General features: G+C 45.7%; 2 protein-coding genes across 3 annotated transcripts in view; both read left to right on the top strand.

Moving 5' to 3' along the window:
• Window positions 1-32,813, top strand: part of LOC137089961 (WW domain-binding protein 11) — a 42,986-nt gene extending 10,173 nt beyond the window's left edge. For both annotated transcript variants that reach the window (XM_067453580.1, XM_067453588.1), the window contains exons 5-12: window positions 278-474; window positions 863-996; window positions 2,685-2,818; window positions 13,627-13,788; window positions 13,878-13,988; window positions 28,238-28,507; window positions 29,187-29,372; window positions 32,075-32,813. In XM_067453580.1, coding sequence (XP_067309681.1) covers window positions 278-474; window positions 863-996; window positions 2,685-2,818; window positions 13,627-13,788; window positions 13,878-13,988; window positions 28,238-28,507; window positions 29,187-29,372; window positions 32,075-32,610 — 1,730 coding nt within the window. In that variant the 3' untranslated portion in view covers window positions 32,611-32,813. The remainder of the gene's footprint in view (window positions 1-277; window positions 475-862; window positions 997-2,684; window positions 2,819-13,626; window positions 13,789-13,877; window positions 13,989-28,237; window positions 28,508-29,186; window positions 29,373-32,074) is intronic.
• An 8,541-nt stretch (window positions 32,814-41,354) lies between these two features.
• On the top strand, window positions 41,355-65,277 carry ddx47 (DEAD (Asp-Glu-Ala-Asp) box polypeptide 47). Its single transcript, XM_067428257.1, has 12 exons — window positions 41,355-41,600; window positions 54,606-54,699; window positions 54,841-55,029; window positions 55,129-55,200; window positions 55,375-55,493; window positions 55,735-55,806; window positions 55,890-56,006; window positions 56,103-56,249; window positions 56,361-56,498; window positions 59,705-59,775; window positions 64,891-65,020; window positions 65,093-65,277. The coding sequence occupies exons 1-12, from the start codon at window positions 41,400-41,402 to the stop codon at window positions 65,219-65,221; spliced, it is 1,479 nt and encodes a 492-aa protein (XP_067284358.1). The 5' UTR covers window positions 41,355-41,399; the 3' UTR covers window positions 65,222-65,277.
• The last annotated feature ends 6,812 nt before the right edge of the window (window positions 65,278-72,089 follow it).

Genomic DNA, 72,089 nt, shown 5'->3' with positions numbered 1-72,089 from the left:
GAGTTTAACCCGGTGCAGCAGCCGCTGCTGAATAACTGTGTGTGTGTGTGTGTGTGTGCAGAGTTTAACCCGGTGCAGAAGCCGCTGCTGAATAACTGTCTGTGTGTGTGTGTGTGTGTGTGTGTGTCTGCGTGCAGAGTTTAACCCGGTGCAGCAGCCGCTGCTGAATAACTGTGTGTGTGTGTGTGTGTGTGTGCAGAGTTTAACCCGGTGCAGCAGCCGCTGCTGAATAACTGTGTGTGTTTGTGTGTGTGTGTGTGTGTGTGTGCACGCGCAGAGTTTAACCCGGTGCAGCAGCCGCTGCTGAATGAGAAGGTTTTGCGGGACAAGCGTAAGAAGCTGCGGGAGACGTTCGAGCGGATCGTTCGACTCTATGAGCGAGAAAACCCCGAGACTTACAAAGAGCTGCGGAAGCTGGAGGTGGAATACGAGACCAAACGGGGCCAGCTGTCACTCTACTTCGACTCCGTCAAGGTGAGTGTGTGTGTGTGTGTGTGTGGCGAGCTCTTCCGGCCTGTGTGTGTGTGTGTGTGTGTGTGTCGAGCTCTTCTAGCCTGTGTGTGTGTGTGGCGAGCTCTTCCAGCCTGTGTGTGTGTGTGTGTGTGTGTGTGTGTGTGTGTGTGTGTGTGTGTGTGTGTGTGTGTGTGTCGAGCTCTTCTAGCCTGTGTGTGTGTCTGTGTCGAGCTCTTCTAGCCTGTGTGTGTGTTGAGCTCTTCCAGCCTGTGTGTGTGTGTGTGTGTGTGTGTCGAGCTCTTCCAGCCTGTGTGTGTGTGTGTGGCGAGCTCTTCCAGCCTGTGTGTGTGTGTTGAGCTCTTTCAGCCTGTGTCTCGGTCTGATGTGTGTGTGTGTGTGTGTGTCTCAGAACGCGGAGTCGGTGGAGGTGGACAGCATTCCTCTTCCAGATATGCCTCACGCTCCCTCCAGCATCCTCATCCAGGACATCCCACTGCCCGGAGCCCAGCCGCCCTCCATCCTGAAGAAGAGCTCCACACTGGGGTCAGGACACACACACACACACACACACACACACACACACACACACACACACACTCACTCACTCACTCACTCACTCACTCACTCACTCACTCACTCACTCACTCACTCACTCACTCACTCACTCACTCACTCACTCACTCTCACACACACTCACTCACTCTCACACTCACTCACTCTCACACTCACTCACACTCACTCACTCACTCACTCACACACTCACTCTCACACCCACACACTCACTCTCACACCCACACACTCACTCTCACACTCACACTCACTCACACTCACTCACACTCACTCACTCACACACTCACTCTCACACCCACACACTCACTCTCACACCCACACACTCACTCTCACACTCACACTCACTCACACTCACTCACACTCACTCACTCACACACTCACTCTCACACCCACACACTCACTCTCACACCCACACACTCACTCTCACACCCACACACTCACTCTCACACTCACACTCACTCACTCTCACACTCACACTCACTCACTCACTCACTCACTCACACTCTCACACTCTCACACCCACACACTCACTCTCACACCCACACACTCACTCTCACACTCTCACTCACTCACTCACACACTCACTCTCACACCCACACACTCACACCCACACACTCACTCTCACACTCACACACTCACTCTCACACACTCACTCTCACACCCACACACTCACACTCACTCACTCACTCACTCACTCACTCACTCACTCACTCACTCACTCTCACACTCTTACCCACACACTCACACTCACTCACTCACACTCTCACCCACACACTCACTCTCACACCCACACACACACTCACTCTCACACCCACACACTCACTCTCACACTCACTCACACTCACTCACTCACTCTCACACTCTCACTCACTCACTCACTCACTCACTCACTCACTCACTCACTCACTCACTCACACACTCACTCACTCACTTACTCTCATACTCACACACTCACTCACTCACTCTTACTCACTCACTCACTCACTCTCTCACTCACACACTCAAACTCATACACTCACTCAAACTCACTCACTCACACACTCACTCACTCACTCACTCACTCGCACACTCACTCACTCACACTCACTCGCACACTCACTCACTCACTCGCACACTCACTCACTCACTCACTCACTCGCACACTCACTCACTCACACACTCACTCACTCACTCGCACACTCACTCGCACACTCACTCACTCACTCACTCACACACTCACTCACTCACTCTCACACTCACTCACTCACACACTCACTCACTCACTCGCACACTCACTCGCACACTCACACTCACTCGCACACTCACTCGCACACTCACTCACTCACTCTCACACACTCACTCACTCACTCTCACACACTCACTCACTCACTCGCACACTCACTCGCACACTCACACTCACTCGCACACTCACTCACTCGCACACTCACTCGCACACTCACTCACTCACTCTCACACACTCACTCACTCACACACTCACTCTCACTCACACACTCACTCTCACACACACACACACACACACACACACACACACACACACACACACACACACACACACACTCACTGTGTGTTGATGTTAGGGCTGAATAAGTGTGTGCATGAGTGTGTGTTGATGTTAGGGCTGAATAAGTGTGTGTGTATAAGTGTGTGTTTGTGTGTTCCAGCAAAGGGTCAGCGCTCTCTGCAGCCGCTCTGGCTGGAGTTCCTCGTCTGCCGCCGGGACGCAAACCTCCAGGACCCCCACCAGGGCCCCCCCCAGCCCAGATCCTGCAGCTGTACGCCAACACACAACGCACAGGTACACACTACACGCTCTACACACACTACACGCTCTACACACACACTACACGCTCTACACACACACTACACGCTCTACACACACACTACACGCTCTATACTCCAGACACACACTACACTCCAGACACACACTACACTCCAGACACACTGTACACTCCAGACACACTCTACACTCCAGACACACTCCACACTCTACACTCCAGACACACTCCACACTCCAGACACACTCCACACTCCAGACACACACTCCACACTCCAGAAACACACTCTACACTCTACACTCCAGACACACTCCACACTCTACACTCCAGACACACTCTACACTCCAGACACACTCTACACTCCAGACACACTCTACACTCCAGACACACTCCACACTCTACACTCCAGACACACTCCACACTCCAGACACACTCTACACGCCAGACACACTCTACACTCCAGACACACTCTACACTCCAGACACACTCCACACTCCAGACACACTCTACACTCTACACTCCAGACACACTCTACACTCCAGACACACTCCACACTCTACACTCCAGACACACTCTACACTCTACACTCCAGACACACTCTACACTCCAGACACACTCTACACTCTACACTCCAGACACACTCTACACTCCAGACACACTCTACACTCCACACTCCAGAAACACACTCTACACTCTACACTCCAGACACACTCCACACTCTACACTCCAGACACACTCTACACTCCAGACACACTCTACACTCCAGACACACTCCACACTCTACACTCCAGACACACTCCACACTCCAGACACACTCTACACTCCAGACACACTCTACACTCCAGACACACTCTACACTCCAGACACACTCTACACTTCAGACACACTCCACACTCTACACTTCAGACACACTCCACACTCTACACTCCAGACACACTCTACACTCCAGACACACTCTACACTCCAGACACACTCTACACTTCAGACACACTCCACACTCTACACTCCAGACACACTCTACACTCTATACTCCACAGTCCAGACACACTCTACACTCCAGACACACTCTACACTCTATTCTCCACAGTCCAGACACACTCTACACTCCAGACACACTCCACACTCTACACTCCAGACACACTCTACACTCCACACTCCAGACACACTCTACACTCCAGACACACTCTACACTCCAGACACACTCTACACTCTATACTCCACAGTCCAGACACACTCTACACTCTATACTCCACAGTCCAGACACACTCTACACTCCAGACACACTCCACACTCCAGACACACTCTACACTCTATACTCCACAGTCCAGACACACTCTACACTCCAGACACACTCTACACTCTATACTCCACAGTCCAGACACACTCTACACTCCAGACACACTCCACACTCTACACTCCAGACACACTCTACACTCCACACTCCAGACACACTCTACACTCCAGACACACTCTACACTCTACACGCCAGACACACTCTACACTCCAGACACACTCTACACTCCAGACACACTCCACACGCCAGACACACTCAACACTCCAGACACACTCTACACTCCAGACACACTCCACACTCTACACTCCAGACACGCTCTACACTCCAGACACACTCTACACTCTACACTCCAGACACACTCTACACTCTATACTCCACAGTCCAGACACACTCTACCCTCCAGACACACTCCACACTCTACCCTCCAGACACACTCCACACTCTACCCTCCAGACACACTCCACACTCTACACTCCAGACACACTCTACACTACACTCCAGACACACTCTACACTCCAGACACACTCTACACTCCAGACAAACTCTACACTCTACACTCCAGACACACTCCACACTCTACACTCCACACTCCAGACACACTCTACACTCCAGACACACTCTACACTCCAGACACACTCTACACTCCAGACACACTCCACACTCTACACTCCAGACACACTCTACACTCCACACTCCAGACACACTCTACACTCCAGACACACTCCACACGCCAGACACACTCAACACTCCAGCCACACTCTACACTCCAGACACACTCAATACTCCACACTCCAGACACACTCTACACTCCAGACACACTCTACACTCCAGACACACTCTACACTCCAGACACACTCTACACTCCAGACACACTCTACACTCCAGACAAACTCTACACTCCAGACACACTCCACACTCTACACTCCAGACACACTCTACACTCCACACTCCAGACACACTCTACACTCCAGACACACTCTACACTCTACACTCCAGACACACTCTACACTCCAGACACACTCCACACTCTACACTCCAGACACACTCCACACTCTACACTCCAGACACACTCTACACTCCAGACACACTCCACACTCTACACTCCAGACACACTCTACACTCCAGACACACTCTACACTCTATACTCCACAGTCCAGACACACTCTACACTCCAGACACACTCCACACTCTACACTCCAGACACACTCCACACTCCAGACACACTCTACACTCCAGACACACTCTACACTCTACACACCAGACACACTCTACACTCCAGACACACTCTACACTCCAGGCACACTCTACACTCTACACTCCAGACACACTCTACACTCTATACTCCACACTCCAGACACACTCTACACTCTACACTCCAGACACACTCTACACTCTATACTCCACACTCCAGACACACTCTACACTCCAGACACACTCTACACTCTATACTCCACACTCCAGACACACTCTACACTCCAGACACACTCTACACTCTATACTCCACACTCCAGACACACTCTACACTCCAGACACACTCCACACTCTACACTCCAGACACACTCTACACTCTATACTCCACACTCCAGACACACTCTACACTCTACACTCCAGACACACTCTACACTCCAGACACACTCTACACTCTATACTCCACACTCCAGACACACTCTACACTCCAGACACACTCTATACTCCAGACACACTCTACACTCTATACTCCACACTCCAGACACACTCTACACTCCAGACACACTCTACACTCTATACTCCACACTCCAGACACACTCTACACTCCAGACACACTCTACACTCTACACTCTACACTCCAGACACACTCTACACTCTACACTCCACACTCCAGACACACTCTACACTCCAGACACACTCTACACTCTACACTCTACACTCCAGACACACTCTACACTCTACACTCTACACTCCAGACACACTCTACACTCCAGACACACTCTACACTCTACACTCTACACTCCAGACACACTCTACACTCTACACTCTACACTCCAGACACACTCTACACTCCAGACACACTCTACACTCTACACTCTACACTCCAGACACACTCTACACTCTACACTCTACACTCCAGACACACTCTACACTCTACACTCTACACTCCAGACACACTCTACACTCTACACTCCACACTCCAGACACACTCTACACTCCAGACACACTCCACACTCCAGACACACTCTACACTCCAGACACACTCTACACTCCAGACACACTCTACACTCCAGACACACTCTACACTCTACACTCCAGACACACTCTACACTCTACACTCCAGACACACTCTACACTCCAGACACACTCCACTCTCCAGACACACTCTACACTCCAGACACACTCTACACTCTCCAGACACACTCTACACTCCAGACACACTCTACACTCCAGACACACTCCACTCTCCAGACACACTCTACACTCCAGACACACTCCACTCTCCAGACACACTCTACACTCCAGACACACTCTACACTCCAGACACACTCCACTCTCCAGACACACTCTACACTCCAGACACACTCTACACTCCAGACACACTCTACACTCCAGACACACTCTACACTCCACACTCCAGACACACTCTACACTCCAGACACACTCTACACTCCTGACACACTCTACACTCCAGACACACTCTACACTCCAGACACACTCTACACTCTACACTCCAGACACACTCTACACTCCAGACACACTCTACACTCCAGACACACTCTACACTCCAGACACACTCTACACTCCAGACACACTCTACACTCTACACTCCAGACACACTCTACACTCTACACTCCAGACACACTCTACACTCTACACTCTACACTCCAGACACACTCTACACTCCAGACACACTCTACACTCCAGACACACTCTACACTCCAGACACACTCTACACTCTACACTCCAGACACACTCTACACTCTACACTCCAGACACACTCTACACTCTACACTCCAGACACACTCTACACTCTACACTCCAGACACACTCTACACTCTACACTCCAGACACACTCTACACTCTACACTCCAGACACACTCTACACTCCAGACACACTCTACACTCCAGACACACTCTACACTCCAGACACACTCTACACTCTACACTCCAGACACACTCTACACTCTATACTCCACACTCCAGACACACTCTACACTCTACACTCCACACTCCAGACACACTCTACACTCTATACTCCACACTCCAGACACACTCTACACTCTATACTCCACACTCCAGACACACTCTACACTCTACACTCTACACTCCAGACACACTCTACACTCTACACTCCACACTCCAGACACACTCTACACTCCAGACACACTCTACACTCCAGACACACTCTACACTCCAGACACACTCCACACTCCAGACACACTCTACACTCCAGACACACTCTACACTCCAGACACACTCTACACTCCAGACACACTCTACACTCTACACTCCAGACACACTCTACACTCTACACTCCAGACACACTCTACACTCCAGACACACACTACACTCTACACCCCAGACACACTCCACTCTCCAGACACACTCTACACTCCAGACACACTCTACACTCCAGACACACTCTACACTCCACACTCCAGACACACTCTACACTCCAGACACACTCTACACTCCAGACACACTCTACACTCCAGACACACTCTACACTCCAGACACACTCTACACTCCAGACACACTCCACACTCCAGACACACTCTACACTCCAGACACACTCTACACTCCAGACACACTCTACACTCCAGACACACTCTACACTCTACACTCCAGACACACTCTACACTCTACACTCCAGACACACTCTACACTCCAGACACACACTACACTCTACACTCCAGACACACTCCACTCTCCAGACACACTCTACACTCCAGACACACTCTACACTCCAGACACACTCTACACTCCACACTCCAGACACACTCTACACTCCAGACACACTCTACACTCCTGACACACTCTACACTCCAGACACACTCTACACTCTACACTCCAGACACACTCTACACTCTACACTCCAGACACACTCTACACTCCAGACACACTCTACACTCCAGACACACTCTACACTCCAGACACACTCTACACTCCAGACACACTCTACACTCTACACTCCAGACACACTCTACACTCTACACTCCAGACACACTCTACACTCTACACTCTACACTCCAGACACACTCTACACTCCAGACACACTCTACACTCCAGACACACTCTACACTCCAGACACACTCTACACTCTACACTCTACACTCCAGACACACTCTACACTCTACACTCCAGACACACTCTACACTCTACACTCCAGACACACTCTACACTCTACACTCCAGACACACTCTACACTCTACACTCCAGACACACTCTACACTCTACACTCCAGACACACTCTACACTCTACACTCCAGACACACTCTACACTCTACACTCCAGACACACTCTACACTCCAGACACACTCTACACTCCAGACACACTCTACACTCCAGACACACTCTACACTCTACACTCCAGACACACTCTACACTCTACACTCCAGACACACTCTACACTCTATACTCCACACTCCAGACACACTCTACACTCTACACTCCACACTCCAGACACACTCTACACTCCAGACACACTCTACACTCTATACTCCACACTCCAGACACACTCTACACTCTATACTCCACACTCCAGACACACTCTACACTCTATACTCCACACTCCAGACACACTCTACACTCTACACTCCAGACACACTCTACACTCCAGACACACTCTACACTCCAGACACACTCTACACTCTACACTCCAGACTAGGGCTGGACGATATGACGAAATATATCGTCTGGACGATAGAAAATGTCTATCGTTTTATTTTAGGCTCTATCGCTTACGCCACGATAAGGCGTTTACAGCAGAATTTTACGCCAAGATGCACCTCACGCCACGGCATGCCCATGCACGCTGCAATACATAAACAAACATGGAGGAAGACGGTAGACATGGTTCAGACCAGGGTAATAATTATGCCAGAGTGGTGCATAAGCGCGCAAAACAAACTTCTGACACAGACGCTGCAACGGGCTTTTACGGGTGGCACACCATAGCCATATATTGAAATATTTTAATGGCAGGTGTAGGGATGGCGAAAACTAAACATTTTCTTGACCGACCACCGAGCCTCATAAGCCGGTTGAAACCGGTTAACCGATTAGTTAAAACAAAAAATGCTGCGCTATTTGAAATAACAGCCGCGAGCCGCGCTCCCTCTCTCTCTGTGTCTCTCTGTCTCTCTCTCACACACACATACACTCACTCGCCTCCCTTCCACTCACGTCACCTTTTTAAATCCCCCACAGCGCGAAACACGAGTCCCGCAAACGCGCCGCCGTGGAGCTTGTTTGTAATCTGAGGACAATGGCTCCTTAGTTTCGAAATGGTTTGGGTACAAGGTGATCGCGTTGAAAATAAAGGCATTTGTCTAGCGTTATGAGCTCATTTGAAACATTGCCGCGGCTCATTTAAGAAAATGACAGCTCCGAAGAGACCCGCTTTAGTTCGAGGTAGTGCTAACAATAAAGAAAGACGATCAACATCAACGATCATGTGTTACCACTGAAATGTAGATATTAAAATATTTCCAAATGTAAGTCCATCTTAAGCGAAATGCACGCGTCATACTGTCGTCTGGCTCTAACCTCGAGTGTTTAGCCTGTTTACTTTTTGCAAACCTTGTGAGCGCGTGCCAAATGTTTTTATTGGTTTATTAAGTAGCCTACACACAGGCGAGTTATGAAAAAATGAGTGCGAGGGATATGTTCACTTCACACAAAAATATTTTGGAATGAGATGGCTAATTGTAGTAGCGTTTAGTCCACTGTATAATAGCCTAATTTAGAGATCACTTTTTTTTTTTACTGACAACTTTGATCGGTTAACTTTGATACGGTCAACCATCGGTCAACGGTCATCGGTTAACATCCCTAGGCAGGTGTTAACTTTACCAACGGTCTTGCTTGAATAAAAGGTTCTAAATAAAATAAAAATGTAGTCCATACTACCTTTATTTGTTTTTTTATATCATTTCAAACTGCATTTCCACATTGCAATTTTGTATAGACTATTCATAAACTGAATTAACAGAAAAATTGCTATATCGTTATGTATATCGTTATCGGGATATCAAATGAGCTATATCGGGATATGAAATTTTGGCCATATCGCCCAGCCCTACTCCAGACACACTCTACACTCTACACTCCAGACACACTCTACACTCTACACTCCAGACACACTCTACACTCCAGACACACTCTACACTCCAGACACACTCTACACTCCAGACACACTCTACACTCCAGACACACTCTACACTCCAGACACACTCTACACTCCACACTCCAGACACACTCTACACTCCAGACACACTCTACACTCCACACTCCAGACACAATCTACACTCCAGACACACTCTACACTCCACACTCCAGACACACTCTACACTCCACACTCCAGACACACTCTACACTCTATACTCCACAGTCCAGACACACTCTACACTCCAGACACACTCCACACTCTACACTCCAGACACACTCTACACTCCACACTCCAGACACACTCTACACTCCAGACACACTCCACACTCTACACTCCAGACACACTCTACACTCCACACTCCAGACACACTCTACACTCCAGACACACTCCACACTCTACACTCCAGACACACTCTACACTCCACACTCTACACTCCAGACACACTCTACACTCCAGACACACTCCACACTCCAGACACACTCTACACTCTACACTCCACACGCCAGACACACTCTACACTCCAGACACACACTACACTCTATACTCCACACTCCAGACACACTCTACACTCTACACTCCAGACACACTCTACACTCTATACTCCACACTCCAGACACACTCTACACTCTACACTCCACACTCCAGACACACTCTACACTCCAGACACACTCTACACTCCACACTCCAGACACACTCTACACTCTACACTCCAGACACACTCTACACTCTATACTCCACACTCCAGACACACTCTACACTCTATACTCCACACTCCAGACACACTCTACACTCTATACTCCACACTCCAGACACACTCTACACTCTATACTCCACACTCCAGACACACTCTACACTCCAGACACACTCTACACTCCAGACACACTCTACACTCTACACTCCAGACACACTCTACACTCCAGACACACTCTACACTCCAGACACACTCTACACTCCAGACACACTCTACACTCCAGACACACTCTACACTCCAGACACACTCCACACTCTACACTCCAGACACACTCTACACTCCAGACACACTCTACACTCCAGACACACTCTACACTCCAGACACACTCTACACTCCAGACACACTCCACACTCCAGACACACTCCACACTCCAGACACACTCTACACTCCAGACACACTCTACACTCCACACTCCAGACACACTCTACACTCCAGACACACTCTACACTCCACACTCCAGACACACTCTACACTCCACACTCCAGACACACTCTACACTCCAGACACACTCTATACTCCACACTCCAGACACACTCTACACTCCAGACACACTCTACACTCTATACTCCACAGTCCAGACACACTCTACACTCCAGACACACTCCACACTCTACACTCCAGACACACTCTACACTCTACACTCCACACTCCAGACACACTCTACGCTCCAGACACACTCTACACTCCAGACACACTCTACACTCCACACTCTACACTCCAGACACACTCTACACTCCACACTCTACACTCCAGACACACTCTACACTCCACACTCTACACTCCACACTCCAGACACACTCTACACTCCAGACACACTCTACACTCCAGACACACTCTACACTCCAGACACACTCTACACTCTATACTCCACACTCCAGACACACTCTACACTCCAGACACACTCTACACTCTATACTCCACACTCCAGACACACTCTACACTCTATACTCTACACTCCAGACACACTCTACACTCTATACTCCACACTCCAGACACACTCTACACTCCAGACACACTCTACACTCTATACTCCACACTCCAGACACACTCTACACTCTATACTCCACACTCCAGACACACTCTACACTCTACACTCTACACTCCAGACACACTCTACACTCTATACTCCACAGTCCCTACACTCCAGACACACTCTACACTCCAGACACACTCTACACTCTACACTCCAGACACACTCTACACTCCAGACACACTCTACACTCCACACTCCAGACACACTCCAGACACACTCTACACTCCAGACACACTCTACACTCCAGGCACACTCCACACTCTACACTCCAGACACACTCTACACTCCAGGCACACTCCACACTCTACACTCCAGACACACTCTACACTCTATACTCCACACTCCAGACACACTCTACACTCTACACTCCAGACACACTCTACACTCCAGGCACACTCCACACTCTACACTCCAGACACACTCTACACTCTACACTCCAGACACACTCTACACTCTAGACACACTCCACACTCTACACTCCAGACACACTCTACACTCCAGGCACACTCCACACTCTACACTCCAGACACACTCTACACTCTACACTCCAGACACACTCTACACTCTACACTCCAGACACACTCTACACTCTATACTCCACACTCCAGACACACTCTACACTCTACACTCCAGACACACTCTACACTCTATACTCCACACTCCAGACACACTCTACACTCCAGACACACTCCAGACACACTCTACACTCCAGACACACTCTACACTCCAGACACACTCCAGACACACTCTACACTCCAGACACACTCTACACTCCAGACACACTCCAGACACACTCCACACTCTACACTCCAGACACACTCCACACTCTACACTCCAGACACACTCTACACTCTACACTCCAGACACACTCTACACTCCAGACACACTCTACACTCCAGACACACTCTACACTCCAGACACACTCTACACTCCAGACACACTCTACACGCCAGACACACTCTACACTCCAGACACACTCCACACTCTACACTCCAGACACACTCCACACTCTACACTCCAGACACACTCTACACTCTACACTCCAGACACACTCTACACTCCAGACACACTCTACACTCCAGACACACTCCACACTCTACACTCCAGACACACTCTACACTCCACACTCTACACTCCACACTCCAGACACACTCTACACTCCAGACACACTCTACACTCCAGGCACACTCTACACTCTACACTCCAGACACACTCTACACTCCAGACACACTCTACACTCCAGACACACTCTACACTCCAGACACACTCTACACTCCAGACACACTCTACACTCCAGACACACTCTACACTCTACATGCCATTATTATGACTGCTTTAACTTGCTTTGGGTTTCTTTTGATCATGCCTTACATGTTGTGTGTGTGTCAGAGGGCAGCGGCGGCTCGGACACTGAGATGATGGAGACCGGAGTGAGGAACTCTGACAGCGAAAGCGACTCTGAGGACGAGAGCGACTCTCAGGAGGACAGCGGCGGAGAGAGAGACAACACAGAGGGTAGAGCGATGGACGAGGAGAGAGAGAAACACACAGGTGTGTGTGTGTGTGTGTGTGTGATGGTCTGACGGGTCTGTGTGTGTGTGTGTGTGATGGTCTGACGAGTCTGTGTGTGTGTCTCTCAGGGCGCAGTGTGCGGTTCGCTGACATGCCTCCGCCCAAAGACAAGAGGAAGAGGAGGGTGATGAAGACGAAGAGCATCACTCCGCTGCAGGCCATGATGCTCCGGATGGCAGGTGTGTGTGTGTGTGTGTGTGTGTGTGTGTGTGTGTGTGTGTCACCTGGGGCCTGTACCATGAAGCCGGTTTAGCTGGCTAACCAGATTAGTTTAAGAGTTAGTTTGTGCTAAAGGGACACGCCTCTGCTGCAGTGAAGCCACGCCCCTGTGTGTGCTCCGGCTCACCTGCTCCAGGGGATGTTCTGGATTAGAGAGCTCAACCTGAGGCTGGACCAATCAGCTGTGAGTAAAGGGACACGCCTCTGCTGCAGTGAAGCCACGCCCCCTGTGTGTGCTCCGCATCACAGCTCACTGCAGCGCTAACGGTGATTAAAGACTCGAGCGTCTGCTTTAGCCAGGCTTACTATAATAATGATCATTTAGATATAACTCATGTCATTACCATACCCTAAATAATCACATGTTCATCAGTTTAGCTCATCAGTCACACGTTCATCAGTATAGCTCATCAGTCACACGTTCATCAGTTTAGCTCATCAGTCACACGTTCATCAGTATAGCTCATCAATCACACGTTCATCAGTTTAGCTCATCAGTCACACGTTCATCAGTATAGCTCATCAGTCACACGTTCATCAGTTTAGCTCATCAGTCACACGTTCATCAGTTTAGCTCATCAGTCACACGTTCATCAGTTTAGCTCATCAATAACACGTTCATCAGTATAGCTCATCAGTCACACGTTCATCAGTTTAGCTCATCAATCACACGTTCATCAGTTTAGCTCATCAGTCACACGTTCATCAGTTTAGCTCATCAGTCACACGTTCATCAGTTTAGCTCATCAGTCACACGTTCATCAGTTTAGCTCATCAGTCACACGATCATCAGTTTAGCTCATCAGTCACACGTTCATCAGTTTAGCTCATCAGTCACACGTTCATCAGTTTAGCTCATCAATCACACGTTCATCAGTTTAGCTCATCAATCACACGTTCATCAGTATAGCTCATCAGTCACACGTTCATCAGTTTAGCTCATCAATCACACGTTCATCAGTTTAGCTCATCAGTCACACGTTCATCAGTTTAGCTCATCAGTCACACGTTCATCAGTTTAGCTCATCAATCACACGTTCATCAGTATAGCTCATCAGTCACACGTTCATCAGTTTAGCTCATCAATCACACGTTCATCAGTTTAGCTCATCAGTCACACGTTCATCAGTTTAGCTCATCAGTCACACGTTCATCAGTTTAGCTCATCAGTCACACGTTCATCAGTTTAGCTCATCAGTCACACGATCATCAGTTTAGCTCATCAGTCACACGTTCATCAGTTTAGCTCATCAGTCACACGTTCATCAGTTTAGCTCATCAATCACACGTTCATCAGTTTAGCTCATCAGTCACACGTTCATCAGTTTAGCTCATCAATCACACGTTCATCAGTTTAGCTCATCGGTCACACGTTCATCAGTTTAGCTCATCAGTCACACGTTCACCAGTATAGCTCATCAGTCACACGTTCATCAGTTTAGCTCATCAATCACACGTTCATCAGTTTAGCTCATCAGTCACGCGTTCATCAGTTTAGCTCATCAGTCACACGTTCACCAGTTTAGCTCATCAGTCACACGTTCATCAGTTTAGCTCATCAGTCACACGTTCATCAGTTTAGCTCATCAGTCACACGTTCATCAGTTTATCTCATCAGTCACACGTTCATCAGTTTATCTCATCAATCACACGTTCATCAGTTTAGCTCATCAGTCACACGTTCATCAGTTTAGCTCATCAGTCACACGTTCATCAGTTTAGCTCATCAATCACACGTTCATCAGTTTAGCTCATCAATCACACGTTCACCAGTTTAGCTCATCAGTCACACGTTCATCAGTTTAGCTCATCAGTCACACGTTCATCAGTTTAGCTCATCAATCACACGTTCATCAGTTTAGCTCATCAGTCACACGTTCATCAGTTTAGCTCATCAGTCACACGTTCATCAGTTTAGCTCATCAGTCACACGTTCATCAGTTTAGCTCATCAATCACACGATCATCAGTTTAGCTCATCAATCACACGATCATCAGTTTAGCTCATCAGTCACACATTCATCAGTTTAGCTCATCAGTGACACGTTCACCAGTTTAGCTCATCAGTCACACGATCATCAGTTTAGCTCATCAGTCACACGTTCATCAGTTTAGCTCATCAATCACACGTTCATCAGTTTAGCTCATCAGTCACACGTTCATCAGTTTAGCTCATCAGTCACACGTTCACCAGTTTAGCTCATCAATCACACGTTCACCAGTTTAGCTCATCAGTCACACGTTCATCAGTTTAGCTCATCAGTCACACGTTCATCAGTTTAGCTCATCGATCACACGTTCATCAGTTTAGCTCATCGATCACACGTTCATCAGTTTAGCTCATCAGTCACACGTTCATCAGTTTAGCTCATCAGTCACACGTTCATCAGTTTAGCTCATCAGTCACACATTCATCAGTTTAGCTCATCAATCACACGTTCACCAGTTTTGCTCATCAGTCACACGTTCATCAGTTTAGCTCATCAGTCACACGTTCATCAGTTTAGCTCATCAGTCACACGTTCATCAGTTTAGCTCATCAGTCACACGTTCATCAGTTTAGCTCATCAATCACACGTTCATCAGTTTAGCTCATCAGTCACACGTTCATCAGTTTAGCTCATCAGTCACACGTTCATCAGTTTAGCTCATCAATCACACGTTCATCAGTTTAGCTCATCAATCACACGTTCATCAGTTTAGCTCATCAGTCACACGTTCATCAGTATAGCTCATCAATCACACGTTCATCAGTTTAGCTCATCAATCACACGTTCATCAGTTTAGCTCATCAATCACACGTTCATCAGTTTAGCTCATCAATCACACGTTCATCAGTTTAGCTCATCAATCACACGTTCATCAGTTTAGCTCATCAATCACACGTTCACCAGTTTTGCTCATCAGTCACACGTTCATCAGTTTAGCTCATCAGTCACACGTTCATCAGTTTAGCTCATCAGTCACACGTTCATCAGTTTTGCTCATCAGTCACACGTTCATCAGTTTAGCTCATCAGTCACACGTTCATCAGTTTAGCTCATCAGTCACACGTTCATCAGTTTAGCTCATCAGTCACACGTTCATCAGTTTAGCTCATCAGTCACACGTTCATCAGTTTAGCTCATCAATCACACGTTCACCAGTTTTGCTCATCAGTCACACGTTCATCAGTTTAGCTCATCAGTAACACGTTCATCAGTTTAGCTCATCAGTCACACGTTCATCAGTTTAGCTCATCAGTCACACGTTCATCAGTATAGCTCATCAGTCACACGTTCATCAGTTTAGCTCATCAGTCACACGTTCATCAGTTTAGCTCATCAGTCACACGTTCACCAGTTTAGCTCATCAGTCACACGTTCACCAGTTTAGCTCATCAGTCACACGTTCATCAGTTTAGCTCATCAGTCACACGTTCATCAGTTTAGCTCATCAGTCACACCTTCACCAGTTTAGCTCATCAGTCACACGTTCACCAGTTTAGCTCATCAGTCACACGTTCATCAGTTTAGCTCATCAGTCACACGTTCATCAGTATAGCTCATCAGTCACACGTTCATCAGTTTAGCTCATCAGTCACACGTTCACCAGTTTAGCTCATCAGTCACACGTTCATCAGTTTAGCTCATCAGTCACACGTTCATCAGTTTATCTCATCAATCACACGTTCATCAGTTTAGCTCATCAATCACACGTTCATCAGTTTAGCTCATCAGTCACACGTTCATCAGTTTAGCTCATCAGTCACACGTTCACCAGTTTAGCTCATCAGTCACACGTTCATCAGTTTAGCTCATCAGTCACACGTTCATCAGTTTAGCTCATCAGTCACACGTTCACCAGTTTAGCTCATCAGTCACACGTTCATCAGTTTAGCTCATCAGTCACACGTTCACCAGTTTAGCTCATCAATCACACGTTCATCAGTTTAGCTCATCAGTCACACGTTCATCAGTTTAGCTCATCAGTCACACGTTCATCAGTTTAGCTCATCAGTCACACGTTCATCAGTTTAGCTCATCAATCACACGTTCATCAGTTTAGCTCATCAGTCACACGATCATCAGTTTAGCTCATCAGTCACACGTTCATCAGTTTAGCTCATCAGTCACACGTTCATCAGTTTAGCTCATCAGTCACACGTTCATCAGTTTAGCTCATCAATCACACGTTCATCAGTTTAGCTCATCAGTCACACGTTCATCAGTATAGCTCATCAGTCACACGTTCACCAGTTTAGCTCATCAGTCACACGATCATCAGTTTAGCTCATCAGTCACACGATCATCAGTTTAGCTCATCAATCACACGTTCATCAGTTTAGCTCATCAGTCACACGTTCATCAGTTTAGCTCATCAGTCACACGTTCATCAGTTTAGCTCATCAATCACACGTTCATCAGTTTAGCTCATCAGTCACACGTTCATCAGTATAGCTCATCAGTCACACGTTCATCAGTTTAGCTCATCAATCACACGTTCACCAGTTTAGCTCATCAATCACACGATCATCAGTTTAGCTCATCAGTCACACGTTCATCAGTTTAGCTCATCAGTCACACGTTCATCAGTTTAGCTCATCAGTCACACGTTCACCAGTTTAGCTCATCAATCACACGATCATCAGTATAGCTCATCAGTCACACGTTCATCAGTTTAGCTCATCAGTCACACGTTCATCAGTTTAGCTCATCAATCACACGTTCATCAGTATAGCTCATCAGTCACACGTTCATCAGTATAGCTCATCAGTCATACGTTCACAAGTTTAGCTCATCAATCACACGTTCATCAGTATAGCTCATCAGTCACACGTTCATCAGTTTAGCTCATCAATCACACATTCATCAGTTTAGCTCATCAGTCACACGTTCATCAGTTTAGCTCATCAATCACACGTTCATCAGTTTAGCTCATCAATCACACGTTCATCAGTTTAGCTCATCAATCACACGTTCATCAGTATAGCTCATCAGTCACACATTCATCAGTTTAGCTCATCAGTCACACGTTCATCAGTATAGCTCATCAGTCACACGTTCACCAGTTTAGCTCATCAATCACACATTCATCAGTATAGCTCATCAGTCACACGTTCACCAGTTTAGCTCATCAATCACACATTCATCAGTATAGCTCATCAGTCACACGTTCACCAGTTTAGCTCATCAATCACACGATCATCAGTTTAGCTCATCAATCACACGTTCATCAGTTTAGCTCATCAATCACACGTTCATCAGTATAGCTCATCAGTCACACATTCATCAGTATAGCTCATCAGTCACACGTTCATCAGTATAGCTCATCAGTCACACGTTCACCAGTTTAGCTCATCAATCACACATTCATCAGTATAGCTCATCAGTCACACGTTCATCAGTTTAGCTCATCAATCACACATTCATCAGTTTAGCTCATCAGTCACACGTTCATCAGTTTAGCTCATCAATCACACGTTCATCAGTTTAGCTCATCAATCACACGTTCACCAGTTTAGCTCATCAATCACACGATCATCAGTATAGCTCATCAGTCACACATTCATCAGTTTAGCTCATCAGTCACACGTTCATCAGTTTAGCTCATCAATCACACGTTCATCAGTATAGCTCATCAGTCACACGTTCATCAGTATAGCTCATCAGTCACACGTTCACCAGTTTAGCTCATCAATCACACGTTCATCAGTATAGCTCATCAGTCACACGTTCACCAGTTTAGCTCATCAATCACACGTTCATCAGTTTAGCTCATCAGTCACACGTTCATCAGTTTAGCTCATCAATCACGCGTTCATCAGTATAGCTCATCAGTCACACGTTCATCAGTTTAGCTCATCAATCACACGTTCATTAGTATAGCTCATCAGTCACACGTTCACCAGTTTAGCTCATCAATCACACGATCATCAGTTTAGCTCATCAATCACACGTTCATCAGTTTAGCTCATCAGTCACACGTTCATCAGTATAGCTCATCAGTCACACGTTCATCAGTTTAGCTCATCAGTCACACGTTCATCAGTTTAGCTCATCAGTCACACGTTCATCAGTTTAGCTCATCAATCACACGTTCATCAGTATAGCTCATCAGTCACACGTTCATCAGTATAGCTCATCAGTCACACGTTCACCAGTTTAGCTAATCAATCACACGTTCATCAGTTTAGCTCATCAGTCACACGTTCACCAGTTTAGCTTATCAATCACACGTTCATCAGTTTAGCTCATCAGTCACACGTTCACCAGTTTAGCTCATCAATCACACAGGGTCCCCGCGGAGTCTTAAAAAGTCTTAAAAGTCTTACATTTCAAAATCAAAATATAAGGCCTTAAAAAGTCTTAAATTCGCGGAAGCATTGCGTTCTTGGTCTTAAATAATGTTTAACAGGTCTTAATTTTCCTACGTCCATGTAACGCTTCCTCATTGAAATGCTCTCGCCTCCCACAGCACGCGCGCACGTGTGTGTGTGTGTGTGTGTGTGTGTGTGTGTGTGTGTGTGTGTGTGTGTGTTTGTTCTGTGGTGTTTGTAGTTCTTTCTTTCGCTAGACCAACTATTGTTCGCTCTATTACAACTACAAATTAGACAAGCTAGCCACTTCTATTGCAGCCAATCAGCTTTCGTGTTATTGGCCCGAGCCTCTTTCTGATCGTGCCCCACAGACGCATAAAACAGATTTTATTCTTCAGCTGAGTTTGACGGTTCTTGCAGTTCCGCGATTGTGAACGCAAAGGCGAATCATTCTCACCATCTTGCTTAATGACCAAATAAAAGTATAATATACCCGATTGCACTAAAAAGAGTTACTAACAGTGATGTAAACGTCGAACTCTGATGTCAGGCTGTGTGTGTTTGCTGCCTGTCAGTGCTCGCGCGAGTGTATTGCATGTGTTATTTCTAGGCTCATTAGCCTAACGTTACTCTTGAAGGATCAAATATACACATTATGCATATGTCTATATATCCTGATTTGAGTTAAAAAGTTTGGGACGTGTCAGTAAGCACTGGATCTGTGCATTAGTAAGTTCTCAAAGTGAAAGCAAATTAAGATAGCTTAACAACAACACAAACGGGGAAACAGCACTTAAGTTACACTTAAAGGAACACTACAACTTTTTTAGATATAGGGCTTATCCAACTTTGCTACATTTAGATATGTAGGCAAATGCATTTTAAGCTAAGCTAGCGGCGACCCTGCCAAACTAAAACAATGCACGACTGAGACAAATGCATTTTCCCACATATCTAAATGTCTAGAGAAGTTGAATAAACCCTATTTCTAAAAACGGGTGGGTGTTCCTCTTTGTAGATATGCATCTTTATGTTGTATTTATTTGTCCTATTGTCCTATAAGTATAAATTTTATTACTGACCGATTACTTGATTACGTAATTACATGAAAACTTTTTACTTATATTAAGCAATTATTGCTGTGGTTTACTTTTAAGATGTTGGTCATATTTCAAGCGATCATGTTATTAAAGATAGATAGCACACACCACTGAACCAGCCTCTTTTTTTTTTTGTAATACCAAACAAGATTCATGTATTTTGTCAGTTTTATTGCCATGTGTGACTATTGTGCATCTAACATAATAATATGGTTAATGTTGCATCCTAATTATATAAAAAAATAAAAATGTTTGCAAATCTATGGAAGTGACCACAATAAAAACTAATTTTGGTCAAAACATTTTTTATATATATATATATATATATATATATATATATATATATATATATATATATATATATATATATATATATATATATATATATATATATATATATAAAAATAAATTTGACCAAAATTAGTTTTTATATATATATATATATATATATATATATATATATATATATATATATATATATATATATATATATATATATATATATATAAATTTGACCAAAATTAGTTTATATATATATATATATATATATATATATATATATATATATATATATATATATATATATATATATATATATATATATATATATATATATATATATATGCTTATCCTGGTGGGATTGAGCTATGAGTAATAAGTTTACTAATACTTTGTTCAATTTAAATAATATAAGTTTAAGTAGCGTAATTGAGTGATTCTGCATTTCCTATGCATGTTTTTTTTAATGCGTGATATAGGTCTTAAATTTTATTCATAATGGTCTTAAAAAGGTCTTAAAAAGTCTTAAATTTGACTTGGTGAAACCTGCAGATACCCTGATCACACATTCATCAGTATAGCTCATCAGTCACACGTTCACCAGTTTAGCTCATCAATCACACATTCATCAGTTTAGCTCATCAATCACACGTTCATCAGTATAGCTCATCAGTCACACGTTCATCAGTTTAGCTCATCAGTCACACGTTCATCAGTTTAGCTCATCAGTCACACGTTCATCAGTTTAGCTCATCAGTCACACGTTCATCAGTTTAGCTCATCAGTCACACGTTCATCAGTTTAGCTCATCAGTCACACGTTCATCAGTTTAGCTCATCAGTCACACGTTCATCAGTTTAGCTCATCAATCACACGTTCATCAGTTTAGCTCATCAATCACACGTTCATCAGTATAGCTCATCAGTCACACGTTCACCAGTTTAGCTCATCAATCACACGTTCATCAGTTTAGCTCATCAGTCACACGTTCATCAGTTTAGCTCATCAATCACACGTTCATCAGTATAGCTCATCAGTCACACGTTCATCAGTTTAGCTCATCAGTCACACGTTCATCAGTTTAGCTCATCAGTCACACGTTCATCAGTTTAGCTCATCAGTCACACGTTCATCAGTTTAGCTCATCAGTCACACGTTCATCAGTTTAGCTCATCAGTCACACGTTCACCAGTTTAGCTCATCAGTCACACGTTCATCAGTTTAGCTCATCAATCACACGTTCATCAGTTTAGCTCATCAATCACACGTTCACCAGTTTAGCTCATCAGTCACACGTTCATCAGTATAGCTCATCAGTCACACGTTCATCAGTATAGCTCATCAGTCACACGTTCATCAGTTTAGCTCATCAATCACACGTTCATCAGTTTAGCTCATCAGTCACACGTTCATCAGTTTAGCTCATCAATCACACGTTCATCAGTTTAGCTCATCAGTGACACGTTCATCAGTTTAGCTCATCAATCACACGATCATCAGTTTAGCTCATCAGTCACACGTTCATCAGTTTTGCTCATCAGTCACACGTTCACCAGTTTAGCTCATCAATCACACGTTCATCAGTTTAGCTCATCAATCACACGTTCATCAGTTTAGCTCATCAGTCACACGTTCATCAGTATAGCTCATCAGTCACACGTTCATCAGTTTAGCTCATCAGTCACAGGTTCATCAGTTTAGCTCATCAGTCACACGTTCATCAGTTTAGCTCATCAGTCACACGTTCACCAGTTTAGCTCATCAATCACACGTTCATCAGTTTAGCTCATCAGTCACACGATCATCAGTATAGCTCATCAGTCACACGTTCATCAGTTTAGCTCATCAGTCACAGGATCATCAGTTTAGCTCATCAATCACACGTTCATCAGTTTAGCTCATCAGTCACACGTTCACCAGTATAGCTCATCAGTCACACGATCATCAGTATAGCTCATCAGTCACACGTTCATCAGTTTAGCTCATCAGTCACAGGATCATCAGTTTAGCTCATCAATCACACGTTCATCAGTTTAGCTCATCAGTCACACGTTCACCAGTATAGCTCATCAGTCACACGATCATCAGTATAGCTCATCAGTCACACATTCATCAGTTTAGCTCATCAGTCACAGGATCATCAGTTTAGCTCATCAATCACACGTTCATCAGTTTAGCTCATCAGTCACACGTTCATCAGTTTAGCTCATCAATCACACGTTCATCAGTTTAGCTCATCAATCACACGTTCATCAGTATAGCTCATCAGTCACACGTTCACCAGTTTAGCTCATCAATCACACGTTCATCAGTTTAGCTCATCAGTCACACGTTCATCAGTTTAGCTCATCAATCACACGTTCATCAGTATAGCTCATCAGTCACACGTTCATCAGTTTAGCTCATCAGTCACACGTTCATCAGTTTAGCTCATCAGTCACACGTTCATCAGTTTAGCTCATCAGTCACACGTTCATCAGTTTAGCTCATCAGTCACACGTTCATCAGTTTAGCTCATCAGTCACACGTTCATCAGTTTAGCTCATCAGTCACACGTTCACCAGTTTAGCTCATCAGTCACACGTTCATCAGTTTAGCTCATCAATCACACGTTCATCAGTTTAGCTCATCAATCACACGTTCACCAGTTTAGCTCATCAGTCACACGTTCATCAGTATAGCTCATCAGTCACACGTTCATCAGTATAGCTCATCAGTCACACGTTCATCAGTTTAGCTCATCAATCACACGTTCATCAGTTTAGCTCATCAGTCACACGTTCATCAGTTTAGCTCATCAATCACACGTTCATCAGTTTAGCTCATCAGTGACACGTTCATCAGTTTAGCTCATCAATCACACGATCATCAGTTTAGCTCATCAGTCACACGTTCATCAGTTTTGCTCATCAGTCACACGTTCACCAGTTTAGCTCATCAATCACACGTTCATCAGTTTAGCTCATCAATCACACGTTCATCAGTTTAGCTCATCAGTCACACGTTCATCAGTATAGCTCATCAGTCACACGTTCATCAGTTTAGCTCATCAGTCACAGGTTCATCAGTTTAGCTCATCAGTCACACGTTCATCAGTTTAGCTCATCAGTCACACGTTCACCAGTTTAGCTCATCAGTCACACGATCATCAGTATAGCTCATCAGTCACACGTTCATCAGTTTAGCTCATCAGTCACAGGATCATCAGTTTAGCTCATCAATCACACGTTCATCAGTTTAGCTCATCAGTCACACGTTCACCAGTATAGCTCATCAGTCACACGATCATCAGTATAGCTCATCAGTCACACATTCATCAGTTTAGCTCATCAGTCACAGGATCATCAGTTTAGCTCATCAATCACACGTTCATCAGTTTAGCTCATCAGTCACACGTTCATCAGTTTAGCTCATCAGTCACACGTTCATCAGTTTAGCTCATCAGTCACACGTTCATCAGTTTAGCTCATCAATCACACGTTCATCAGTATAGCTCATCAGTCACACGTTCATCAGTTTAGCTCATCAATCACACGTTCACCAGTATAGCTCATCAATCACACGATCATCAGTTTAGCTCATCAGTCACACGTTCACCAGTATAGCTCATCAGTCACACGATCATCAGTATAGCTCATCAGTCACACGTTCATCAGTTTAGCTCATCAGTCACAGGATCATCAGTTTAGCTCATCAATCACACGTTCATCAGTTTAGCTCATCAGTCACACGATCATCAGTATAGCTCATCAGTCACACGTTCATCAGTTTAGCTCATCAGTCACAGGATCATCAGTTTAGCTCATCAATCACACGTTCATCAGTTTAGCTCATCAGTCACACGTTCATCAGTTTAGCTCATCAGTCACACGTTCATCAGTTTAGCTCATCAGTCACACGTTCATCAGTTTAGCTCATCAATCACACGTTCATCAGTATAGCTCATCAGTCACACGTTCATCAGTTTAGCTCATCAATCACACGTTCACCAGTATAGCTCATCAATCACACGATCATCAGTTTAGCTCATCAGTCACACGTTCACCAGTATAGCTCATCAGTCACACGTTCATCAGTTTAGCTCATCAGTCACACGTTCATCAGTTTAGCTCATCAATCACACGTTCATCAGTTTAGCTCATCAATCACACGTTCATCAGTTTAGCTCATCAATCACACGTTCACCAGTTTAGCTCATCAGTCACACGTTCACCAGTATAGCTCATCAGTCACACGTTCACCAGTATAGCTCATCAGTCACACGTTCACCAGTTTAGCTCATCAATCACACGTTCATCAGTTTAGCTCATCAGTCACACGTTCATCAGTATAGCTCATCAGTCACACGTTCATCAGTTTAGCTCATCAGTCACAGGATCATCAGTTTAGGTCATCAATCACACGTTCATCAGTATAGCTCATCAGTCACACGTTCATCAGTTTAGCTCATCAGTCACACGTTCATCAGTTTAGCTCATCAGTCACAGGTTCATCAGTATAGCTCATCAGTCACACGTTCATCAGTTTAGCTCATCAATCACACGTTCATCAGTTTAGCTCATCAGTCACACGTTCATCAGTTTAGCTCATCAGTCACACGTTCATCAGTTTAGCTCATCAGTCACACGTTCACCAGTATAGCTCATCAATCACACGTTCACCAGTATAGCTCATCAATCACACGATCATCAGTTTAGCTCATCAGTCACACGTTCACCAGTATAGCTCATCAGTCACACGTTCATCAGTTTAGCTCATCAGTCACACGTTCATCAGTTTAGCTCATCAGTCACACGTTCATCAGTTTAGCTCATCAGTCACACGTTCATCAGTTTAGCTCATCAGTCACACGTTCACCAGTATAGCTCATCAGTCACACGTTCATCAGTTTAGCTCATCAGTCACACGTTCATCAGTTTAGCTCATCAATCACACGTTCATCAGTTTAGCTCATCAATCACACGTTCATCAGTTTAGCTCATCAGTCACACGTTCATCAGTTTTGCTCATCAGTCACACGTTCATCAGTTTAGCTCATCAGTCACACGTTCATCAGTATAGCTCATCAATCACACGTTCATCAGTTTAGCTCATCAGTCACACGTTCACCAGTATAGCTCATCAGTCACACGTTCATCAGTTTAGCTCATCAATCACACGTTCATCAGTTTAGCTCATCAGTCACACGTTCATCAGTTTAGCTCATCAGTCACACGTTCATCAGTTTAGCTCATCAGTCACACGTTCACCAGTTTAGCTCATCAGTCACACGTTCATCAGTTTAGCTCATCAATCACACGTTCATCAGTTTAGCTCATCAGTCACACGTTCATCAGTTTAGCTCATCAGTCACACGTTCATCAGTTTAGCTCATCAGTCACACGTTCATCAGTTTAGCTCATCAGTCACACGTTCATCAGTTTAGCTCATCAGTCACACGTTCATCAGTTTAGCTCATCAGTCACACGTTCATCAGTTTAGCTCATCAGTCACACGTTCATCAGTATAGCTCATCAGTCACACGTTCATCAGTTTAGCTCATCAGTCACACGTTCATCAGTTTAGCTCATCAATCACACGTTCATCAGTTTAGCTCATCAGTCACACGTTCATCAGTTTAGCTCATCAGTCACACGTTCATCAGTTTAGCTCATCAGTCACACGTTCATCAGTTTAGCTCATCAGTCACACGATCATCAGTTTAGCTCATCAGTCACACGATCATCAGTTTAGCTCATCAGTCACACGTTCACCAGTTTAGCTCATCAATCACACGTTCACCAGTTTAGCTCATCAATCACACGTTCACCAGTTTAGCTCATCAATCACACGTTCATCAGTTTAGCTCATCAATCACACGATCATCAGTTTAGCTCATCAGTCACACGTTCACCAGTTTAGCTCATCAGTCACACGTTCATCAGTTTAGCTCATCAGTCACACGTTCATCAGTATAGCTCATCAGTCACACGTTCATCAGTTTAGCTCATCAGTCACACGTTCATCAGTTTAGCTCATCAGTCATCAATAGGCTCTTTGCTAAAATTAATTTAAATACTGACCCTACTAAAAGGCTATTTATATTATTAAAATTTATACTATTAAAATTAATATAATAGCCTTAAAGTCATAACGCTTTAAAATCAGTAATAAGGCTCTTAAAGAGAAGCTGACTGAGCTTTAATGTTCTCTTTTCTCTCCATCAGCTAAACTAACGTTATAACTTCACTGGCGGATACTCCCGTTTCTTTAAGGTGTCCTCTTTCAGACAGCTCTTCTTCTTGCTGTGTATTTTTTATTAAATTCTTAATATTTTTCGATCAAGGCCTGAGCTGGCAGTGAAAGCTGATGATCAGCATCATGGGACCAACAAAGCCTGAAGAGATTGGTCTGTATTACGTCTGCTAAACCCCCATCATGGCACAGGCCCCTGAGCTCTCACACAGGTGCTGTCAGCACGCCTGCTCACGTGTGTGTGTGTGTGTGTGTGTGCTCGTGTGTGTGTGTGCGCGTGTGTGTGTGTGTGTGTGCAGGTCAGTCCGTCCCGGAGGACGAGGAGGAGGATGACGAGGAGTTCTCGGACTCTGAGGAGTCGGACACTGAGGACCCGGCCTCTGCTGAAGCTGCTCAGTCATTGGTCAATCCCAGACTTCCTGTTCCGTCAGCACCAATGGCAACGCAGCAGCCTCCTCCACACATGCAGGCTCCACCAATCACAGGGCCTCCTCCTTTGGGCCCGCCTCCTGCTCCTCCAATGAGGCCACCAGGACCGCCGTCTGGACCGCCTCCAGGCCCGCCTCCTGGTGCGTTGATTTGAACCGAATCATTTTAACATGACTCATTTGAACCGAATAATCTTGACATGACTCCTTTGAACTGATTAATTTTAACATGACTCATTTTAACCAAATCATTTTAACATGACTCCTTCAAACCGAATCATTTTAACATGACTCTCTGAACCAACTTATTTTAACATGACTCCTTCGAACCAAATCATTTTAACCTGACTCATTTGAACCAAATCATTTTAACATGACTCATTTGCACCAAATCATTTTACATGACTCATTTTGACCGAATAATTTTAATATGACTCATTTGAACCAACTCATTTTGACATGAATCCTTAAAACCAATTCATTTTAACATGACTCCTTTGAACCAAATCATTTTAACATGACTCATTTTGACCAAATCATTTTAACATGACTCCTTCAAACCAAATCATATTAACATGACTCCTTTTGAACCAAATAATTTTAACATGGCTATTTTAAACGGAATCATTTTAACATGACTCATTTGAACCGAATCATTTTAACATGACTCCTTCAAACCGAATCATTTTAAGGACTGCTTAACACAGCTGTTCTTCTAATGAGGAGCACTGACTAAAGCTGTGTGTGTGTCTGTATGTGTGTGTGTTTGTTTGTGTGTGTGTTTGTTTGTGTGTGTGTGTGTTTGTGTGTGTGTGTGCAGGTGCTCCTCCGTTCCTGAGGCCTCCTGGACTCCCTGCGGCCCTCAGGGGCCAGATGCCCCGCCTGCTGCCTCCTGGACCCCCCCCGGGCCGCCCCCCCGGCCCTCCTCCTGGCCCCCCCCCGGGCCTGCCTCCCGGACCCCCGCCCCGAGGGCCCCCGCCCCGACTGCCGCCTCCGGCCCCGCCAGGTGTGTGTGTGTGTGTTGAAGGGCGAGTGGAGAAATCACAAACTGATCGCTCAAACTGAGCTAAACATTTTATATTTTTATATTTATAACATGTTGCAGTTAAACATCATCACATGAGCAAGAGTGTGTGTTCCTGAAGCCCATCACTGCTGAAAACGACACTGATCTCATACGGCAGATCCATAAACTATTCATTAACATTAGTCTCCTACATTATAGAGGCAATATTGACCGTTTGTGTTCAATTTCAGCAGCAAAAATAGATCATAATGCGCCTCAAAGCAACTGTGTGTGTGTGTGTGTGTGTGTGTTACTGAGTGATTCAGTGTTTGAATGAACCGATTGAATCAAAGATTCAGTGACCTGTTCGTAAATGAATCGACTCAATGCCTCACTGATTATGACTCACCTGCTGCCCCCTTCTGGTGGTTTAGTGTAATGTTTACACATTATTTCCAGCATTTCTTCTGTGCCTAAAGCTCCCCTGTGTGATATTCCTCATCTAGCGGAGTAAAGGTTTATGACCATCCAGAGAATATTAGCTTCTGTTCCTCTCCATTCGGATTTCGGTTTAACTCCTACGGTGGCTGATTTAGTCCAAGATTAACACGGCAATCCCCCTCTTCACATCGACACGGTGCCATCGAGTGTTAAACGCGGAATGTCCCTCTGTGGCTACTGTACTGTCAAGATGGAGGAGCAACATGGCGGCCGGCACTCGAAGCCCTCACCCGTATGGGTTTCCAACGGCAGATTATAAACTTACCAGAATACTTTATTACTGGAAATAAGTAAATATACATTAATGAGCACATATATTAGAACGAACTGAGTGATTTTAGCTGAGAATAAACTAAACGAGTTACACAGTGCAGCTTTAAAGGTCCACTGAAATCAAATGTAGGTTGTTAATCTTTTAGTGTGACTGTGTTAGCCTTAACGTTATGAATGAGCTGGTGTGTGTGTTCCAGCTATGACAACATTAGCACTTAGGAGATATGAGCGTTCAACATGTACAGTCTCCCACTTACGCTAAAACCAATCTCAGAATCTCTTTGGTGACATCATCGCAGACTTCACTCTCGTCAAATCTTCTGTCCAATCAGAATGCGCTCTAGAATCTAAAGCCCCGCCCCCTACACTGCCGAAGCTGAAATCGGTCAGTTGTTCACACACACATCTACTAATTTCTACATAAGGCACAGAGCACACTATATATGTGATAGGGAACGATTCAGTGTAAATATGCTTTCAGTTGAGGCGAATCAAGTCTGTTTCCACGTTAGTTTAACGCACCGCAGCAGCACACACGCACCGCAGCAGCACACACACACCACAGCTGCGCACACACACCGCAGCAGCGCACACACACCGCAGCAGCACATACACACCGCAGCAGCACACACACACCACAGCAGCGCACACACACCGCAGCAGCACACAGACACCACAGCAGCGCACACACACCACAGCAGCACACACACACCGCAGCAGCACACACACACTACAGCAGCGCACACACACCGCAGCAGCACACACACCGCAGCAGCACACACACACCGCAGCAGCACACAGACACCACAGCAGCGCACACACACCACAGCAGCACACACACACCGCAGCAGCACACACACACTACAGCAGCGCACACACACCGCAACAGCACACACACCGCAGCAGCGCACACACACCGCAGCAGCGCACACACACACACACCGCAGCAGCACACACACCGCAGCAGCACACACACACACACACACACACACACACACACGCCGCAGCAGCACACACACACGCCGCAGCAGCACACACACACCGCAGCAGCACACACACACCGCAGCAGCACACACACACCGCAGCAGCACACACACACACACACCGCAGCAGCACACACACACACACACACACACACACACGCCGCAGCAGCACACACACACGCCGCAGCAGCACACACACACGCCGCAGCAGCACACACACACCGCAGCAGCACACACACACCGCAGCAGCACACACACACACCGCAGCAGCACACACACACACCGCAGCAGCACACACACACCGCAGCAGCACACACACACACCGCAGCAGCACACACACACACCGCAGCAGCACACACACACACCGCAGCAGCACACACACACCGCAGCAGCACACACACCGCAGCAGCACACACACACACACACACACACACACACGCCGCAGCAGCACACACACACGCCGCAGCAGCACACACACACCGCAGCAGCACACACACACCGCAGCAGCACACACACACACCGCAGCAGCACACACACACCGCAGCAGCACACACACACACCGCAGCAGCACACACACACACCGCAGCAGCACACACACACACCGCAGCAGCACACACACACACCGCAGCAGCACACACACACACCGCAGCAGCACACACACACCGCAGCGCACACACACACACACCGCAGCGCACACACACACCGCAGCAGAACACACACACCGCAGCAGCACACACACACACCGCAGCAGCACACACACACCGCAGCAGCACACACACACACACACACACACACACACACACACACACACACACACACACACACACACACACACACACACACACAAAAGCCAGTCTGTTACCCGGTTGAGTGAATGAGCGATTGGCTTGCACATGACCCTGTTTGATGCTGATCCCTGATTTATGTGCTGTTGTTGTTTTGCAGGGATGCCTCCGCCCCCCCCTCCGCCCCGCTCCGGCCCCCCCCGCATGGCCCCGCCCCTCTCGCTGTTCCCGCCTCCGCTCAACCCTAACGTGCTCAGCGCTCCGCCCAGCATCCGTCAGAAGACTCCGCCCTCCTCCGGGGATGGCCCGCAGAGCTCCGCCCCCTCCTCTGGGCTCCTCCCCCCCAGAGGCTCCGCCCTGCAGATGCCGCCGCCCCCCGGCACCGGCCCCACCATAGAGAAGAGGGCCAGCATCACCGGCTCCGGCCCTGCCCAGGCCCAGGCCACCATCTCAGCCAAACCTCAGATCATCAACCCCAAGGCGGAGGTCACCCGCTTCGTGCCCACAGCACTGCGGGTGCGGAGAGACAGGGGCGGAGCCGGGGCGGGGGCGGGGGCGGGGCCGGGCCGCCGGGAGGAGGAGCCTAAACACCAGAGCTCCGCCCACCCCCAGCCGGACCGCGCCGCCCCGCCCAGCATGAAGACCAAGGACCAGATGTACGAGGCCTTCATGAGGGAGATGGAGGGCCTGCTCTAGCACCGTCGGGATAAAGCGCTCTGAGGAACACGAGCGGAGATGGAAACATCAGCCCGTTTATATTCAGCATCAGATCGGGGGTTAGATAAGGTGACTAGTCACGCGGAAGGGTAAAGAAAACGCTGTTTATAAGCCGTTAAAGGCACAATATGTACGTGTTTATTTGGTTTTGTTTTTTTATTAAAATATTCACTTGAACAGTGTCATATATTGTGTTGACTTGTGTACATTATCCCGAAAGAAAGAAAGAAAGAAAGAAAGAAAGAAAGAAAGAAAGAAAGAAAGCTTTAGTCAGTCAGTCATCTTTATTTCTATCGCTCTTCTCCAGCGCCGATTGTGTCAGAGCAGCTTCAGTGTTAAACAGGACAATACTGCAGCAGAATTAGATTTGGCTGTACAGTCGTTCTGGAGTAAACAGTGATGTTATCAGCTTATTTTAATTTATCAGAGAGAGACAATGCTGGCAGATCAGTATTATAGTTTATAGCCCCAAGGGGAATCTGTGTTACACTCAAGGCAGCACATTAAACATTAGCACAAGAACAACATTAACTTACAATAAAAGTAAAGCCACACCATACATCCGACATCATCAGACAGAGAATACAGAAATACACCAACAATAACAACACCACAACAACAACACCACAACAACACCACAACAACAATAACAACAACACCAACAACAACAACAACACAACAACAATACCACAACAACACCAACAACAACACAAACAACAACACAACACCAACACAACAACACCAACAACAACAACAACACAACAACAACAACACAACAACAACAACAACACCACAACAACAACAACAACACCAACACAACACCACAACAACAACAACACCACAACAACAATAACACCAACAACAACACCAACACAACACCACAACAACAACAACACCACAACAACAATAACACCAACAACACAACACCAACAATAACACCAACAACACAAACAACAACAACAACACAAACAACAACACCAACACAACAACACCAACAACACAACACAAACAACAACACAACAACAACACCAACAACAACACCACAACAACAACACAACACAAACAACAACAACAAAACAACAACAACACAAACAACAACACCACAACAACAACAACACCAAAAATAACACCAACAACACAACACAAACAACAACACAACAACAACAACACAAACAACAACACCAACACAACAACAACAATAACAACAACACAACAACAATACCACAACAACAACACCACAACAACAACAACACAACACCACAACAACAACACAACAACAACACAACAACAACAACACAACACCACAACACAACACCACAACAACACAACACCACAACAACAACAACACAACACCAACACCACAACAACAACACAACAACAACACAAACAACAACAACACAACACCAACAACACAACAACAACACCACAACAACACAAACAACAACAACACCAACAATAACAACAACACAACAACAACAACAACAACACAACAACAATACCACAACAACAACAACACAACACCAACAACACAACACCAACAACACCAACAACACAACACCACAACAACACAACAACAACAACACCACAACAACACAACACAAACAACACCAACAATAACAACAACACAACAACAACACAACAACAATACCACAACAACAACAACACCACAACAACACCACAACAACAACACCAACAACAACAACACCACAACAACAACAACACAACACAAACAACAACAACACAACACCACAACAACACCAACAACAACACAACACAGACAACAACAACAACAACACCAACAATAACAACAACACCACAACAACACCACAACAACAACAACAACACAACAACAATACCACAACAACACAACAACAACACCAACAATAACACAACAACAACACAACAACAACACCAACAACACAACACCAACAACAACACCAACAATAACACCAACAACAACACCAACAACACAACACCAACAATAACACCAACAACAACAAAACACAAACAACAACACAACACCAACAACACCACAACAACAACAACAACACCACAACAACAATACCACAACAACAACAACACCGCAACAACAACACAACAACAATACCACAACAACAACACCAACAATAACACAACAACAACACAACAACAACAACACCAACAACACAACACCAACAACACCAACAACAACACCAACAATAACACCAACAACAACACCAACAACACAACACCAACAATAACACCAACAACAACAAAACACAAACAACAACACAACACCAACAACACCACAACAACAACACCAACAACAACACCACAACAACAACACCAACAACAACACCAACAACAACACAAACAACAACACCAACAACAACACAACAACACCACAACAACAACACCAACACCACAACAACACCACCAACAACACAACACCAGTAACAACAACACAAACAACAACACCAACACAACACCAACAACAACACAACAACACCACAACAACAACACCAACACCACAACAACAACAACACCACCAACAACACAACACCAGTAACAGCAACACCACAACAACACCAACAACACAACAACAACACCAACAACACAACAACAACAACACCAGTAACAGCAACACCACAACAACACCAACAACACAACAACAACACAACAACACCAGTAACAGCAACACCACAACAACACCAACAACAACACCAACAACACCACAACAACACCAACAACACAACAACAACACCAACAACAACAACAACACAACAACACCAGTAACAGCAACACCACAACAACACCAACAACACAACAACAACACAACAACACCAGTAACAGCAACACCACAACAACACCAACAACAACACCAACAACACAACAACACCACAACAACACCAACAACACAACACCAACAACAACACCACAACAACAACAACACCACACCAACAACAACAACACAACAACAACACCACAACAACAACACCAACAACAACACAACACCAACACAACAACAACACCAACAACAACACAACACCACAACAACAACACCAACAACAACAACAACAACAACACCAACACAACAACAACACCAACACAACAACAACACAACAACAACACAACATGTGGAAACTCACACTCATCAGTCCAGAAGCTAAAAATAATCAATAAACAATTTAATAAATGATCAGTACTGCACTTGAAACGTGTGTGTGTGTGTGTGTGTGTGTGTGTGTGTGTGTGTGTGTGTGTGTGTGTGATCTGTTCAGTAACTGAACGCTCCTCGGCACAGACAATGAGATGACCCTTTAGTTTTAGTTAGGGGCGTTCTGTGTCCACAAATGTGTAAATCCAGTAGTTTTAACCGGAGAACGGCCCGTGTGCGTGTGTGTGTGTGTGTTGCCTATCAGTGACATCATAATCCCCGCCGGTGTTATTGTGTAGTAACCATGGCAACAGTAGCGCCACTTTAATATTCAACTCGATGAAGTTTATTGTCCCCAGTGGGGAATTTGTCTGGGATTCTGGGGATTCTGGGATTCTGGGGGTCTGGGATTCTGGGGATTCTGGGGATTCTGGGGATTCTGGGATTCTGGGGATTCTGGGGATTCTGGGATTCTGGGGCCTTTTGCACTAAACTAGGGTAAGGGATTAATCCGGATATCTGGGTGATCGCGGCTCAGTTTATCCGCTAATATACCTGTCCTTATCGTTTTGGTGTGTGTGCGCCTTCAGGGTGTGTGAACACAGCAGCGGTGTACTAAATTTAGCATTTCTCTCAAATATCCCAGCTCAATCTCTTATCCTAGTTTTGTGCAATAAGCCCCTGGTGCCCACACACACACATTGATAAAAAACACAAAGAATACACAAAAACAACAAAAAAAACACACTACTTATATAAAAGTCTAATCGAGGTTGGTATGAAAGGTTTGGTTAAGCGATTATATTTGCACATATGCATCCTGTCACTCTTAAACTGTGAAGAGTCAGAATCAGTCTTGGTAGCGGCGCTAATGGCCGACTGCTCATTGATGACTCCAATGATTGGTGTTCCCTTTCCCATTATTCCCATTATTCCCATTGCCATCTTTACCAGACGAGCGACTTTAGCTTCGGACTGAACTGTTTTATTGCCAAACCACACAGTGTGTCCATAGTGTGTTATATAGTGTGCATATAATACTCAGCTCCAGCCGCCAGTGTGTCCATAGTGTGTTATATAGTGTGCATATAATACTCAGCTCCAGCCTGCCAGTGTGTCCATAGTGTGTTATATAGTGTGCATATAATACTCAGTTCCAGCCGCCAGTGTGTCCACAGTGTGTTATATAGTGTGCATATAATACTCAGCTCCAGCCGCCAGTGTGTCCACAGTGTGTTATATAGTGTGCATATAATACTCAGCTCCAGCCTGCCAGTGTGTCCATAGTGTGTTATATAGTGTGCATATAATACTCAGCTCCAGCCTGCCAGTGTGTCCATAGTGTGTTATATAGTGTGCATATAATACTCAGTTCCAGCCGCCAGTGTGTCCATAGTGTGTTATATAGTGTGCATATAATACTCAGCTCCAGCCTGCCAGTGTGTCCATAGTGTGTTATATAGTGTGCATATAATACTCAGTTCCAGCCGCCAGTGTGTCCATAGTGTGTTATATAGTGTGCATATAATACTCAGTTCCAGCCGCCAGTGTGTCCATAGTGTGTTATATAGTGTGCATATAATACTCAGTTCCAGCCGCCAGTGTGTCCACAGTGTGTTATATAGTGTGCATATAATACTCAGCTCCAGCCGCCAGTGTGTCCATAGTGTGTTATATAGTGTGCATATAATACTCAGTTCCAGCCTGCCAGTGTGTCCATAGTGTGTTATATAGTGTGCATATAATACTCAGTTCCAGCCGCCAGTGTGTCCATAGTGTGTTATATAGTGTGCATATAATACTCAGCTCCAGCCGCCAGTGTGTCCATAGTGTGTTATATAGTGTGCATATAATACTCAGTTCCAGCCTGCCAGTGTGTCCATAGTGTGTTATATAGTGTGCATATAATACTCAGCTCCAGCCGCCAGTGTGTCCATAGTGTGTTATATAGTGTGCATATAATACTCAGCTCCAGCCGCCAGTGTGTCCATAGTGTGTTATATAGTGTGCATATAATACTCAGCTCCAGCCGCCAGTGTGTCCATAGTGTGTTATATAGTGTGCATATAATACTCAGTTCCAGCCGCCAGTGTGTCCATAGTGTGTTATATAGTGTGCATATAATACTCAGCTCCAGCCGCCAGTGTGTCCATAGTGTGTTATATAGTGTGCATATAATACTCAGCTCCAGCCGCCAGTGTGTCCATAGTGTGTTATATAGTGTGCATATAATACTCAGCTCCAGCCGCCAGTGTGTCCATAGTGTGTTATATAGTGTGCATATAATACTCAGTTCCAGCCTGCCAGTGTGTCCATAGTGTGTTATATAGTGTGCATATAATACTCAGTTCCAGCCGCCAGTGTGTCCATAGTGTGTTATATAGTGTGCATATAATACTCAGTTCCAGCCGCCAGTGTGTCCATAGTGTGTTATATAGTGTGCATATAATACTCAGTTCCAGCCTGCCAGTGTGTCCATAGTGTGTTATATAGTGTGCATATAATACTCAGTTCCAGCTGCCAGTGTGTCCATAGTGTGTTATATAGTGTGCATATAATACTCAGTTCCAGCCTGCCAGTGTGTCCATAGTGTGTTATATAGTGTGCATATAATACTCAGCTCCAGCCTGCCAGTGTGTCCATAGTGTGTTATATAGTGTGCATATAATACTCAGTTCCAGCCTGCCAGTGTGTCCATAGTGTGTTATATAGTGTGCATATAATACTCAGTTCCAGCCGCCAGTGTGTCCATAGTGTGTTATATAGTGTGCATATAATACTCAGTTCCAGCCGCCAGTGTGTCCATAGTGTGTTATATAGTGTGCATATAATACTCAGTTCCAGCCTGCCAGTGTGTCCATAGTGTGTTATATAGTGTGCATATAATACTCAGTTCCAGCCGCCAGTGTGTCCATAGTGTGTTATATAGTGTGCATATAATACTCAGTTCCAGCCTGCCAGTGTGTCCATAGTGTGTTCTATAGTGTGCATACAATACTCAGTTCCAGCCGCCAGTGTGTCCATAGTGTGTTATATAGTGTGCATATAATACTCAGCTCCAGCCTGCCAGTGTGTCCATAGTGTTATATAGTGTGCATATAATACTCAGTTCCAGCCGCCAGTGTGTCCATAGTGTGTTATATAGTGTGCATATAATACTCAGTTCCAGCCGCCAGTGTGTCCATAGTGTGTTATATAGTGTGCATATAATACTCAGCTCCAGCCTGCCAGTGTGTCCATAGTGTTATATAGTGTGCATATAATACTCAGCTCCAGCCTGCCAGTGTGTCCATAGTGTGTTATATAGTGTGCATATAATACTCAGTTCCAGCCTGCCAGTGTGTCCATAGTGTGTTCTATAGTGTGCATATAATACTCAGCTCCAGCCTGCCAGTGTGTCCATAGTGTGTTATATAGTGTGCATATAATACTCAGCTCCAGCCGCCAGTGTGTCCATAGTGTGTTATATAGTGTGCATATAATACTCAGCTCCAGCCTGCCAGTGTGTCCATAGTGTGTTATATAGTGTGCATATAATACTCAGCTCCAGCCTGCCAGTGTGTCCATAGTGTGTTATATAGTGTGCATATAATACTCAGCTCCAGCCTGCCAGTGTGTCCATAGTGTGTTATATAGTGTGCATATAATACTCAGCTCCAGCCTGCCAGTGTGTCCATAGTGTGTTATATAGTGTGCATATAATACTCAGCTCCAGCCTGCCAGTGTGTCCATAGTGTTATATAGTGTGCATATAATACTCAGCTCCAGCCTGCCAGTGTGTCCATAGTGTGTTATATAGTGTGCATATAATACTCAGTTCCAGCCTGCCAGTGTGTCCATAGTGTGTTCTATAGTGTGCATATAATACTCAGTTCCAGCCGCCAGTGTGTCCATAGTGTGTTATATAGTGTGCATATAATACTCAGCTCCAGCCTGCCAGTGTGTCCATAGTGTTATATAGTGTGCATATAATACTCAGTTCCAGCCGCCAGTGTGTCCATAGTGTGTTATATAGTGTGCATATAATACTCAGCTCCAGCCTGCCAGTGTGTCCATAGTGTGTTATATAGTGTGCATATAATACTCAGCTCCAGCCTGCCAGTGTGTCCATAGTGTGTTATATAGTGTGCATATAATACTCAGCTCCAGCCTGCCAGTGTGTCCATAGTGTGTTATATAGTGTGCATATAATACTCAGCTCCAGCCGCCAGTGTGTCCATAGTGTGTTATATAGTGTGCATATAATACTCAGCTCCAGCCTGCCAGTGTGTCCATAGTGTGTTATATAGTGTGCATATAATACTCAGTTCCAGCCGCCAGTGTGTCCATAGTGTGTTATATAGTGTGCATATAATACTCAGCTCCAGCCGCCAGTGTGTCCATAGTGTGTTATATAGTGTGCATATAATACTCAGCTCCAGCCGCCAGTGTGTCCATAGTGTGTTATATAGTGTGCATATAATACTCAGCTCCAGCCTGCCAGTGTGTCCATAGTGTGTTATATAGTGTGCATATAATACTCAGCTCCAGCCTGCCAGTGTGTCCATAGTGTGTTATATAGTGTGCATATAATACTCAGCTCCAGCCGCCAGTGTGTCCATAGTGTGTTATATAGTGTGCATATAATACTCAGCTCCAGCCTGCCAGTGTGTCCATAGTGTGTTATATAGTGTGCATATAATACTCAGCTCCAGCCTGCCAGTGTGTCCATAGTGTGTTATATAGTGTGCATATAATACTCAGCTCCAGCCTGCCAGTGTGTCCATAGTGTGTTATATAGTGTGCATATAATACTCAGCTCCAGCCGCCAGTGTGTCCATAGTGTGTTATATAGTGTGCATATAATACTCAGCTCCAGCCTGCTGATGAACATTCATTAGTATAGAGTGTGACGAGAGTCAGATCTGATGTGTTTATTAGGCACAGTTTGGATCATTGATGGACAGAAACTAGTGACTGTTCTCCAGCTCAACACCGTTAGTCTTATTGTTTAAATCTGCTGTTGTTGATTTACCGCACAGTGCCATGTTTAACCGCCTAATATGATCACCGCAGTGTGAACAAGTGGCTCAGAGTAGCGTTATAACATCACTTTAACACACTCACGTGTGTGAGAGGATAAAACAGCACACTGCCACACACACACACACACTGCCCCACACACACACACACACACACACACACACACACACACACACACACACACACACACACACACACACACACACACACAGACTGGAAGAAGCAGAAGGACTCGCGGCAGAATTAAAGCTCCGCCCACTCAAGTGTCAAGACACGCCCCAGTGTTGAGTAATTACATACTGTGCCTTTAAAGACAGATTATGAAAATCAATAACCATAGCTTTAAAAAAAAATCTAGATCTTCTGTTTTTTTATTTAAAGAACAATAACATACAGCGTTGCATCAAGAAACATTATTAAGAAAAGGAAAAGAAACAATAGAAATACAATTACAACAAATAAAACGGTTGCCAGGGGGAATGACCAATGACAGCCGCTTTATTCAGATAGCCTCTGATCGGCCAATCATTTCCCGCGCTCGCTGTTTGCTTACGTCGCTTCCGGTCGGGGGCGGGGCTTCAACACACGTGGGTACCGCGGCGCCGCAAACATGGCGGATCTCAGAGACGCGTCTTCAGATGAAGAAGAGAAAAACACACACGGAGCCGAAGACGAGAGCAACGCGACACACACCGAGCCGAAAGAACACACACACACCGAGCCGAATGAGGACACACACACCGAGGACACACACAGCGAGCCGAATGAGGACACACACCCCGAGGAGACGCACAAGAGCTTCAGAGATCTGGTCAGTCTTCATCACACGCGGTCATTATTGTTATTAGGACGGGCTGTCTGTTATTAAGGCGCTTTCTGGATCTAATATTGGCCTTTAGGGCTGATATTGAGGTGATTTCGCGGAACTGTGGTGCGTGTTTAGTGTCGCGCCGCCTGCCGGTCAAACACGAGGAGCGCGCGTTTAAATCTCATCTGCGTGTTATCATCATCGGGTTATAACACACACACACACACACACACACACACACAAGGGATTTGTCTGAGTTTAATGTCTTTTTCTTATTGATGCAAAAATATATACAAAACATGAATATACAACTCACAACAAGTATAAAACGAAACCTGTAAACACCAGTAAATCACGACAGGGTTAAAACTATAACGCTCTGAAGTAACAAAAAGCTCCACAGGTCTTTTTTGCTTTTGAATTTTATCTAATATAGTACCATATTGTGTAAAGTATAAGATGTTCAAAGATTGGCTAAGCTTAGCCCGTTTTTCACATGAATATGATATTAAAGTTGTATAAGGAAGCGCAGTGTACACACCGTGGAGGATTATTATTCTGGACACCTTACAGCTCAGAAATCATATTAGATCGGAATATTCACAATTTCAGGGTATCCCAGCAGAGACGGGTTTATTTAGGATGGGGCGTCGATTACACAAGAGGATGAATACCATGGGCGTAGGTTTAGGGGGGGGGGGGGGGAACACTAGGTACTAGTCCCAATCAACATTTTAAGATGGCAAAATTGTCCCCACCAATATTTGAGCAAACTCCTTCGTGCTGCTATATGGATCGATTCCGTACCGGTGAAGCAGTCGATTCTGTTCCCTTCGGAATGTCTGTTTCCCTTCGGAATGTCCGTTTCCCTTCGGAATGTCTGTTTCCCTTCGGAATGTCCGTTTCCCTTCGGAATGTCTGTTTCCCTTCGGAATGTCTGTTTCCCTTCGGAATGTCTGTTTCCCTTCGGAATGTCTGTTTCCCTTCGGAATGTCCGTTTCCCTTCGGAATGTCTGTTCCCCTTCGGAATGTCCGTTTCCCTTCGGAATGTCTGTTTCCCTTCGGAATGTCTGTTTCCCTTCGGAATGTCTGTTCCCCTTTACGCAAACACACTGCGAGTCACTCGTAGTTGCCGAGCTACCATGCGTACCGTCAGAAATAACGGGAGCACGAAGCGCTCACGGGATGTACGGGAAGCCGAAAGGTTCAAAAAGGTTTTTTTTGTTTGTTTTTTTTTTACTTGTTTTTAGAAGCGCAGTTTAACCATGCTTATTTCTTGTCCATTTTAAAGTGTATTATCGATTTCAATGTATTGTTTACCAAGGCTTTGGTTAGATGGTCACAGGTGTTTGTCACATTTTACATTTTGACATTTGGAAGTAGCGCCAACACTTTTGGCCTTTTTCGCTTTCCGTACACCCAGCTGTGCTTGGTGCTTCTTGCATCCGCTATCAACAGACATGCTTCGTTAAGGGGGAACAGGAATTCCGGAAGGGAACAGAATCGACTGCTTCACCGTCCCGTATTTACAAGCAAAATGACGCATCCCGCCGTACCAAGCCAATACGGGACGCGATGCACAAGATTGGGTTTTAGCGGCTTTGCTGCTGCCATAGCGACGGAGTCTAGAGAGCATGCGCTGTAAACTTGCGCGTTTTTTTAAAAACATGTCGAGCTCGCGTCCACCGTTTAAACGTAAGAGGATTTCCAGATATAGGGCTGAATAGAAAAAAAGCCATCAGTGGGTCTGTCCCCTTTGCAGAAGCTTTTCAGTGTCTCCGACTGAAAGCAGCAGCGATGACGGACACATCCCTGCTTCTAGGTAGGCCATTTAATGGATAATATATTAATATAATATTCCATACATTATCAAAGCTTGGCAGACTTATTTTTCTAGACATTAGACCGGTTAATTAATAGATTATAGCCTAATTAATGTTATTAATTTTTATCATTTAGCTATAGGCTATATTAATAATAAATAATCCTGTCATATAAAGTTTGACATTTAAAAAATATTTAGATAAAAATGGGACAAATAATTGCATACTAATATAGTCATAATAGTAAATTAATATAGAAAATTAAATTAAATTAAATTTTTGAATTTCAGAACATTTTTGTCAGTAAAGTGGTTACTGGTTCAAAATGACTGCTTAAAGAGACAGCGCACCTAAAAACTAAAAATCTGTCAATTTCCTCACCCTCAAGTTGATCCAAACCTGTATGCATTTCTGTTATGTTGAATTCCTACCATGGAAGGCAATGGTGCCCCCAAAGCAGCCTGGTTACAACATTTCTTCAACATATCTTCTTTTGTGTTCAGCAGAACAGAGAAACTCACACAGGTTTGGGACATCATGATGGAGAGTAAATGATGACAGGATTTTTATTTTTGGGTGAGCCATCCCTTTAAAGTGCACCAATATAGGCTACTAAAGAGTTCTTTAGAAATAAATAAAATAATCAAATGTAAAATAATATAAAATGTGTTCTGTTGCAAGCTTGCATAGACCTGCTTGATTCCATGTTTATTGTTGAGCTGTTGTCATTGTTTGATTGTCACTCTTATCACTACTATCACTCTTTAAATGCCAAGTTCATACATGATTTTCAAAAACTGATTCAAAACTGATTTGGAAAAAAAAAACTTACACACAAAATAACTTATTTTCAATATAAAAAGTGATTGTGCATGATCCCTTACGAAACAAAAATATATTGCAAGATATTTGAAAATATCATGCAATATATTCACATATATGGGATTGAATATTTATATTTTCCAATATATTGCAATATATTGAAAGCGGCAATCATTTGTATATTTTGCAATATATTGCGTGAATATATAATATATTTTATAATACCATCAATGTATTATTCCATATATTAAAATATAGTTCAAGAAAATATATTGGTAAATATATTTCGCTTTTGAAAGGGATTATATAGCATTATGGCTTTACAATCAAAAACATGTGGTTATAATGGAAGTCAATGGGGCAAAAACAGCCAGGAACAGTAAATGAAGGAAAAACAAAAACTGATCCTGTACAAAAACTAACAATGCATCAAATCTAAAGTTGTTACTAATCTTTGACATGCTCAATAATGTGATAAGAGCGAGGTAAAAAAAATATCCAGTCCACAATCATTTTTTATACTGAAAATAAGTAATTTTGTGTGCATGTTGTGTTTTTTTCCAAATCAGTTTTGAAAATCATTTATGAACTTGACAAGTAAAGAGTATTTTGTTTTATTATTATTATGGTACTGGATTGGGCCGAAAAGCCTCATAAATTAATAATCGTATTCATTCCTAAACTATGGTGCATTTCCATACTCAGTGATAAATAATAGACTATATAATCTGGGCAAACCTGGTGGGATGTCCCCACCAAAGCGGAGACCAAACCTACGCCCTTGGTGAATACAGGAAAGATCGGAGTTATTGCGCCGGAGAAATGACATTAGACACGCCAAACCAAAGCATTTAATATATACAGTCAGGAAATAGAGGAGTCCCAGACCCAGGGTCAGTCAGTAATGAACTATTACTAGAGTTACTGACCCAGGGTCAGTCAGTAATGAACTATTACTAGAGTTACTGACCCAGGGTCAGTCAGTAATGAACTATTACTAGAGTCGCAGACCCAGGGTCAGTCAGTAATGAACTATTACTAGAGTTACTGACCCAGGGTCAGTCAGTAATGAACTATTACTAGAGTTACTGACCCAGGGTCAGTCAGTAATGAACTATTACTAGAGTTACTGACCCAGGGTCAGTCAGTAATGAACTATTACTAGAGTCCCAGACCCAGGGTCAGTCAGTAATGAACTATTACTAGAGTTACTGACCCAGGGTCAGTCAGTAATGAACTATTACTAGAGTTACTGACCCAGGGTCAGTCAGTAATGAACTATTACTAGAGTCCCAGACCCAGGGTCAGTCAGTAATGAACTATTACTAGAGTTACTGACCCAGGGTCAGTCAGTAATGAACTATTACTAGAGTCCCAGACCCAGGGTCAGTCAGTAATGAACTATTACTAGAGTTACTGACCCAGGGTCAGTCAGTAATGAACTATTACTAGAGTTACTGACCCAGGGTCAGTCAGTAATGAACTATTACTAGAGTCCCAGACCCAGGGTCAGTCAGTAATGAACTATTACTAGAGTTACTGACCCAGGGTCAGTCAGTAATGAACTATTACTAGAGTTACTGACCCAGGGTCAGTCAGTAATGAACTATTACTAGAGTTACTGACCCAGGGTCAGTCAGTAATGAACTATTACTAGAGTCCCAGACCCAGGGTCAGTCAGTAATGAACTATTACTAGAGTTACTGACCCAGGGTCAGTCAGTAATGAACTATTACTAGAGTTACTGACCCAGGGTCAGTCAGTAATGAACTATTACTAGAGTCCCAGACCCAGGGTCAGTCAGTAATGAACTATTACTAGAGTTACTGACCCAGGGTCAGTCAGTAATGAACTATTACTAGAGTCCCAGACCCAGGGTCAGTCAGTAATGAACTATTACTAGAGTCACTGACCCAGGGTCAGTCAGTAATGAACCATTACTAGAGTCCCAGACCCAGGGTCAGTCAGTAATGAACTATTACTAGAGTTACTGACCCAGGGTCAGTCAGTGATGAACTATTACTAGAGTTACTGACCCAGGCTCAGTCAGTAATGAACTATTACTAGAGTTACTGACCCAGGGTCAGTCAGTAATGAACTATTACTAGAGTTACTGACCCAGGGTCAGTCAGTAATGAACTATTACTAGAGTTACTGACCCAGCGTCAGTCAGTAATGAACTATTACTAGAGTTACTGACCCAGGGTCAGTCAGTAATGAACTATTACTAGAGTTACTGACCCAGGGTCAGTCAGTAATGAACTATTACTAGAGTTACTGACCCAGGGTCAGTCAGTAATGAACTATTACTAGAGTTACTGACCCAGGGTCAGTCAGTAATGAACTATTACTAGAGTTACTGACCCAGGGTCAGTCAGTAATGAACTATTACTAGAGTTACTGACCCAGGGTCAGTCAGTAATGAACTATTACTAGAGTCCCAGACCCAGGGTCAGTCAGTAATGAACTATTACTAGAGTTACTGACCCAGGGTCAGTCAGTAATGAACTATTACTAGAGTTACTGACCCAGGGTCAGTCAGTAATGAACTATTACTAGAGTCCCAGACCCAGGGTCAGTCAGTAATGAACTATTACTAGAGTTACTGACCCAGGGTCAGTCAGTAATGAACTATTACTAGAGTTACTGACCCAGGGTCAGTCAGTAATGAACTATTACTAGAGTCCCAGACCCAGGGTCAGTCAGTAATGAACTATTACTAGAGTTACTGACCCAGGGTCAGTCAGTAATGAACTATTACTAGAGTCCCAGACCCAGGGTCAGTCAGTAATGAACTATTACTAGAGTCACTGACCCAGGGTCAGTCAGTAATGAACTATTACTAGAGTCCCAGACCCAGGGTCAGTCAGTAATGAACTATTACTAGAGTTACTGACCCAGGGTCAGTCAGTGATGAACTATTACTAGAGTTACTGACCCAGGCTCAGTCAGTAATGAACTATTACTAGAGTTACTGACCCAGGGTCAGTCAGTAATGAACTATTACTAGAGTTACTGACCCAGGGTCAGTCAGTAATGAACTATTACTAGAGTTACTGACCCAGCGTCAGTCAGTAATGAACTATTACTAGAGTTACTGACCCAGGGTCAGTCAGTAATGAACTATTACTAGAGTTACTGACCCAGGGTCAGTCAGTAATGAACTATTACTAGAGTTACTGACCCAGGGTCAGTCAGTAATGAACTATTACTAGAGTTACTGACCCAGGGTCAGTCAGTAATGAACTATTACTAGAGTTACTGACCCAGGGTCAGTCAGTAATGAACTATTACTAGAGTTACTGACCCAGGCTCAGTCAGTAATGAACTATTACTAGAGTTACTGACCCAGGGTCAGTCAGTAATGAACTATTACTAGAGTTACCGACCCAGGGTCAGTCAGTAATGAACTATTACTAGAGTTACTGACCCAGGGTCAGTCAGTAATGAACTATTACTAGAGTCCCAGACCCAGGGTCAGTCAGTAATGAACTATTACTAGAGTTACCGACCCAGGGTCAGTCAGTAATGAACTATTACTAGAGTCCCAGACCCAGGGTCAGTCAGTAATGAACTATTACTAGAGTTACCGACCCAGGGTCAGTCAGTAATGAACTATTACTAGAGTTACTGACCCAGGGTCAGTCAGTAATGAACTATTACTAGAGTTACTGACCCAGGGTCAGTCAGTAATGAACTATTACTAGAGTTACCGACCCAGGGTCAGTCAGTAATGAACTATTACTAGAGTCCCAGACCCAGGGTCAGTCAGTAATGAACTATTACTAGAGTTACCGACCCAGGGTCAGTCAGTAATGAACTATTACTAGAGTTACTGACCCAGGGTCAGTCAGTAATGAACTATTACTAGAGTTACTGACCCAGGGTCAGTCAGTAATGAACTATTACTAGAGTTACTGACCCAGGGTCAGTCAGTAATGAACTATTACTAGAGTCCCAGACCCAGGGTCAGTCAGTAATGAACTATTACTAGAGTTACTGACCCAGGGTCAGTCAGTAATGAACTATTACTAGAGTTACTGACCCAGGGTCAGTCAGTAATGAACTATTACTAGAGTCCCAGACCCAGGGTCAGTCAGTAATGAACTATTACTAGAGTTACTGACCCAGGGTCAGTCAGTAATGAACTATTACTAGAGTCCCAGACCCAGGGTCAGTCAGTAATGAACTATTACTAGAGTCACTGACCCAGGGTCAGTCAGTAATGAACTATTACTAGAGTCCCAGACCCAGGGTCAGTCAGTAATGAACTATTACTAGAGTTACTGACCCAGGGTCAGTCAGTGATGAACTATTACTAGAGTTACTGACCCAGGCTCAGTCAGTAATGAACTATTACTAGAGTTACTGACCCAGGGTCAGTCAGTAATGAACTATTACTAGAGTTACTGACCCAGGGTCAGTCAGTAATGAACTATTACTAGAGTTACTGACCCAGGGTCAGTCAGTAATTAACTATTACTAGAGTTACTGACCCAGGGTCAGTCAGTAATGAACTATTACTAGAGTTACTGACCCAGGGTCAGTCAGTAATGAACTATTACTAGAGTTACTGACCCAGGGTCAGTCAGTAATGAACTATTACTAGAGTTACTGACCCAGGGTCAGTCAGTAATGAACTATTACTAGAGTTACTGACCCAGGGTCAGTCAGTAATGAACTATTACTAGAGTTACTGACCCAGGCTCACTCAGTAATGAACTATTACTAGAGTTACTGACCCAGGGTCAGTCAGTAATGAACTATTACTAGAGTTACCGACCCAGGGTCAGTCAGTAATGAACTATTACTAGAGTTACTGACCCAGGGTCAGTCAGTAATGAACTATTACTAGAGTCCCAGACCCAGGGTCAGTCAGTAATGAACTATTACTAGAGTTACCGACCCAGGGTCAGTCAGTAATGAACTATTACTAGAGTCCCAGACCCAGGGTCAGTCAGTAATGAACTATTACTAGAGTCCCAGACCCAGGGTCAGTCAGTAATGAACTATTACTAGAGTTACCGACCCAGGGTCAGTCAGTAATGAACTATTACTAGAGTTACTGACCCAGGGTCAGTCAGTAATGAACTATTACTAGAGTTACCGACCCAGGGTCAGTCAGTAATGAACTATTACTAGAGTCCCAGACCCAGGGTCAGTCAGTAATGAACTATTACTAGAGTCCCAGACCCAGGGTCAGTCAGTAATGAACTATTACTAGAGTTACCGACCCAGGGTCAGTCAGTAATGAACTATTACTAGAGTTACTGACCCAGGGTCAGTCAGTAATGAACTATTACTAGAGTTACCGACCCAGGGTCAGTCAGTAATGAACTATTACTAGAGTTACTGACCCAGGGTCAGTCAGTAATGAACTATTACTAGAGTCCCAGACCCAGGGTCAGTCAGTAATGAACTATTACTAGAGTTACTGACCCAGGGTCAGTCAGTAATGAACTATTACTAGAGTTACTGACCCAGGGTCAGTCAGTAATGAACTATTACTAGAGTTTCTGACCCAGGGTCAGTCAGTAATGAACTATTACTAGAGTAACTGACCCAGGGTCAGTCAGTAATGAACTATTACTAGAGTCCCAGACCCAGGGTCAGTCAGTAATGAACTATTACTAGAGTTACTGACCCAGGGTAAGTCAGTAATGAACTATTACTAGAGTTACTGACCCAGGGTCAGTCAGTAATGAACTATTACTAGAGTTACTGACCCAGGGTCAGTCAGTAATGAACTATTACTAGAGTCCCAGACCCAGGGTCAGTCAGTAATGAACTATTACTAGAGTTACTGACCCAGGGTCAGTCAGTAATGAACTATTACTAGAGTCCCAGACCCAGGGTCAGTCAGTAATGAACTATTACTAGAGTTACCGACCCAGGGTCAGTCAGTAATGAACTATTACTAGAGTCCCAGACCCAGGGTCAGTCAGTAATGAACTATTACTAGAGTCCCAGACCCAGGGTCAGTCAGTAATGAACTATTACTAGAGTCCCAGACCCAGGGTCAGTCAGTAATGAACTATTACTAGAGTCCCAGACCCAGGGTCAGTCAGTAATGAACTATTACTAGAGTCCCAGACCCAGGGTCAGTCAGTAATGAACTATTACTAGAGTCCCAGACCCAGGGTCAGTCAGTAATGAACTATTACTAGAGTCCCAGACCCAGGGTCAGTCAGTAATGAACTATTACTAGAGTCCCAGACCCAGGGTCAGTCAGTAATGAACTATATAACTAGATTAGAGATCTGGGATCCGTCAGATGATCTCGGATGTGTTCAGCGAGATCTGGGATCCGTCAGATGATCTCGGATGTGTTCAGCGAGATCTGGGATCCGTCAGATGATCTCGGATGTTTTCGGCGAGATCTGGGATCCGTCAGATGATCTCGGATGTGTTCGGCGAGATCTGGGATCTGTCAGATGATCTCGGATGTGTTCGGCGAGATCTGGGATCCGTCAGATGATCTCGGATGTGTTCAGCGAGATCTGGGATCCGTCAGATGATCTCGGATGTTTTCGGCGAGATCTGGGATCCGTCAGATGATCTCGGATGTGTTCGGCGAGATCTGGGATCTGTCAGATGATCTCGGATGTGTTCGGCGAGATCTGGGATCCGTCAGGTGATCTCGGATGTGTTCAGCGAGATCTGGGATCCGTCAGGTGATCTCGGATGTGTTCGGCGAGATCTGGGATCTGTCAGGTGATCTCGGATGTGTTCGGCGAGATCTGGGATCCGTCAGGTGATCTCGGATGTGTTCGGCGAGATCTGGGATCCGTCAGGTGATCTCGGATGTGTTCGGCGAGATCTGGGATCCGTCAGGTGATCTCGGATGTGTTCGGCGAGATCTGGGATCCGTCAGGTGATCTCGGATGTGTTCGGCGAGATCTGGGATCCGTCAGGTGATCTCGGATGTGTTCGGCGAGATCTGGGATCCGTCAGGTGATCTCGGATGTGTTTAGCGAGATCTGGGATCTGTCAGATGATCTCGGATGTGTTTAGCGAGGTACGGAGAACGGGCCGCTGGCATTGACTCGAGACTGACGTACGTTTGCTGAATCCACACGGAAGCGCTGGAGCAGCTCCTGGACAGGGAACGTTCTGCTCTAACTGTAATATTAATGAACTTATTATTCACCATACTCTTTTACACTTAATATCTTCATATTTAGTAGAACAAAACACAACAAGTTGAACAAGGCAAATAGTTTGGGCCGCGATACTGACGACAAAGCTGGATCGGGGATCGGAAAAATGAACAGATCCAGAGGCCGATCCAGGTGTGTTCAGAACCTGCGTCATTCAGCAGCTTGATCTCGGCTGCTTGATGTGTGTGTGTGTGTGTGTGTGTGTGTGTGTGTGTGTGTGTGTGTGTGTGTGTGTGTGTGTGTGTGTCGCATGCCGAAGCAACATGGAGCGAGCCAGAGAGTCGGATGTGTAGAGATATTTGACGCTTGCCACGCCAACTAGATCGTCTATCGGCAATACTACCAGTTTAATCCAGAACACCATGAGCTCGCTGCATTCCTGCAGCTCAGCAAAACTACAGGAGTGGACCGATAGTGGATATGGTCTAAGTGGCTGATAGTGGATGTGGCTAAAGGCTAATGTAATGAACTGACGGTAATAACGCGCTGCTGACGCTCGTGCATCTTGAGGAGAAATCAAGAAAGCGCCGCTCACACATAGTAATAGCGGTAAACATTCAAAATGTTACGCTTTTATCTTTATAACATACAGTTAAACAACATCACACAACCAAATGTGCTGTTTCCCTGAACACCATCATGATTAAAATGACACTGATTTCCTATGACAGCTCCATAAACAATCATTAACATTAGTTACTTACATTTTAGATGCAATATTGAGTCTTTTTGCTCTATTTCTGCTGCGAAAATAGATCAAAACCGCAGAACCATAACGCGTCTCACGTGTTCTGAATGATTCAGTGTTTGAATCAAACGGTTGAATCAAAGATTCAATAACCTCTTCGTAAACGACTGCCTCGTTCTTAAAGGAATCAGTCGTTTGAATGAATTGTTTGATTTAATGACTCAATGACTCGCTCATTAAGACTCATCTACTGCCACCTACTGGTGGTTTAGTTTCCTATATTTTTCAACATTTATTTTGTTTATTCAAAAATACAAATCACATAACATTATTTAATGCAGTAGTATTTTTTTCTGGGTAAATAATTTAATTTGATTGGTAACATCCCTATAGTGTCTTATTTTAATTGAATGTATATCAAATTTAAGAATATAATATGAAACCTGAAGCGTAGCTTATATTTAATAAGATTAGGGGAAAATGCCCTTTATAAAGGTAAAATATCACAAATATGCAGATTTAAAATATGTCAAAGCTGATTGAACACTGAGAATATTGCTTCAGAACACACACACACACACACACACACACACACACACACACACACACACACACACACACACACACACACACAAATCTAACTTTTTTCAGGGCAAGAACATGTTTTGCTCAAGTGAATGACCGATGTACGTATCCGAAGGAGAGACAGGAGCATGCTTAATGTCGAGCCCTAAATTATATTTTAGATTTGAATGCACAATTGTTATATAACTAATTTATAAGAATATATACACATATGTTTTATATGTTTACAATGTTTGGTAGCTGTCAGATTAATATTGTATGTTTGACCAATACACTGTTTTGTTTCCACTGCTACACTTTTAGTTACAGGTGTGTGTTTTCGAAGCTTTGATTGTGTTTACAGTGTGCAATATAACATGAGTTCATGTTTCGCGTGTAAAAACACACAGTATTTTTCACACCGTTGCCTTCACACGGCGCGTGTTTCCTCTGTCCTACAAACGGCCTGATGATTTCCTTGTTCTATGAAGTCCCTCCTACAGAAACACGTGAATGCTCTAGCGCGCATTCAGCGCTTGCATCGCCTCTCCGGGCAAAGTGTGCTAAGCCGCTGTCCAATCACAACAAGGGAAGCGCTGGCCCAATCAGAACTCGTTACCTGTTTCTGAAGGAGGGACTTCATAGATAAGAAGTCTGGTGAACGAGACTAAAAGCCTGGTAAAGTTTAGTCTTACTGCATTAATGCTGTCAAATACACACAAGGTTAACATATATAAACACAGTCAGTTATGTCTTAAGTGAAAGTAAAGTCGTGTGTGTGTGTATATGAGATGTGAGCAGGTCTTAAAGTAACAGTAGCGCTGCCTATAGTGACTGAAATGAACCCTGCTGCTGTGGAATGAGCCGCCGTGACCTGAGTGACCAATATGAAGAGAGAAGGGGATATAGGACAGCCTCGTCTTATCCCTCGGCCCATATCGGCTGAGTTTAGTCTCTTTTCCTATCACTGAAATGAACCCTGCTGTAGTGGAATGAGCCGCCGTGACCTGAGTGACCAATATGAAGAGAGAAGGTGATATAGGACAGCCTCGTCTTATCCCTCGGCCCATATTGGCTGAGTTTAGTCTCTTTTCCTATCACTGAAATGAACCCTGCTGTTGTGGAATGAGCCGCCGTGACCTGAGTGACCAATATGAAGAGAGAAGGTGATATAGGACAGCCTCGTCTTATCCCTCGGCCCATATCGGCTGAGTTTAGTCTCGTTTCCTATCACTGAAATGAACCCTGCTGTTGTGGAATGAGCCGCCGTGACCTGAGTGACCAATATGAAGAGAGAAGGTGATATAGGACAGCCTCGTCTTATCCCTCGGCCCATATTGGCTGAGTTTAGTCTCTTTTCCTATCACTGAAATGAACCCTGCTGTTGTGGAATGAGCCGCTGTGACCTGAGTGACCAATATGAAGAGAGAAGGTGATATGGGACAGCCTCGTCTTATCCCTCGGCCCATATCGGCTGAGTTTAGTCTCTTTTCCTATCACTGAAATGAAACCTGCTGTTGTGGAATGAGCCGCTGTGACCTGAGTGACCAATATGAAGAGAGAAGGTGATATGGGACAGCCTCGTCTTATCCCTCGGCCCATAGCAAATCTCTGACTGCGATCATTAGATCAATAACGCATGTTCAGTGGTGTCAAACGCCTTACAGAAATCAATAACTAATATTAAAAAAAATTGCTGGACCTGACGTAACGTTAGTTGAGCAGCCGTGCTTTGGGTGGCGTATTTGGACTCGACTCGCATTCTCGTCCTCTTTTCTGTTGGCAAGGGTTGGAATAAGTTTTGCTAAAGTCCTTTGGAGTTCAATATCCATCTCTTCAGCAGCTGACACGTCCATGATCATTTCTCGACTCTTCTAAACGAGTAAAAGACTATAATATTAGCTAACTCTCAATGACACCTTACCTCACCTCAGTGTTTGTGCTTTTTCAGGGCGTCACGGAGGTTCTGTGTGAAGCCTGCGATCAGCTGGGCTGGAAGAACCCCACCAAGATCCAGATCGAGGCCATTCCTGTGGCTCTGGAGGGTGAGCTGCCACACTCTCACACACACACACACACACACACACACACACACACACACACACACACACACACACACACACACACACACACACAGACAGAGACACTCTCACTGCTAACCCCTGTGCGTGTGTGTGTGCGCACAGGTCGGGATGTCATCGGTCTGGCAGAGACGGGCTCAGGGAAGACCGGTGCGTTTGCTCTGCCTATCCTCCAGTCTCTGCTAGCGTCTGCGCAGCGGCTTCACACACTCGTCCTCACGCCCACTCGAGAGCTAGCCTTCCAGATCGCAGAGCAGTTCGATGCGCTCGGATCCAGCATCGGCGTCAAGACCGGTACTCACCCAAAACCCTTCCCTTCTCATAACCCTAACTCAACCCTTCCTATCTCATAACCCTAACCCTAACGTGTGTGTGTGTGTGTGTGTGTTGCAGCTGTTATCGTCGGAGGGATTGATATGATGTCTCAGGCTCTGGTTCTGGCCAAGAAACCTCACGTGGTCATCGGTAAGAGAATCTTCATGAGCGCTTGATGCTTTGATGGTTAGGTCCGAGTGTGTGGCCTGGATGGACAGACACACACACACACACACACACACACACACACACACACACACACACACACACACACACACACACACACACACACACACACACTGACTCCTGTTCTCTGACTCTCAGCAACTCCGGGCCGCCTGATCGATCACCTGGAGAACACCAAAGGGTTTAATCTGCGTGCACTCAAGTTCTTGGTGATGGACGAGGCTGACCGCATCCTCAACATGGACTTTGAGTCTGAGGTACACACACACACACACTGCCCCAACCCCTAAACACAAAGCCCCTACCCATCACAGGAAACATTCTGCATCTTTACTTTCTGAAAAAACTAATTCTGTGTGATTTATAAGCCTTTTGTAAAGTGGGGCCATGGGTAATGTCCTCATATTTCACCCTCTCCTGTAATACCTGTGTCATACACATTTGTGTCCTGATATTTCACAAAAACATGCCCACACACACACTCTCTCTCTCTCTCAGGTGGATAAAGTCCTGAAGGTCATTCCGCGCGACAGACGAACATTCCTGTTTTCGGCCACCATGACTAAGAAGGTATGAGTCCACTGTGTGTGTGTGTGAGACGCGGCCGCCGCTGCAGTCGAGTGTGTGTTGATGTGTGTGTGTGTGTTTTTTAGGTGCAGAAGCTGCAGCGTGCGGCTCTACGAGACCCTGTCAAGTGCGCAGTCAACACCAAATACGCCACAGTTGAAAAACTCCAGCAGTTCTACATATTCATCCCATCAAAGTACAAGGTTCCTCCCGCATCCCGTTCGTCTCTGAGCCATGGCATCTCTGTCCTCTGGCGTGTTTCTCACGTGTGTGTGTGTGTGTGTGTGTGTGTGTCACAGGACTGCTATCTAGTCTCCATCCTGAACGAGCTGGCTGGGAACTCCTTCATGGTCTTCTGCGGCACGTGTAATAACGCCCAGCGTGTGGCGCTGCTGCTCCGGAACCTGGGCATCACGGCCATTCCTCTGCACGGACAGATGACTCAGGTGTGTGTGTGTGTATGTGTGTGTGTCACATCTCGAGCCGGAGTGTGTGTGTGTGTCACGTCTCGAGCCTGAGTGTGTGTGTGTGTGTCTGACGTGTGTCTCTATCTTCAGAACAAGCGTCTCGGCGCGCTCAACAAGTTCAAGGCTAAGTCCCGCTCGGTTCTGCTAGCGACCGATGTGGCGTCCCGCGGGCTGGACATCCCACATGTGGACTGTGTCATCAACTACGACATCCCCACACACTCAAAGGTACTCGCATTACACACTATACTCTCATATATCACAGTGTAACGCATCCACACACACTCAAAGGTACTCGCATTACACACTATACTCTCATATATCACAGTGTAACGCATCCCCACACACTCAAAGGTACTCGCATTACACACTATACTCTCATATATCACAGTGTAACGCATCCACACACACTCAAAGGTACTCGCATTACACACTATACTCTCATATATCACAGTGTAACACATCCACACACACTCAAAGGTACTCGCATTACACACTATACTCTCATATATCACAGTGTAACGCATCCACACACACTCAAAGGTACTCGCATTACACACTATACTCTCATATATCACAGTGTAACGCATCCACACACACTCAAAGGTACTCGCATTACACACTATACTCTCATATATCACAGTGTAACACATCCACACACACTCAAAGGTACTCGCATTACACACTATACTCTCATATATCACAGTGTAACGCATCCACACACACTCAAAGGTACTCGCATTACACACTATACTCTCATATATCACAGTGTAACGCATCCACACACACTCAAAGGTACTCGCATTACACACTATACTCTCATATATCACAGTGTAACGCATCCCCACACACTCAAAGGTACTCGCATTACACACTATACTCTCATATATCGCAGTGTAACGCATCCACACACACTCAAAGGTACTCGCATTACACACTATACTCTCATATATCACAGTGTAACGCATCCACACACACTCAAAGGTACTCGCATTACACACTATACTCTCATATATCACAGTGTAACGCATCCACACACACTCAAAGGTACTCGCATTACACACTATACTCTCATATATCACAGTGTAACGCATCCACACACACTCAAAGGTACTCGCATTACACACTATACTCTCATATATCACAGTGTAACGCATCCACACACACTCAAAGGTACTCGCATTACACACTATACTCTCATATATCACAGTGTAACGCATCCACACACACTCAAAGGTACTCGCATTACACACTATACTCTCATATATCGCAGTGTAACACATCCACACACACTCAAAGGTACTCGCATTACACACTATACTCTCATATATCGCAGTGTAACGCATCCACACACACTCAAAGGTACTCGCATTACACACTATACTCTCATATATCACAGTGTAACGCATCCACACACACTCAAAGGTACTCGCATTACACACTATACTCTCATATATCACAGTGTAACGCATCCACACACACTCAAAGGTACTCGCATTACACACTATACTCTCATATATCACAGTGTAACGCATCCACACACACTCAAAGGTACTCGCATTACACACTATACTCTCATATATCACAGTGTAACGCATCCACACACACTCAAAGGTACTCGCATTACACACTATACTCTCATATATCGCAGTGTAACGCATCCACACACACTCAAAGGTACTCGCATTACACACTATACTCTCATATATCACAGTGTAACGCATCCACACACACTCAAAGGTACTCGCATTACACACTATACTCTCATATATCACAGTGTAACGCATCCACACACACTCAAAGGTACTCGCATTACACACTATACTCTCATATATCACAGTGTAACGCATCCACACACACTCAAAGGTACTCGCATTACACACTATACTCTCATATATCACAGTGTAACGCATCCACACACACTCAAAGGTACTCGCATTACACACTATACTCTCATATATCACAGTGTAACGCATCCACACACACTCAAAGGTACTCGCATTACACACTATACTCTCATATATCACAGTGTAACGCATCCACACACACTCAAAGGTACTCGCATTACACACTATACTCTCATATATCACAGTGTAACGCATCCACACACACTCAAAGGTACTCGCATTACACACTATACTCTCATATATCACAGTGTAACGCATCCCCACACACTCAAAGGTACTCGCATTACACACTATACTCTCATATATCACAGTGTAACGCATCCACACACACTCAAAGGTACTCGCATTACACACTATACTCTCATATATCACAGTGTAACGCATCCACACACACTCAAAGGTACTCGCATTACACACTATACTCTCATATATCACAGTGTAACGCATCCACACACACTCAAAGGTACTCGCATTACACACTATACTCTCATATATCACAGTGTAACGCATCCACACACACTCAAAGGTACTCGCATTACACACTATACTCTCATATATCACAGTGTAACGCATCCACACACACTCAAAGGTACTCGCATTACACACTATACTCTCATATATCACAGTGTAACGCATCCCCACACACTCAAAGGTACTCGCATTACACACTATACTCTCATATATCACAGTGTAACGCATCCACACACACTCAAAGGTACTCGCATTACACACTATACTCTCATATATCACAGTGTAACGCATCCACACACACTCAAAGGCTCAACTCAGACCCGCTGAGTAGAGGAAACCAGGCACCACTCATCACCTGGCCAATCCCATGCCTACAGTTAAGCATGGTGGTGGCAGCATCATGGTGTGGGGTTTTTTCAGTGGCAGGAACTGGGAGGCTAGTCAGGATCGAGGAAGAGATGAATGCAGCAATGTACGGGGACATCCTTGATGAACACCTTCTCCAGAGCACTCTGGACCTCAGAATGGGGTGAAGGGTCATCTTCTAATAGGACATCGAGCCTAAACACAGCCAAGATAACACAGGAGCAGCTACGGGATGACTCTGGGAATGTGCTTGAGCCCAAACCTGACTTAACATCTCTGGAGATCTAAACATGGCCGACGCTCCTCATCCAACCTGATGGAGCTTGAGAGGTCCTGCACAGAAGAACTGGAGAAACTGCCCAATAGTAATAATGAGCAAAGGCTTATGGACATGGGAGGATTAGCTTTATAGTTTTTAAAAATGTGCAAAGATTTCAAACAAACTTCTTTCAGATTGTCATTATGGGTATTGTTTGTAGAATTGAGGGATAAAAAATAATTTTAATAAATGTTTTATTAAGGCTTAAATGTGGGAAAAGTGTCAAAGCACTGTGAAAACTTTCCGGAGGCACTGGATGTAATTTACTTCATTAAATGGTTTATTTGTGTTTGTTGTTGAAAGTGTTTGCTAACGCTAGCTGTGTTCTCCCTTCGGTGTTTGCTAATGCTAGCTGTGCTCTCCCTCCGCAGGACTACATCCACCGCGTGGGCCGCACAGCGAGAGCAGGGAGATCTGGGAAATCCATCACCTTCGTCACACAGTCAGTCACTCTCATAACATTGGGGTTAGGGCCTCGTATCATTGGGGTTAGGGACTCGTGCCATTGGGGTTAGGGCCTCGTGTCAGTGGGGTTAGGGACTCGTGTCATTGGGGTTAGGGACTCGTGTCATTGGGGTTAGGGACTCGTGTCAGTGGGGTTAGGGACTCGTGTCATTGGGGTTAGGGCCTCGTATCATTGGGGTTAGGGCCTCGTGTCATTGGGGTTAGGGCCTCGTGTCATTGGGGTTAGGGACTCGTGCCATTAGGGTTAGGGCCTCGTGTCATTAGGGTTAGGGACTCGTGCCAGTGGGGTTAGGGACTCGTGTCATTAGGGTTAGGGCCTCGTGTCATTGGGGTTAGGGACTCGTGCCATTAGGGTTAGGGCCTCGTATCATTGGGGTTAGGGCCTCGTGTCATTGGGGTTAGGGACTCGTGTCATTGGGGTTAGGGACTCGTGCCAGTGGGGTTAGGGACTCGTGTCATTGGGGTTAGGGACTCGTGTCATTGGGGTTAGGGACTCGTGTCATTGGGGTTAGGGACTCGTGACATTGGGTTAGGGACTCGTGCCATTGGGGTTAGGGACTCGTGTCATTGGGGTTAGGGACTCATGTCATTGGGGTTAGGGACTCGTGTCATTGGGGGTTAGGGCCTCGTATCATTGGGGTTAGGGCCTCGTGCCATTGGGGTTAGCGACTCGTGTCATTGGGGTTAGGGCCTCGTGTCATTGGGGGTTAGGGCCTCGTATCATTGGGGTTAGGGCCTCGTGCCATTGGGGTTAGCGACTCATGTCATTGGGGTTAGGGACTCGTGTCATTGGGGGTTAGGGCCTCGTATCATTGGGGTTAGGGCCTCGTGCCATTGGGGTTAGCGACTCGTGGCATTGGGGTTAGGGCCTCGTGTCATTGGGGTTAGGGCCTCGTGCCATTGGGGTAAGGGACTCGTGTCATTGGGGTTAGGGCCTCGTGTCATTGGGGTTAGGGACTCGTGCCATTGGGGTTAGCGACTCGTGTCATTGGGGTTAGCGACTCGTGTCATTGGGGTTAGGGACTCGTGTCATTAGGGTTAGGGACTCGTGTCATTGGGGTTAGGGACTCGTGTCAATGGGGTTAGGGACTCGTGCCAGTGGGGTTAGGGCCTCGTGTCATTGGGGTTAGGGCCTCGTGTCATTGGGGTTAGGGCCTCGTGTCATTGGGGTTAGGGCCTCGTGTCATTGGGGTCAGGGCCTCGTGTCATTGGGGTTAGGGACTCGTGTCATTAGGGTTAGGGCCTCGTGTCATTAGGGTTAGGGCCTCGTGACATTAGGGTTAGGGCCTCGTGCCATTGGGGTTAGGGACTCGTGCCATTGGGGTTAGGGACTCGTGTCATTGGGGTTAGGGACTCGTGTCATTGGGGGTTAGGGACTCGTGTCATTGGGGGTTAGGGCCTCGTGTCATTGGGGTTAGGGACTCGTGCCATTGGGGTTAGCGACTCGTGTCATTGGGGTTAGGGACTCGTGTCATTGGGGTTAGGGACTCGTGTCATTGGGGTTAGGGACTCGTGTCAATGGGGTTAGGGACTCGTGCCAGTGAGGTTAGGGACTCGTGCCAGTGGGCTTAGGGCCTCGTGTCATTGGGCTTAGGGCCTCGTGTCATTGGGGTCAGGGCCTCGTGTCATTGGGGTCAGGGCCTCGTGTCATTGGGGTCAGGGACTCGTGTCATTGGGGTCAGGGACTCGTGTCAATGGGGTTAGGGACTCGTGTCATTGGGGTTAGGGACTCGTGCCATTGGGGTTAGGGACTCGTGCCATTGGGGTTAGGGACTCGTGCCATTGGGGTTAGGGACTCGTGCCATTGGGGTTAGGGACTCGTGTCATTGGGGTTAGGGACTCGTGTCATTGGGGTTAGGGACTCGTGTCATTGGGGTTAGGGACTCGTGTCATTGGGGTTAGGGACTCGTGTCATTGGGGTTAGGGACTCGTGTCATTGGGGTTAGGGACTCGTGTCAGTGGGGTTAGGGACTCGTGTCATTGGGGTTAGGGACTCGTGTCATTGGGGTTAGGGACTCGTGCCATTGGGGGTTAGGGACTCGTGCCATTGGGGCTAGGGACTCGTGCCATTGGGGCTAGGGACTCGTGCCATTGGGGTTAGGGACTCGTGTCATTGGGGTTAGGGACTCGTGCCATTGGGGTTAGGGACTCGTGCCATTGGGGTTAGGGACTCGTGCCATTGGGGTAAGGGACTCGTGCCATTGGGGTAAGGGACTCGTGCCATTGGGGTTAGGGCCTCGTGTCATTGGGGTTAGGGCCTCGTGTCATTGGGGTTAGGGACTCGTGTCATTGGGGGTTAGGGACTCGTGTCATTGGGGTTAGGGACTCGTGCCATTGGGGTTAGGGACTCGTGCCATTGGGGTAAGGGACTCGTGCCATTGGGGTTAGGGCCTCGTGTCATTGGGGTTAGGGCCTCGTGTCAGTGGGGTTAGGGACTCGTGTCAGTGGGGTTAGGGACTCGTGTCATAGGGGGTTAGGGCCTCGTGTCATTGGGGGTTAGGGCCTCGTGTCATTGGGGGTTAGGGCCTCGTGTCATTGGGGGTTAGGGCCTCGTGTCATTGGGGGTTAGGGCCTCGTGTCATTGGGGTTAGGGCCTCGTGTCATTGGGGGTTAGGGCCTCGTGTCATTGGGGGTTAGGGCCTCGTGTCATTGGGGGTTAGGGCCTCGTGTCATTGGGGGTTAGGGACTCGTGCCATTGGGGCTAGGGACTCGTGCCATTGGGGTTAGGGACTCGTGCCATTGGGGTTAGGGACTCGTGCCATTGGGGTTAGGGACTCGTGCCATTGGGGTTAGGGACTCGTGCCATTGGGGTTAGGGACTCGTGCCATTGGGGTTAGGGACTCGTGCCATTGGGGTAAGGGACTCGTGCCATTGGGGTTAGGGCCTCGTGTCATTGGGGTTAGGGCCTCGTGTCATTGGGGTTAGGGCCTCGTGTCATTGGGGTTAGGGACTCGTGCCATTGGGGTTAGGGACTCGTGTCAGTGGGGTTAGGGACTCGTGCCATTGGGGTTAGGGACTCGTGCCATTGGGGTTAGGGACTCGTGCCATTGGGGTTAGGGACTCGTGCCATTGGGGTTAGGGACTCGTGCCATTGGGGTTAGGGACTCGTGCCAGTGGGGTTAGGGACTCGTGCCAGTGGGGTTAGGGACTCGTGCCAGTGGGGTTAGGGACTCGTGCCATTGGGGTTAGGGACTCGTGCCATTGGGGTTAGGGACTCGTGCCATTGGGGGTTAGGGACTCGTGCCATTGGGGGTTAGGGACTCGTGCCATTGGGGGTTTGGGACTCGTGCCATTGGGGTTAGGGACTCGTGCCATTGGGGTTAGGGACTCGTGCCATTGGGGTTAGGGACTCGTGCCAGTGGGGTTAGGGACTCGTGCCATTGGGGTTAGGGACTCGTGCCATTGGGGTTAGGGACTCGTGCCATTGGGGTTAGGGACTCGTGCCAGTGGGGTTAGGGACTCGTGCCAGTGGGGTTAGGGACTCGTGCCATTGGGGTTAGGGTCTCGTGCCATTGGGGTTAGGGACTCGTGGCATTGGGGTTAGGGACTCGTGTCAGTGGGGTTAGGGACTCGTGTCAGTGGGGTTAGGGACTCGTGTCAGTGGGGTTAGGGACTCGTGCCATTGGGGTTAGGGACTCGTGCCATTGGGGTAAGGGACTCGTGCCATTGGGGTTAGGGACTCGTGTCAGTGGGGTTAGGGACTCGTGTCATTGGGGTTAGGGACTCGTGTCATTGGGGTTAGGGACTCGTGCCATTGGGGTTAGGGACTCGTGCCATTGGGGTTAGGGACTCGTGTCAGTGGGGTTAGGGACTCGTGTCAGTGGGGTTAGGGACTCGTGCCATTGGGGTTAGGGACTCGTGCCATTGGGGTTAGGGACTCGTGCCATTGGGGTTAGGGCCTCGTGCCATTGGGGTTAGGGCCTCGTGCCAGTGGGGTTAGGGACTCGTGCCATTGGGGTTAGGGACTCGTGTCATTGGGGTTAGGGACTCGTGTCAGTGGGGTTAGGGACTCGTGCCAGTGGGGTTAGGGACTCGTGCCATTGGGGTTAGGGACTCGTGTCATTAGGGTTAGGGACTCGTGCCAGTGGGGTTAGGGACTCGTGTCATTGGGGTTAGGGACTCGTGTCATTGGGGTTAGGGACTCGTGTCAGTGGGGTTAGGGTCTCGTGTCAGTGGGGTTAGGGACTCGTGTCAGTGGGGTAAGGGACTCGTGACATTGGGTTAGGGACTCGTGCCATTGGGGTTAGGGACTCGTGTCATTGGGGTTAGGGACTCGTGTCATTGGGGTTAGGGACTCGTGTCATTGGGGTTAGGGACTGGTGTCATTGGGGTTAGGGACTCGTGTCATTGGGGTTAGGGACTCATGTCATTGGGGTTAGGGACTCGTGTCATTGGGGTTAGGGACTCGTGTCATTAGGGTTAGGGACTCGTGTCATTGGGGTTAGGGACTCGTGTCATTGGGGTTAGGGACTCGTGTCATTGGGGTTAGGGACTCGTGTCATTGGGGTTAGGGACTCGTGTCAGTGGGGTTAGGGACTCGTGTCATTGGGGTTAGGGACTCGTGTCATTGGGGTTAGGGACTCGTGTCATTGGGGTTAGGGACTCGTGCCATTGGGGTTAGGGACTCGTGCCATTGGGGTTAGGGACTCGTGTCATTGGGGTTAGGGACTCGTGTCATTGGGGTTAGGGACTGAGCCATTTCAAGCTTTAATCCTGCACATCTCAAGGGTTAGGCATTGATGTTGTGATGGTTTTAGAGAGTCTCTCGAGAGGAAGTGCTCCTGTGTGTGTGTGTGTGTGTGTGTGTGTGTGTGTGTGTGTGTGTGTGGGCATGTTTTTGTGAAATATCAGGGCACGAATGTGTATAATGACATGGGTATGACAGGCATTACAGGAGAGGGTGAAATATGAGGACATGACCCATGTCCCCACTTTTCAAAAGTCTAATAAATCATACAGGATGAGTTTTCTAGAGAAAGTAAAGATGCAGAATGTTTCCTGTGACGGGTAGGTTTAGGGGCGGAGGCAGTGTAGGGGAATAGAAAATACGCTTTGTACAGTATAAAAAACACATGTGCATGTGTGTGTGCAGGTATGATGTGGAGCTGTTCCAGCGAATCGAGACGCTGATTGGGAAGAAACTTCCCGCCTTCCCCACACAGGAAGAGGAAGTGATGATGCTGGTGGAGCGAGTCAGCGAAGCCCAGAGATTTGCACGAATCGTACGTCCTGCCGGGTTTGGGATGGGGTTAAGGAGTGTGTGTGTGTGTGTGACGGCTGTGTTTCTCTGTCAGGAAATGAAGGAGAGCTCAGACAAGAGGAAGCGGCCCCGAGCGGAGGAAGATGAAGATGGAGAGCAGTCGAGCGGTGTGAGGAAGAAGATCAAGGGGGGCTCGTTCAGAGGAGCCAGGAGAGGAAGATAAAGATCTGCTTCTGTCGTTTATTCCTGTAAATCAATAAATCTGCACTCTCTCCTCCATTCTGAGTCCGCTGTGTGTTTAAGAGAACACGTTTCCGTCTGGAACAGAACATGAGCACCAATGACCCCTGGTGACTCATTTATGAATCCACGCAAACGTTCATATTTATAAACCTAAATACCTCATGAGTCTGAGAACTACCGCCCTCTGGTGGTGCACTTTATACAGGTCCTTCTCAAAAAATTAGCATATGGTGAAAAAGTTCATTATTTTCCATAATGTAATGATAAAAATTAAACTTTCATATATTTTAGATTCATTGCACACCAACTGAAATATTTCAGGTCTTTTATTGTTTTAATACTGATGATTTTGGCTACAGCTCATGAAAACCCCAAATCCCTATCTCAAAAAATTAGCATATTTCATCCGACGGGACGTGCTCGCGCTACCGGACTTTGACCTGAAGCGCGCGCACGCGTTTCAGACAACATGCGATCGCCATTCAGTTCTTTCGTGGATTATTATTTGGGTTTGAATGGTCAAACGTGTAAAACTGCATGGTCTGGCGAGTATTGAGGTAAAAACTGTTGGATATGTCTTTAGTGAACGTGTAACGTTCGCCTACAGTTGAGGAAATTAGATCTGCGCAGGTCTTAAGACAGACCTAATTTTCTGTGTGATTAATGTTCAAACACCAATGAAAAATAGAAAACCACCACATGCTAGTGGTGAATGATAAAATGATTGATAATGATGATCTCTGAAGATCTTCACACTGGTATCCAGTTATTATAGCAACAACAGAAGGGAATGGTCAAAAACCAGCAGGAACATGCTGGCCAAGTGAATTTTTAGTTTAAAAAAAATAAAACAATGAATAATAAGTTCTGTTGTCATAATATTCATATTATCTTTTTTTTTTTTTACCGGGGTATCGATTTAGTATCGGTATCGAGGTATTTTAGTCTGGTATCGTATCGAAGTCAAAAATTTGGTATCGTGACAACACTAAGTGCGGCGTGGCATGGAGGCGATCAGCCTGTGGCACTGCTGAGGTGTTCTGGAGGCGATCAGCCTGTGGCTCTGCTGAGGTGTTCTGGAGGCGATCAGCCTGTGGCTCTGCTGAGGTGTTCTGGAGGCGATCAGCCTGTGGCACTGCTGAGGTGTTCTGGAGGCGATCAGCCTGTGGCACTGCTGAGGTGTTCTGGAGGCGATCAGCCTGTGGCACTGCTGAGGTGTTCTGGAGGCGATCAGCCTGTGGCACTGCTGAGGTGTTCTGGAGGCGATCAGCCTGTGGCACTGCTGAGGTGTTCTGGAGGCCCAGGATGCGTCGATAGCGGCCTTAAGCTCATCCAGAGTGTTGGGTCTCGCGTCTCTCAACTTTCTCTTCACAATATCCCACAGATTCTCTATGGGGTTCAGGTCAGGAGAGTTGGCAGGCCAATGGAGCACAGTAATACCATGGTCAGTAAACCATTTCCCAGTGGTTTTGGCACTGTGAGCAGGTGCCAGGTCGTGCTGAAAAACCAAATCTTCATCTCCATAAAGCTTTCCAGCAGATGGAAGCATGAAGTGCTCCAAAATCTCCTGATAGCGAGCTGCATTGACCCTGCCCTTGATAAAACACAGTGGACCAACACCAGCAGCTGACATGGCACACCAGACCATCACTGACTGTGGGGACTTGACACTGGACTTCAGGCATTTGGGCATTTCCTTCTCCCCAGTCTTCCTCCAGACTCTGGCACCTTGATTTCCCATTGACATGCAAAATTTGCTTTCATCCGAAAAAAGTACTTTGGACCCCTGAGCAACAGTCCAGTGCTGCTTCTCTGTAGCCCAAAAGTGTCTTGACCTGGGGAATGCGGCACCTGTAGCCCATTTCCTGCTCACGCCTGTGCACGGCGGCTCTGGATGTTTCTACTCCAGACTCAGTCCACTGCTTCCGCTGGTCCCCCAAGGTCTGGAATCGGTCCTTCTCCACAATCTTCCTCAGGGTCCGCTCACCTCTTCTCGTTGTGCAGCGTTTTTTGCCACACTTTTTCCTTCCCACAGACGTCCCACTGAGGTGCCTTGATACAGCACTCTGGGAACAGCCTATTCGTTCAGAAATGTCTTTCTGTGTCTTCCCCTCTCGCTTGAGGGTGTCAATGATGGCCTTCTGGACAGCAGTCAGGTCGGCAGTCTGACCCATGATTGCGGTTTTGAGTAATCAATCAATCAATCAATCAACTTTATTTATATAGCGCTTTTACAATCACGATTGTGTCAGAGCAGCTTCACAGTGTCAAACAGGACAATACTGCAGCAGAATTAGATTTGGCTGTACAGTCGTTCTGGAGAAAACAGTGATGTTATCAGCTTATTTTAATTTATCATATAGCGACAATGTTGGCAGATCAGTATTATAGTTTATAGAATTAAATAAGACCTAATTCATTAACTTTATTTGTATAATTAGTTGAATAACTTAGATCATATTTTTAGTGTCCCCAACTGAGCAAGCCAAGCCAAAGGTGACAGTGGCAAGGAACCAAAACTCCATCGGGGCATGATGGAGAAAAATAAACCTTGGGAGAGACCAGACTCAGTCGGGGTGCCAGTTCTCCTCTGGCCTATTAACACACCGTGTAAGATTATTATTCTGGCAACCTTACAGGTCAGAAATCATATTAGATTGGAATATTCAAAATTTTCAGGGTATCCCGGAAGAGACAGATTTATTTAGGATGGGGAACCAGGCTGGGAGTTTTTAAAAGCCTCAGGAATCTTTTGCAGGTGTTTAGAGTTCATTAGTTGATTCAGATGATTAGGTTAATAGCTCGTTTAGGGAACCGCTTCATGATATGCTAATTGTTTGAGACAGGAATTTTGGGTTTTCATGAGCTGTGTGCCAAAATCATCAGTATTAAAACAATAAAAGACCTGAAATATGTCAGTTGGAGTGCAATGAATCTAAAATATATGAAAGTTTAATTTTTATCATTACATTATGGAAAATAATGAACTTTATCACAATATGCTAATTTTTGGAGAAGGACCTGTATGTGAAAGACATTAATCTGACAGCGTTACGAACACTTCTCTGGCGCTCTTTCAAGATCCTTCACCATCATTTCTGTGCATATGTTGCTGCACCTGGGAAAAACAAAGACTGACACACTTCAGAACATGAATTAATCAATCAATCAAACTTTATTTGTATAGCACCTTCCAACAACCCAATGGAGGTCCAAGGTGCTTTACATTTAAAACAGAAGAACATCTACAATAAATAATATATTAATACATTAAGCAATAACCAAAGGAACAGTTACACAAAATACAAAAATAAAATTCAAAGTGCCCCAGTGCTGCAGTGTGTTAAAGGCCAGTCTAAATAAATGCGTTTTTAACCTGGACTTGACCAGGGCCAGGTCTGTAAGAACACGCAGGTCTACAGGTAAAGTGATCCAGAGTTTAGGAGCAGCTAAAGCAAATGAACGATCGCCCCACTGCTCGTACCGGGACCTCGGAACAACCAGCCTCATCTGGTCAGCCGACCGGAGGGCTCTGTTAGGACGGTGGACACTTAAAATCTCTGATAAATAAGGGGGCGCAAGGCCATTAAGAGCTTTAAAGGCAAACATTACAATTTTAAAATCAACACAGTACCATACCGGGAGCCAGTGGAGGGAACAGAGAACTGGACTAATGTGGCTGTGTCTAGATGTAACATTTAAAGGGGGGGTGAAATGCTGTTTCATGCATACTGAGCTTTTTACACCTTTAAAGACTTGGATTCCCATCCTAAACATAGACAAAGTTTCAAAAACTAATTTTGGACGTTTGATGGAGTATTTCTGTGTTAAAAATACTACTTCCGGTTTCTCACAAGTTTCGGCGAGTTTTTTTCGAGTATGGGTCTACTTGACGTTAAATAGAGCGGAAGGTCCTTGTATGGGCCGTACGGGCTCTTCTCCCGGTAGGGTGCGCGCGCGCGTGACTAGAGGGAGAGAGAGGAAATGCACGCTGTAAACAGCCTCTCAGGTGCAGATCCAGTCGTCCGTGAACACTTATGACGCGCCGCGCTCCACTTTATTCCTATGGGTGACGTCGAGCGACTTCAACGCTTCAGCACAGCATTCCGGGAAGGCAGCGCTGCATTTGAACCGATTTGAACGCAGAAATGACGGGAAGCTTCAAGGCATCGCTTCAGTCGCGTCGCAAAGTGGATTTCCACGGTCACTGCTGTCACAGGACTTCACCAAATCATACCAAAGAAGTGTGTTTTTGACAGAGCGGTCCCAGCGATAAAGATTCGGTCCTTGGAAGCAGCCGGTGAGTTAAACTGCTTCAAATGTCTCTGCTATTGGCTACCGTCGCGTGAGTAAACATCAGTAAACGACACGATCGCGTGCTTCGTATTTCAAATGCGCTAACGGTTACTCCATTGTTGTTCTGTCAACACTAGTCTGACTCTGACGTGCAAAACCGTTTTGCTTGCTAACTTACCTCTAAGGTCTAGTCTCATACAATAGTCCATAAACCGAATCATGTCCTCATAAACTGCGAGTAAAGACACACAAATGTTGACAGGCCACTAAATACAGTACATACCACAGAGACGGACATCCTGATGTTGCCGTTTCTCCTGTTCAATTTATTTCAGCCTCAGATCTGATTCTGGATCATTATCTGTATTAGTTGAGATAGCGATGGGTTTCTCCACGCTTGAGGACATCACCGCTTTGGGCGCGCTCGTCATTCTTTAGCTCCGCCCACACGATACGCCTCCAGGCGCTCGGTTTTTTCCGGAAAGACTCGGTACAGCCCATATTTTTTTTATAAATATGATAAAACTAAAGACTTTTCGGAGATATGAAGGATGCAATACTACTCTATAGGTACTCAAGATTGACATGAGATTGACTGAAACTGAGTGTTTCACCCCCCCTTTAATCATTTAGCAGACGCTTTTATCCAAAGCGACTTACAAAAAAGGGGAGAGCAATAGAAGCAACGAAACAGACAAGGCCAACAACCTGTAAGAGCTGTAAGTAGTCTCAATTAATTAGCACAGGACAGTTTTTTTTGTTTGTTGTTTTTTTGTGGGGTTTTTTTGGACAAACAAACTAAAATTAATGGATAGTGCAGTGCTATTCTTATTGGTCAGGTGCAATTGGAAGAGATGTGTCTTAAGATGTTTTTTAAAAATGGCTACAGACTCGGCAGCACGAATTGAGATCGGCAGGTCATTCCACCAGGTGGGAATGGTCCAGGAAAATGTCCGTGAGAGCGATTTCATGCCTCTTTGGGATGGAACCACGAGGCGCCGCTCGCTCGCAGAACGCAAGCTTCTAGAGGGTGTGTAAGTCTGAGCAACGAGTTTAGGTATATTGGTGCAGAGCCGGGGCGGCAGTGGCTCAGTGATTCATGTAGGTTGTCTACAAACCAGAAGGTTGGCGGTTTGATCCCCGGTTCCACCTGACCAAGTGTCGAAGTGTCCATGAGCAAGACACCTAACCCCAGCTGCTCCCGACGAGCTGGATGGCGCCTTACATGGCTGACATCGCCGTCGGTGTATGAATGGGTGAATGTGAGGCAAAATGTAATGCGCTTTGGATAAAAGCGCTATATAAATGCAGTCCATTTAGCCAGTGGATGTACTGGTTAGAAGGCGATCGGCTGCATTCTGTACCAGTTGGAGACGATGGAGTGAAGACTGTGTGATGCCAATGTAGAGTGTGTTACAGTAATCAATGCGTGAGCTGATCAGATCACTGCGGCACAGAAAAGGCTTTACTTTGGCTAAAAGTCGCAGCTGGAAAAAGCTTGCTTTTATTACAGTTAATTTGTTTGTTAAAATTCAGATCTCTGTCAAAAATCTCCCCCAGATTCTTTATGGCATCACTAACTTGAGGGGTTGTGCTTGATGATATATCGTGGTGTAAAATAGAGGAACCAAAAATAATGCATTCCGTTTTACTCTCATTCAGATGAAGAAAGTTTCGTGAAAGCCATTGTTTAATATCAGACAGGCAACTATGCAGGGAGTCTAGAGCTGAGCCATCATTTGGAAGCACAGGCATATAGACCTGGAGGTCGTCTGCATATAGGTGGAAAGTAAGTCCCATGGCCCGACCAGCGACCTACAGCGGCGCGGCGGAGGATTGCAGCGGGTTTCTCTTGCAATATTCCCTGTATATGGAAGTGAATTCCCATCTGTTCCACAGCGAGAGAGGCCAGGTGGCGTTTATAATCTCATTACTCTCAGGCCGAGCCCTTCAGTGGACACAGTCACTATGGGAAACAAATGCCCCCGTCATCGGCTCCACCACAGCCTTTTGCACTCATCTAAAAGAGGTATTTGGTCAACAAACTGCCGAATTATCTGTCCATGATCAACTGTTTTCTATTCGCCAAGGCAAACGAGAGACAACGAGTTCCTATGCACTGTGTTTCCGCGCGCTGGCCTGTATGAGTGGATGGAATGAATCGGAGGTCATGTGAGGTCAATGCCCCTCGTCACCGCCTTCCGTCACGGCTTCCTCGCTGAACTCATTGCTGTCTACGAGGACGCCATGGGCTTAGAAGCCCTCATCCAGAAAACCATCCGCATCTCAACGGTTATCTGCCTGTGGCCTCCACTCACCCGCTGCCGATCCTCCGCCTGCTCAAACATCTGTTTCACCTCCAGCACCTGAACTCATGCAGACCGACTCATACCATCTAACCACCACTGAACGCCAACGCAGGATCTCACTACATCTATGCCTGTATTGTGGGGGAGATGGACATGGCATGACGACCTGCCCCGTGCGACCTACTCGGCCAGCGGTGAGTACCATCCAGTTACCTCCTTTAACGGCAAACCTTACTAAGACGC

This window comes from Pseudorasbora parva, chromosome 2 (genome assembly GCF_024679245.1).
Source record: "Pseudorasbora parva isolate DD20220531a chromosome 2, ASM2467924v1, whole genome shotgun sequence".
Classification (NCBI taxonomy): domain Eukaryota; kingdom Metazoa; phylum Chordata; class Actinopteri; order Cypriniformes; family Gobionidae; genus Pseudorasbora; species Pseudorasbora parva.
This window is presented reverse-complemented; position numbering and strand designations above follow the sequence as displayed.

Coding starts and splice junctions, on each gene's coding strand:
- ddx47 (XM_067428257.1), top strand. CDS start 41,400: ATGGCGGATCTCAGAGACGCGTCTTCAGATGAAGAAGAGAAAAACACA. Junction 55,494..55,734: donor ACATGGACTTTGAGTCTGAG/GTACACACACAC, acceptor TCTCTCTCTCAG/GTGGATAAAGTCCTGAAGGT. Junction 65,021..65,092: donor CCCAGAGATTTGCACGAATC/GTACGTCCTGCC, acceptor TTTCTCTGTCAG/GAAATGAAGGAGAGCTCAGA.